The 72089-nt window shown below is 36.9% G+C and overlaps 2 protein-coding genes across 2 annotated transcripts; both read right to left on the reverse strand.

Annotated features, from left to right (window-relative positions):
• Nucleotides 1-4481: 4481 nt before the first annotated feature.
• LOC131155761 (polyadenylate-binding protein RBP47-like) lies at nucleotides 4482-31278 on the reverse strand. Its single transcript, XM_058109147.1, has 6 exons — nucleotides 30732-31278; nucleotides 7692-8172; nucleotides 6131-6213; nucleotides 5926-6056; nucleotides 5617-5713; nucleotides 4482-4886 (listed from the first exon to the last, which is right to left on the reverse strand). Exons 1-6 carry the CDS (start codon nucleotides 31074-31076, stop codon nucleotides 4716-4718), a joined length of 1308 nt encoding a protein of 435 aa, XP_057965130.1. The 5' UTR covers nucleotides 31077-31278; the 3' UTR covers nucleotides 4482-4715.
• A 27666-nt stretch (nucleotides 31279-58944) lies between these two features.
• On the reverse strand, nucleotides 58945-59517 carry LOC131155857 (uncharacterized). Its single transcript, XM_058109305.1, has 2 exons — nucleotides 59460-59517; nucleotides 58945-59339 (listed from the first exon to the last, which is right to left on the reverse strand). Exons 1-2 carry the CDS (start codon nucleotides 59515-59517, stop codon nucleotides 58945-58947), a joined length of 453 nt encoding a protein of 150 aa, XP_057965288.1.
• Between the last annotated feature and the right edge of the window lie 12572 nt (nucleotides 59518-72089).

Raw genomic sequence — 72089 nt, forward strand, 5'->3', positions numbered from 1 at the left:
TTGAATATTTGATATTGATTTTGGGGAGATTGGCATAGTTTTATCCTATAGATTTTTATTGATAAAATCTTGTGTTGGGATAAACTCATAAGCTTAAGGATTTTTATATTGTCATTGCAAGATTCCTATAGCTTTATTTTTATGTGCAAAACATTTTACAAAACTAGATTTCAAACAACTCTTGTGCTTGATACAATTTGAGAAAATATTTTTGAGTTCGTTGGAATAATATTGCTAGCATCTTTGAAACACTAAGTTGATATTGAGATTTCATATACTTTACTTTCAAAGATTAGCTTACTTGAACACTCTTGTGTTTGATTAGATAAAGTCATTATATTGAGTGTAGATTGCACATATACACCATTGAGCTTATAGTTCTTACATGTTTGGTGTAGATTGATTACTTGTGCGTATTGGGTGCATATCTGCTTTACATGAAAGCACAATCACTGTACCAACTTGATTAAGAAAAATATTGTTGTATTTCCAGGCATGGGCCTGAAGAGGGAGACTAACCCTGTTGAATAGTCCCAGTGTAGGTTGAGGTTAGCCCCGCTAATTGACCTGGTTGTAAAGGTTGAGGTCGGTCCTATGCTAATTGACCTAATTGTAATTGATGCCGCTCCACCCGTTAAGTGAGCTTTTAATGAAATCCTCGGGCTTGCGAGCTAGAGGCAAGGACGTAGGCACAGTTGGCCGAACCCCGATAACATATCGTGTGTCTGTTTATATTTCTGCACTTTATATTTACCGCACGTGTATGTTATGGTATGAATGATGCGCATGATTTAAATTTTCGCATATTATATTTATCGGCGCATTTGGAATTGCATAGAACGACCCTAAGTTGTTTTATACGGCTATCTCGTTTAACCTAGGAGATAAATTTTAAAATTTCAATTCATCCCCCACCCGCCGTCTTGGGAATACACCGATTCTAACAGTTTCTCCTCCCACAATCTTGATTCCCCTTCGCCACGAGCCCTTCACCATGTGAACCCTTTTCGTTGGCCTTCTTCCTTTAATAGAATCCCAATAATGCACTTATGATGTCCTCCAACTCTAGAGTTTCTTTCCTCCAAGTCAGCATTGTAACTAGGTCCTCGTATGTAGGAGACTTCGATAGGGAATTCAGTAGCATCAATGTTTTGTCCTTTTCCTCTAACTTCACATCAACTCACTTCGGATCACTAATGATCTGATTGAATGTGTTGATATGCTGAGTCAAATCTGAACCCTTTGTCATCTTAATCCAATAAATATGATGTAAGATTTATGAAACTTGTGCCTTCAAAACATACTACGAAGATACGTGCGTAGAGTTGCTCCCACACCCGAATGGAGAATCCAATCCAAGCCCATGTACTTTCTAAAATACTCTCGAAATAGTGAAATTCTACTTTAGAAAAAAGATAGTTTCCCTCCCTCCCTTATTTTGATTGCAAGCATTACATTACTCAAAGGTTAAAAATAGGAATAATTTTGATTCCATTTCCAAATAGCCAACCAATAAAACAAACTTTATGTTTGGAAAAATTTCTTAAATTTGAATTTATATAAATTTAAATAAAATTTAATAGAAAATTACATTAAATTTTATCCAAACCCTTCCAAATTCAAATCCAAGCTTCCAGATGTAGCGTTTATGTTTTTTTGTTCCAACTTCAAATTTAACCCAACCAATCACATAGCTTCTCATCTCCTCAAATATCATTTCAAGGACTTACATTCCGTGCACTTGTTATTTGATGTAGTTAGAGCTAATTGATTCTTAAAATATGTGATTGGATTGATTTTAAAGAAATATTAATAAAAATTAACATCAACAAATGAGGTTAGAACACTAATTTAGAATGACTAACAAACTAATTTTTGAAATTATATAATATATTCATGTCACATATTTTAGATTTTGCTTTCTTCATATGTCATGCCCTGCCCTGCCCTTATATCCATTGATCCAACGAGTTTGCAACACATTTGGAAACCCATTGAGACTTATTTTTTTTCCTTATTTAATCAAAGTACGCTCTTAATGAGATTGCTTAGCTCATGTGAGTTTGAGGTGGGTTAAGCAGTGATGGCTTTTTCTTCTTTGATCGAACGGTGTGTATTTTTAAGTTCAGCTTTTGGGTTGGGCGGATGGATTTAGATTAATGAAATTTTGTTCTTATATTATCAAGTTGTATGTATTTTTTATTTTAATTAACGAAACACGAAATGCGGCCTTTTTTGTAGTTTAGTAATATAAAGCAAGATGAGCACGTGTCCCGCATGTGGTAGACAGAGCACGCCCTTCTATTCTTTTGTGGGACTGAATGAATGAAGAGAAAATCAACCAGTTCATGATAGTCCTCTGTAGGCGTGGGACGTGGTTAATCTACCAAATACGAACCCTACGCATAACTTACACAGGCTTCAAAAGAAAAGAATCCTCTCGGAGGCTTATTGTCAAGTACTACGATCCAACTATTTTCACACCGTTGTGAAAGGGTTATACGGCGCTAACTAAAACACTCTTGTTTAATTAACTAGCTTATCGTTTACCAACATTCATCCACGAAACACTTTCATTAGCATTCAATGAAATGGCAGTGAAAACAGTAAGCAATCATGAAAACAGTGGTATACAAACAGTAAACATTGAATCTACGAAATTCATTAACATCACCTTCGTTGACATTGTGTGTTTAGTGAGCTAAACACGTTAACAATAGTTAGTAAGTTTTACAATGACTAATAAATATTTACCCTCCCCTAAAGAGCTTTCTAAGCAATTCTCACTCTGATACTAGGAAACATCAAAGTGACCAAAGAATCATACTGTCGTATTTGGCATACAATGAAATAAATACTAAAAAATAATCATACATTAGTATTTATATGATGGCAACTCATCCCAAGCACATGAGACAAGCGATCACAATGAAATAAATATTGAAAAGTAACCCTACACTAATATTTATATGATGAAAACTCATCTCAAGCACACGAGACAAGCGGTCACAGGCAAACATAATATCCTTAACAAACTTAACTCGTGACACCAAGCACCAGAATAGTGTTCTTCAACTAGTCTCGCAGCATCAAATTTTTTTTCTTGGTATCAAACTAAAATTACAAGATCAAAAATAAAGAATAAAAGCGGATTACAGACAAATCAAGTGATCTACTTAAAAATCAACTCAATAATGGCTCATTCGAACTCATTCCCCGAGAAAAATGAGTCAAACGTAAGCTTAATTTTAAATTTAAAAGCTAAATAAGTTGAGCTTGAACTACACAATACTCTCATCAAACTCACCAGCTAACTCGTTTAACTAGCTCTCAAGTCACTTGTCTATAAATTCAACCAATAAACTTGTTTAATACTTTTTTAAAGTCCATGGCTTAACTAATCATGTAAGTTCATAAACTCATTTTAAATTGAAATTATTTAAAAATTGTTCTCTAAATTCGTCACTAATCAAATATTTTTATTTATTTTTTAAAATATTTTCATAATATATGACCATAAAAACACAAATCAAAATATTATACCTATGATTGCAAAGGAACCGAATCACTCATTCTATTACATTAATTAAAAATTTTAGACCCAATAATAAACATTAGAAATTTGAACTAGACTAGACTCATTTAGACCTGTTTTTAGACTTGGATTAACAAATGAAGTGAACATAAACAAGACTGAACCCAACTCAATTGACAAAATCAATTCAAGCTCAATTTTAGAACTTATTTATTAAACGAATCAAACAACTTAGTTTCCGTAGTCCCAAGTTAAAACGCAACTACATCCTATCTCCTAAAACACATTAGGCCAACGGTTTTAAATTCAAGAAGATGAATTATCATCTTGTGTAGTCTGGTGTGAACAACCAAAAAAAAGGCCAGCTCCCCTCACCCCACCTATTGTGGTTCATAGAGAGAGAGAGAGAGAGAGAGAGAGAGAGAGAGGAGTATGATGAGGGACAGAAGCATGTGCAGGCCACAAGTCATGGGCACACAATCCCACCAGACCAGATCACTCTGAACTTGGGAAAAACAGGAAAAGCAGCCAAGTTTGGATTTCGGGCAATACAAGTTAATAATGGAATGAAGATATGGACAGGTCATAGGTGGTTGGTCACATGATTTGATGATGTTACACAAAGTTTAAAAAAAAAAGACCATCCACTTTAACCAACAATCAGTTTCGCTTTTGTCCGACAAAAATGAAAATCTCAATCAAATCACAATATTCGAATCTTGCGAATCCAACTCTCCCTCTGAACCCTAACAAAGCTCCCTCAGAAAAAAGGGGAACCCACCACAGGCTAAAAGCCGTAAACCATGGCCGCCGAAAACCTTTATTCAATTCTCCATTTCACAAATAACCCAAACCCAAAAGAAACAAAAACGGAAAAACAGAAAACAAAAGTTCCAGAGTTTGCCATCTAGCTAGAAGGTGAAAGTCACAAATAGACATCCATACGTTGCGGACATAAAAAATAACATAGAAGACAGATTGTAAAAGACAACTTTGGCAGCCCTCGAGATTGTAAGGGAGGTTCAAACAAGTCTTCACAACAAGTGCAAGATGAAACAAAATTCAATCCGGCTATGTAATTCAACAAATTACAAATTTAGCTGAGAAAGCAAATGCAGCTAAACTCATCCTAGTTCCAACTCCATCATGTCTTTAATTACTAAATTTAACTTGCGAGTCTTCAGCTTACTTGCTGTTGGGGATTCCCATACCCATTTGAAGATGCCCCGTAACCGGCGGCTGCAGCATAAACACTTGGATCGGGTTGCTGCGGCACAGCATATCCATACCCGTTGTAACTTTGCCTCCCATAATACGCTCCGTTCCACTGGTTGCCATGATCTGTCCTCAACTGCCATAATTCCCACAATTTTAAAAATCAAAGACGAAACATAAACGAGTGCATGAGCAGAATGGGAAAATGAAAGTTTCAGCATGGTGACAAATCATTCAGCTAAATTAATGATTAATAAATCCAGGACTAGCTGGGTAAAATATCAGAATCCCGGTGACAAAAATTATCAAAGGGGTTTTAGTTATAACATAAAGGAAAAAAAGTGGGATGTTACAATCAGCCATTGCTTGTGGTCCGTTTCATGCATCCTGCGTGCAGTTGAGCTCAGAGCATGTAGGATGCACGTGTCCAGAGAGCCAAATGCCAGCAATTTTCAAGAAAAAGATAATCTTGAACAAATTTCAGTTGCATAGGGGGAAGGAAGCATACATGATTTATAAACCTGACCTCATTTGATTCAGCTAGGAATTAGATTAACTAATAAATTATTGAATCAAACCGACAAACAATCTACAACTAAATTTAAACCACATATATTTTATACGAAAGCTCTTCCGCAATTTGCTCCCTTCTCAAAAGTAATCCAAGAATGGCACCTGGATTATAGGGCCAGTAGGAGGGTAGGGTGGGTAAAGAGGCATCCTAGATTCAATTATTCAAATCCTTGTAATCAATGAAAATTCAAGACTGCAGTCAACATGGTAATGGAGGGAAGTGGACTCCTTAGGAGCAGAGTAGACAACAAAATAGTCAATTAAGGAGATCTCATCAAATTAAGCATATTTACCTGCTTGTTTCCTGGATTACGACCCCAAGAAAGACGAACCGTTTGCTTGCCAATAACGGTCCCATTCAACCTCTGCATTGCTTCTTCGGCACTGCTTCTGTAAACAAATACAAGGGATTACAATCCTTGATTTTCACACCCGAGATCAATCAACAATGTTACCACCATTATTTGGTCACAATGCTCACTATTTTCTTCCCCGTGAATAATATTTTATTCAAATATAGCATTCCCACATTCAAAAAAGAAATAATTAAAATTTCCCACTACATAACTGAGGTTAACAGTGAACAAAATCAAAGAATCTACCTGTTGGCAAATTGTACAAAACCACATCCTTTTCCAACTGGTATTTTTACTGAGACAACCTCACCAAACTGAGAAAAGGACTGCCTGAGATCTTCATCAGTAACTTCAGCATCAAGCCCTCCCACAAATATCTACAAATAAATGTTTAATAGTTGTATAAATTGGGTCGGCGATAGTTTCAAAAAGGTGGAAATGGATGACTTACTGTTGTGTTCGTTGAATCGCTGTCTGGTTGAGTGCCTTGGGCAATGGCACCATTTGAAGCATATCCACCAGCCAATACCAAAGCTAATAAACAAAATAAATTTGATGAAGACAGGATAGATCAAAAGCATATGCACAGGAAATAGATGGCCCCCAAATAGTAATTTTCATAAGGAGAATCAGTCAGTAGTCACAAATAAATAAATAAATAACAAGGAATTTGGAAATATATATATTCTTCCATTGAATGCATACAGGAGCTTTCCAATTTTAGAAGGAAAGGGAAGGGTTCATAAGAAAAACGAAAATAAACTATTTATCCATAAATTGCAACAATGAAGTGACTAAGAAAAGAAAAGAAAATAAACTTGGATGAAGAAAAGAAATAAGTGGATAAGTACAACACCAGATTGATATGATGAAGATATAAAATGAACCACCTTCTGACCTTCAAATCAGTCATAGATAATAGATTTAGCAGCTAAATCTATAGTACAAGGAAATAAAACAATGGGAGAGAGAGAGAGAGAGAGATTTAAGGAGAACATATTTCTTGAGTTTCCCAAGTGTTATTCATGCATTCAAAATAACTAACTACCACAAATAACCACCCAAGAAGAATTTTAATCGATTTCCCTAAAATGTCCAGCAGTTCTCCCCCAACTATAAAAAATTATTTATGAAGGGACTGCATGCAGGGCTATTTTGTTAGTGCAAGGCTTGGGAGGGAGGTAAAAATAAAGGCAAGGTGATTGACCACCACTTTTTAATATAAAATGAGGATAAGACGAAGACGATAACACAGCTCTCGAGGAAAATAGGTTTCCCAATGAGTGCTAAATTCCCCAGAATTGACTAGAGAATGTTATATTTCTTGCTTATCTTCTTCTTCATTTTGTGATTATGGCACATGTACGTGAAAGAAAATTAAAGGAAAGATGTTCTGTACTCGCCCACTAACTCTGAAACAAAGTAGGGTTGAGATATGATGATTATCACAAAACTCAGTAGCACAAATTTATTAGGATCAACAGAAGAAATAAATGCATCATTGAGTTAAAACAAAAAATAAACAGAGTGATGAGCAGGAAGGAGTAAAAGCACGAGCATCAAAGGCAAATAAATGGCAAATCGTTCATAATAAAGCAAGTAGAAGACCTGGATAGAAACTGAAACCTAGCATGTTACTTGAATTTAAATGCATAATATTATAGACAAATATTAACATGATTATGTGTTGCCAAATTTTCAGTTTGGACAAAATCACATTTATGTTCCCCCCAAAAAATCACAATTACAGAAATTACAAAATCATGAAGCACAATCAATTGAAGGATAACATAGAACTATCATCAACTATACATAGCCAAAACCATAATATTGGGAAGAAACAATAGAACAAGAAGTGGACTGTTCAGTAAGACTTAATAAGAAACATTGAATCAACAAAACAAAGAGTATCTTTTTCAATCGTTGATGCAGAAGGAATTAAAATATCTCAGTCAGGCCCTCAAAAATCATATTCGATGTGTATTTGCAAAGTTTAAAGCATTGAAATATACCTTGTGAAGAATATTGTTGTTGATATCCTGGCTGTTTCTTAGGGGTTGCAACACCTATGCGCATGGCCCTACCAGAGCAATACATGCCATTCATTTCCGTCATGGCCCTTGACCTCTCATTTTCATCACCAAACCTAACAAAACCGTATCCTTTTGAACGACCAGTATTTGAATCCATGACAACTTTTGCACCTTTAACAGATGAATATACACTAGCAAAAGTTTCCTGCAAAATTGTATCAGTAACATCTGAAGCTAAATCTCCTACAAATATTGATAGATCAGAACCAGTATCTGGACGTCTGTCACCAGAATTAAAGGTTGCCCAATTCAGACGGAAGGGCTGCTCTGTATTTGGCATTAAAGCACCATTATAGCTCTGCAGAACTTTCTCAGCCGCTGCATGCGAAAAGAACTCAATGAATCCATATCCTTCTGATTGACCAGTCTGCTTGTTGCGGATAACCTTCACAGACATGACCTACAAGTTCAATTAAAATTATGAATTATCAAGCTTCTGTCAATCTATTGTTTTCAGTTGTCAATAATTTAAAGAACAGTAGAGTAGCAAAAGAACTTGAGAAAAATAGATACTTCATTGCCGTGCATTTGGGAGCCCCTTAAAAAGGCACCAGACTGTAGCCGGGTGGAGAAATTACTTTCAGAGTTTTCAGAATGTTGAGTTCCAAAATAAGCTTGTTAGACAAATAACCTAAGGGAGACTAATTTGAAGATGGGCGGATGGAATAGAAGGCTACAAGGAAGACCAACTAAGGTTCATCTACAACATCCAAATTCTTCTAATCTTCAACTCTAGGACACAGGAATTGTCTAAGATGGGAAACTCATTTTCCGAGATATGGATTCAAGAGAACATCACTTTTTAATGAGGAGAATGTTCCAAAGAATGCACTTGAAAAGAGTTTTGGTTAATGATAATTGTCACAACCGATTAGGCCAGTCCTCGTAATAGACAAAAAGTAGAAACCTGCTTGTGAATGTTTTAAATTCAAGTGATGTCCCTAAACTCAATCAAGACCTGATCAAATTTCATTATTTGTATTCTTCATAGATAATTTTCTATTCTTGTTTTGACATTCTTTTTCATACAATCAATAGAGCATGCAGATTTCAGCCTTATAGGTTGTCCCCTAGAGACACGGCTTGGCCCCAACTCAATGTCAATAATTTCCAAATTTCAGCCATATCAAAAGCTACCAAGGCGCTCATGAAGCCTGCATACTTGCTAAAAATTAAATAATACTAAGACTGTCCCTAAGGGACATCCCAGTAGCTAAAGCTTGGGTTTTCTATGTTGGAGGTCTCAAGTTCAAGCCCTAGGAAGGGTGGAAAGGGGTAACCAAAAAATATAACATTAAGACAAATGAAACTTATTTTTGATGCAGAAAAATTAGGCAATAACCTGTTCTCTTTGATGAAAAATTTTATGCCTTTATTCAATGTTTCAAAAGGCTCAACTCAAGACGAGGTATGCTCAAAATGCCTTAAAGCGCAGTCTAAATACCAAATCTGGGAAAGGAAAAAATATAATGAGGCTTACACAGTTGTACAAAAGGCGCAGCTTTTTCACCTCTTAATTGGAAGCTCACGTATTTTGGGTGCATGAACTTCGAGTAAGATGTTTTGGCTACAAAAAATAAAATTATAAGAATCTGGCCAGAAAAATTTATCAATAGGTTCACATAGGGAACGAATGCCCTAACCTGAGTTGATCTCTAAAACTCTTGAACCTCCATCTTCCAAAATAAATGAGAGTTGCATCTTTCATCAAGAATATATTTGAATTATGAAATTTTATTGTTATTTCTTTGGCACGATTTGCTTATGAATTCAAGATTCTAAGCAGAGCTGTAAAACCTAGACCTGAGCGGCACTGAGTTCAACCCAAACCATCCATTATAGGTTCACATATAGCTACTGAGGAACCAGGATCAACCTGGCCAAATCAGCAACCCAGCCTAACTCGGTCAACCCAATGGACCAGCTGGTTTGACCCAGCCCCTTTTAACCCAAAAAAGGGGGGCATTGCCATCAACAAGATTCATACGCTGGGCCTGTGATATAAAGACCAAGGCCATTACCAATACAGCCATTGACCAGGTTGGCTTTGTTAATGAAAAAATTATATGTATTTATATATTTAAATACATAACATGCATTACATGTGTGTGTGTGTGTGTGTGTAAAATATAAAAACACATAAAAATTAGTCAAACCATTAACTCATTTATTTTAAGTTTTTAACTCTCTCTCTCCCTCTATATGTGTGTGTGTGTGTGTGTGTCTATATACATATAAAATAAAATATATATTAAGAAAAAGAATGTACAATCAGAGTGAGGATACTAAATCCTCAAAAAGGAAAAAAGAAAAAAAAAGAACAAAATTAAAGAACAAAAAGAAATAAAAATAAAATGAAAATAAAAATAAAAAGCTGAAATTATACGAAGAAAGCCCCTCTTTAATCCCTTCCCATCATAGTTAACTAAACACTTCAAATTCGGTAACTCCCTCTGCCCCTTCTTCACTTTAGATTTACCCTCATCAAGCCCAACTTCATTTCCTCCATGATCAGTCAACATGAGGCCCAAGCTATCCAGAAAATTCTGAGTTTGAATGTCTTTATCAGTAGATACTTGAACTGGAGTGGGCAGAATTCCATCTTTTACCTTCAGTTCTTCTATTAAAACATCATCCTCAAAAATGTTAATTCCATCTAAACCTTCTAGAGGAGGAGGCAGCACATAAGTTAAATCCTCAAGACAATCAGAAGAAGAGTCGGAAGAAAATCCTTGCTGCTCCCGAATTTGAACCAAAAGTAAACCCTTGTCACATTCAAAATCACTACTACCCACACTATCAACATCCGATACAATCTCCTATTATCCTGCCTTATATCAACCCTCTCAATGATTGGCTCCTCCACTATACTTAAATCAGCTTTAGAATCTCCCTTCAGATTTTTTTTTTATTTGTCACCAAATGAATCTTGATTATCTTCAAAACATTTCCTCCTTTCAAAACCCAATTGCACACTCTGATGACAAGCGGAAACCTTTCGAATTTTCAAATTAATCCTAATTGACTCCCCCTTATCATCTAAATTTCTTTCCAAACCAACAATAAAATCCTGTTTTTCAACTCCACAAGAATCAACACTCTTAGAAAAAGATCACTGAAACTCAATCCTGGAATCCCGCTTACTTTCATTCTTCTCTAGAAAAGGCATGCAGTACTCTCTAGAAAACTAGTAGAGTTTCTAGCCACCCATCTATCTAGATCCTCCTCCTTATCTTTTTGTGTTTTCAAAGCACCTACTTCTCTCCTCTTGAGCACTATAGATCTTATTTGAAGCTTCGAACCACCTGAATCTTTCTTCTGCTCAAAGGAGATATTATTATATTAACTCCCATAGCTTCACAAGTTTTTAGAAGAAGGCTTTTGTTTTGACTGGAGACCTAACTAAACATTTGAGCTTGCCTGTTTGATTGAGCCAACTGCGATTTACCTTGTTGAATATTCCCCTCTCTAAAGGCCCAAAATAGAACCAAGATTCTGCTATTGGGCCTCCTTAACCAACAGGCCCATCAAAAAATTTAAAAGGCCATTATTACTCTCAAACATCCAGCCTAAATCCATATTGATAGTCAAAAACCCAAGCTTAACCCACCCAACCTTCACCATCCCTTCATCCATGCAAAAAACCCCAGCAACCTCTAGTCTAGCCAGCTCTTCTAAAACCTTCTCCCTCAATTAAGTCGATTGAACATGAAAAGTGGTCGACAAGGTCTTCTCTCGCATATTTCCCCCACAACAAGAACACACCACCTCCAACACATCCTTAGGGATCAATTGAACTCCATCCTTGAGAATCGAATGAACTCCATCAATAGGAATCGAGCTAGCATCAACCTTAGGAATCAATTGAACTCCATTAGCTTCAGATTTTCTAGATACTATCCAACTCCAAGATGGTTTCTCATTACTCTTGTTACTATCAACTCCATCACTGCCTAAAAGAGAAGAACTCACCAAAGCATTGAACTCTCCCCCAAACAAAGACCATCCAACGCCTTTGGATCCTTTAGGGAAAGAGAATATCTTTTACCTCTCCATCCATCCCTAATTCCATGAAAATTTTCTTGCCTTCGTCACATGAATCACCATCAAATAATCGACAAAACCCATCCAAAAGCTACGAAAGCCCCTACTTAACTTTCAGCAAGAGAAGAGAACCCCTGTGAGAACCACTTCGCTGCAGCTAAAGAAAATCAAACCCATCAATTGCATTGTCGATTCTTCTCTAACATGAATAATGCTCCAACATTCCCTCGTTATCCAATCTCAAATTAAAGGATTTCCCTCATGGTGGCAGTGAAGAGTTCGGAAGCTAGTGATGTTGGCAATGGTGCATGGTAGTATGCTTTGGATAATCCAATCCCTCCCTCCCTCCCTCATGGAGAGAGAGAAGGAGAGGAGCTCGGGGAGCCTCATGGTGGCAGTGAAGAGTTCAGAAGCTAGTGATGGTGGCAATGGTACATGGTAGTATGCTTAGGTTCCCTCCCTCCCTCCCTCCCTCATGGAGAGAGAGAGAGGTAGATGAGCCCGAGAAGCCTCATGGTGGTAGTGAAGAGTTCGAAAGCGAGTGATAGTGGCAATGGTGCATGGCAGTACGCTTAGGATAATCCAATCCCTCCCTCCCTCCCTAATAGTTCCCTCCCTCCCTCATGGAGAGAGAGAAGGAGAGGAGCCCGAGAAGCCTCATGGTGGCAGTGAAGAGTTCAGAAGCTAGAGATGGGGGCAATGGTGCATGGTAGTGTGCTTAGGTTCCCTCCCTCCCTCCCTCCCTCATGTGGAGAGAGAGAGAGAGAGAGAGAGAGAGGAGCCCGAGAAGCCTCATGGTGGCAGTGAGGAGTTCAGAAGCTAGTGATGGTGGCAATGGTGCATGGTAGTATGCTTAGGTTCTCTCTCTCTCTCTCTCCAATCCCTCCCTCCCTCCCTAATAGTTCCCTCCCTCCCTCATGGAGAGAGAGAAGGAGAGGAGCCCGGGAAGCCTCATGGTGGCAGTGAAGAGTTCAGAGGGTAGTGATGGTGGCAATGGTGCATGGTAGTGTGCTTAGGTTCCCTCCCTCCCTCCCTCCCTCATGTGGAGAGAGAGAGAGAGAGAGGAGCCCGAGAAGCCTCATGGTGGCAGTGAAGAGTTCAGAAGCTAGTGATGGTGGCAATGGTGCATGGTAGTATGCTCAGGCTCTCTCTCTCTCTCTCTCTCTCTCTCTCATGGTGGCAGTGAGGAGTTCAGAAGCTAGTGATGGTGGCAATGGTGCATGGTAGTATGCTTAGGCTCTCTCACTCTCTCTCTCTCTCTCTCTATGAGAGAGAGCCTAAGCACTACCATGCACCATTGCCAACATCACTAGCTTCTGAACTCCTCACTGCCAACATGAGGCTTCTCGGGCTCCTCCCTCCCTCTCTCTCTCTCTCTCTCTCTGCACCATTGCCACCATCACTAGCTTCTGAACTCCTCACTGCCACCATGAGGCTTCTCGAGCTCCCTCCCTCCCTCCCTCCCTCTCTCTCTCTCTCTCTCGGGAATCGCTCCGATGCCTTTGTCAAGAAAATAAAAGAGTGTTTGGATGTATGGCAACAGAATAAGATTGGATGTTGTGAAATGATTTACCTCTTCTTAGAGTGTCCTTTTTATAGGTGTGTAAAGCCTCCTTCTCATCAATTCCCCATTTATGAGAAAACATTAAGGATGCTGGAGGTTACACATTGACTTAGTAGGTCTTTATTAAGGGAGTTACAAATGCATTATCTCCCTTTAATTTTCATTTAGGCTTTAGTTCCCATTGACTTGATTCTATATATCCAAGCACTGTCAATCCAAGCCGATATCAAGTTCCATTGTGTCATTCAGTGTTGACTTGAACCGCTTTCAAGGTGCTAATTGGCTACTATCGAGCCTATTAGACGACTTCTCAAGATGATTGTCTGGATGGCCAAGCCGGCTCAAAATTACCACCCAATCTGAATACGTCATTGTCGAGCATATTGTCTAGATCGTCGAGTCGAGCCCAAAGAGTTTTCAACTAATTACTAAGCTAAATGCATGTTGTCCTGGCCGATTACATGGCTTCCTTAGCCAAATTCAAGAAGTTTGTTGGCTATGATCCAAGCCAAATGCACGACTGTCCAAGCCGGTTACAAGGCTTCCCTAGCTGATTACATGCCTTCTAAGCCAAATTCAAAACTCTTTGTTGGCTACCTTCCGAATCAAACGCACAGCCAAAATGAAGGAGAATCTCTGCTCGGTTAAAAGGCTACCCGACCAAAATGAAGGGGAATCCCTGCTCGGCCAAAAGGCTACTCAACCACAAGACCAAAGTGTGACTTATAATGAGCCACAAGGCGGCTCATCAATATCCAAAACGGTTAAGAGAAGCCAAAATATGTTAAAAAATAGAGCCAAAGAACAACTCGTCCATCACGACATGGCTCGGATTGAGCTGATAAAGAGGCAACTTGGCTCAGACGGAGCCAATATAATATCCAACTCAAATTGAACCGCAAATGGGGGAACTCGCCACAAGAAGACATGAAATTGGCTCACAAAGTGTAACGGTCTTGGGCCCAACTCCTGTGAGGTATTATCCGCTTTGGCCCATTGGCCTCACGGGTTTGTCCTATAAAAGGTGCCTCACTTAGTTGGAGCCCAAACATTCCTTATAAGCTCAAGATCTCCCTAGTACACATCTGACATGGGATCGTGACAAGCTCTTCCGTCCAATATCTGACATCCTCGTCAACGTGATTTCCTTAGTACACATCCGATGTGAGTCCGAAGCTCTCCCATCCGATTTCTAACGTTCTTGTCAATGTGATATCTCCCTTGTACACATCCGATGTGAGACCGCGACAAGCTCTCCCATCTGATGTCTGGCGCCCTAGTCAAAGTGGCTTATATCTTTGTGTAGGATCCACTCACATGATAATACCCCCAATGTGGCTTCGATACCAAATGTAACAGTCTTGGGCCCAACTGTGATGAGGTATTGTCCACTTTGGCCCACTAGCCTCACGGATTTGTCCTATAAAAGGCGCTCTCCCTAATACACAACCGATGTGGGATCGTGACATAAGGCCATGTAAACAACTCAAACAGCCATGTGTCCAACTCAAAAGGTAGCCAACAAAACATCGGGAATTCAGCTCAAAAAGCAAGTAATTGGCTCGAGAAGCCATGTAATTGGCTCAGGAAGTCGTGCATCAAATCCAAAAATAGCCAACAGGATTCTTGAAGTAAGATCAAGAAGCCACAAAATCGCTCAACGGACAAATGCTTTGCACCTGGCTCCGAAACTCAAACAACCAACTCTACCATTCAAACAAGCAGGCAACCGTGTATTCAGCTCAGCAGTAGTTGATTAGTGACTTGAAAGCAGCTCGACAGAACATGATATCAGCTTAGATTGACGGCTCGATTTAAGAGCTATAGGTGGCTCACATAGATAGAATCAACTCGAAGAGCCCTATGCTACATCAAATGGCTCGAATGAATGTAACACAACTCAACTAAGCTAAAAACCTATAGAAAATGACATCAACAAACTACTCATAAGCTGAGTAAAGTGACTGCTAGGCTCAAGAATGGGGGGCAACTAATGAAGCATAAACTTAAGGGATCATTACAGGTCAATGGACATTAAAGACTGACTTAATGACAATTAAAGGAAAGATAATGCATTTGAAACTCTCTTAAAAAAGACTCAATAAGTCAATGTGTAACCTCCAACATCCTTAATGATTCCTCAAATATGGGGAATTGACAATAAAGAGGCCTATATACCTATAAAAAGGACATTCCAAGAAGAGGTAAACCACCTTAAAACATCCAATCTTACACTATTGTCATACATTCATACACCATTCCATTACCCTAACTTAGACATTGGAATGATCCCCCATATTACACTAGAGTCATCCAAGCCTCTCTTGCTTATTCCTTTTCAGGTGATCAAGGTCGTGTTCGATCCAACCAATCCCAAGCTAGATTTTAATGATATATATATGCTAGGCTCATGACATAGTGAAGAGGCTTCCTTGATCTCTTATCAAAGGGATGATGTTTCGTGTTGATGGAAAGAAATACTCTATGGAAGCAAGTCTAGATCGAAGGGAAATCCTTCCATTCGAGGCTAAAAAAATTTGGGGAAAATCATTTGTGATTATTCGCAAGAAGAATCGGATTTAGAATCAGTGGGTGAAAATAATGTTGTCGGCTATTTAGTGGATTGTTCAAAGTGCAACTCGTTTGGGCTTCTTTGAATAGCTTCATTCATAGGAAAATATTTGGTTGATTTGAGTATATCTAGTGGCTATTAGACCAACTTGACCTGGAAAATTTCTATAAAAGGGTTTGATTTCTACAGCTAAGGGCTCTAATCGATTTTCATTCCAACCTTCCAGGGGATCTACATGGACTTAGCTGGACAAATTACAAGGATTCTTAGGGTAACAAGGTTGAGCATCACTGAATCGAAAGAAATTCAACCTAAATGGATGGATGTTTTGATGGGGTCAAATAATTTTAGGAAGGAGGACAAGTTGTTTTGTGCTTCATATGGTGGGAAAATGGCTTCTTCCAAGATCAGTTTCCCAATTTAGTGGCGAAGATTAGCACGCATTCGAATGCCTCAATTGATAGAAAGGAAGAGGTAGCGGCAAAGAATTTAGGGTTAGCTAGTTTGCAAGGGAGAAGGGACGAGAAGGGATGGGCAAGTTCAAGCTCCGATGGACTGGCAGTAACAAGTGATGGGCCATATAGGGCCTAAAAGATGGTCCAAGTGGATAGGTGACTCTAGACTTGACCTGCATACAAAATTTTAACTTTAACGGACCAAATAGAAGTGTTGGGACAAATTTTAGGCTTTTAAAAGGAATCACATATGTTTAGTGAGCAAACCAAGATATACCTAAGCCATTAAATCAGACCCAAAATACAAGTAAGCCTATGGGTCAAAATTTGCAGATGAACAGGGTGGTCCCTCCGACTCCATAGCAAAACAATAAATCAAATTTCTCCAAGAGAGGTTTTCTACGCAATTGGAGAAGGCGTCTAGCTACATCTTCATCACAAGCAAGGGACAATGGAACTATGGATTTCAGTATGCAAGGGTCAGGAAAAGGTAGGAGTTGCATAGGTAAAACTGTTTCTTTTTTTTTTTTTTTTTTTTTTTTAGAGAGAGAGAGAGAGAGACTAACCAATATGCATCCTCCAATATCTATTGATTGGGGTAGGGACGTGAAGGCTTAGGTAATTGGTAGGCATGATGTTTAGACTAATCATGGAGCTGTAGGGAGTATGTGTAGTGTTAAGGGAAATAGTTGTCATTAGGCTAGGGGCAGTAAGGTTTATTCTCGATAGGCAACGAACCAGATCGATGTGAACGGTCAAAAGAGGGATTTAACTAGAAAGAGTAAGAAGAAAATATTGGGGAGATATGTTGGTGGATGAAAGTGATGTCACCAGTGAGTTTGCACGTATAACGTATTGATGGTTTGTTATTGGATGAGTTTAGGGAATGTTCGGGTATGCGTTTGAACCATATGATCTTCCTGGGGATATATCATGCATACGACCATCTCCATCGAAAGGTTTGGAAGGCTTTTCTATTTTTGAGGAAGATGGATTGGGTAAAGAGTAACAATGTTCTAATGCTATTTTGCCTATTCCTGTTGAGGAAATTAATGAAAAAAAATGAAGAAGTACAAAATTTTATGATAAGATGGGATTAGGGATGTCCAGACCTGGATGAAATGAAATTCACCTAAATAGTGGCACAAGAAAGGTGAAGAAAGGCCAGCAGAAATTAGCAGCAAACTTGCAAATTATGATGGTAGAGATCTAAAAAAGGTTTTCTTAGTTAGATTCTATTAGTTTTTTTTTTTTCTTTGTTTCTTTTCCTTATTTTTTTCCTGGCTATTATTCTATTTTTTCTTCTTCCTTAATATATTTCCTTTTCTATTCCAGTAAAAAACTTTCGCATGATTTCTAATTATTATAATTGTTATAATGAACTTTAAAAATAGTTTAGAAATAGTAAAGGAAATAGTATAAAAATTATCCTAAATGTCATTAATTATTTTTTATTCTAACTATAGATTACTGATTGCTATCTAATAAAAATTTATATTGTTTGAGAGAGAGAGAGAGAGAGAAATACAAGTAGTTAAACCAAGAATAATAATAATAATAATAATAATTATTATTATTATTATTATTATGTGCCTATATATAAATATTCATATATCACCTATCACTGTTTCAACTACTAGTTTAACAAGCCCAAACCGGGGTGGCTACCAATTCAGGTTAAGGTTACCATGATCCTAAGAATGGCCAGCAAGTAGTTTACAAAATATATTCAAAATTTATAATTCTTATCGTAATTTTAAAATTTTTTATTAACTTCTTACATTTTATTCATTTACATATTCTCAACCAAAAAGGCTTGTGTGCTAACACCTCAAGGCCTAAGCCTTGCCTCATAAGGGTTAAAACGCCTCATTGTGCCTTTGCCTTTCAAAACATTCTTTTATTTTTACATACATTAGAATAATATTGGCAAGTATTCCATTATTTATCATTCATTATTTTTCATAGTTAAAATTACTTGCTACCTTAATGCTAGTCGATATTTTAAATTATATCCACATTTGTAGTATGCTGTCTATTATGGGTCAATAGCTCACCCAACTAAACTAGTCATTGTGGATACTTTTTACAAAAAAATGAAAAGGAAAAATTCAAAACATTGTCGATAAGCCAAAACACAAATCAAAGTAACATGACATTAAGTACTACTTATAGCCAAAGAATTGAGAGCATGCATTGGACTATAGGCTACAACATGCACATGCAAACACATGCACACACAAACACACGCACACAAACACACGAAAAAAAAAAAAAAAAAGCATTTAAAGATTTGAACTCAAAAGCACGCAAACACATGCACACACTGTTAGATGTTATTTATGCATTTAGTATTATTATTATTAAGTGTGCTAGTATGTTAATTAGTGAAAGTTAGCAAGGGCATTATTGTCATTAGAATGTATTAAATTTGTATTATAAATAAAGGGAGAGACATATCTTCAAGTTAGGTCATTCATTTTAATCAAATCTTAACATCGTATCAGAGCGTGATCCAACATAAACCCTATTCCCCTCAGTTGTCGCCGAAAAACACCATTCCCACGGCTTTCCTTCCAAGATCCACTTCCATCCATATTATTTCACAAAACCAACCATACATCCATAAACAAAACCCACTGAAGTCTAACCCCATTACTAGAGGAGCCCCCACATGTCGACACGTGAGAGAAGTTCCAGTCACTTTTTTCTTTTCCTCTGCCATGTTCTAATTCCTTCTCAAGACTATATTATCAAGTTGTTCGGTTCGGCACGTTTTTTTCTAAAAACTTCAACCTTTTTCGACCATACACTCGCAGTATTCTGATAATCTCTATTTAGGGTTTGTGAAGGCTTCTTTGTGAGTTTTTTGGAGCCATGGCAGCGTTCATATGTTCAGTTGTGAGGTTGTGGCAGTGTCATATCTGTCAGCGTTTAATTGTTCTTCTTGTTTTGGCATGGTTGCTGATATGTGATCGTTGGGATGGAATCTATGAATCCCAAAAAATTGTTTCCTACATCACTACCACAAATAATGACTCAAAAGTTGGATGAAAAGAACTATGTTCAATGTTCTAAAGCTATTTGGATTTATTTAGCAAGATACAAGAAATCTAACCACTTTCTCCAATCTGATCCTTCTGATGAGGAGAAAAGACATGTGCGTTCAAGAAGATGCCTTGATTGTTTCCCTCTTATGGAATTCGATGGGGCCACAAATTGCACAAATGTGTACAGATGAGAGGGGATTTGGGATTACGTCAAGCTTTTATACTCCAGCAACATTACACGTATGTATGATTTATCCCAGGAGTACCTTCAATTACCAAAAGGAGATAGAAGTATTGCAGATTATTTTGGAGAGATGAAGCATATTCATGAGGAGCTTAACGTTGTGCAACCTATAACTGCCGACATTCGTGAGATGCAAAAGCAAGGGGGACAGATGACAATTCTTCATGTTCTAGCAAGCTTGAGACCCAAGTTTGAGACAGTTCAGTCCCAGATACTCAATAGTGTAGAGCTTCCATCAATTTTTGATGTTCATTCTCGTGTCCTTTGTGCTTCCTTTACCACGCATTCTCCTGCTCTTGCATCTAGCTTTGCTGAGAGGACAGCCTTTGCTACACAGGGTGATTCTAGTTCAGTACCAAACAACTACAAAAGTTATTGAGGGTGGTTTGACTGGTCGTAGTGGCACATACGGACGAGGTAGAGGTACTCCTCGCAAGTGTATTCATTGTTGACAGAATAATCATACTATTGAGCAGTGTTGGGATCTTCACGGGAGACCTTCACATGTTTCCAATGCAGTCACCACCAACCCCTCACCTTTGGGACCGAGTAGGGAACAAGCTTCTCTCCCCATTGCATCTCTTGCCCAAGCAAGTAATCACACAATATGCCTGTCATCTAGTACTTCTCGTCCTACTACCACAAATAATGACTCAAAAGTTGGATGGAAAGAACTATGTTCAATGGTCTAAAGCTATTCGGATTTATTTAGCATAATACGGGAAGTCTAACCACTTGCTCCAATCTGATCCTTTTGATGAGAAGAGAAAAGACATGTGGGTTCAAGAAGATGCGTTTATTTTGTGTCTTTTGTTTTGAAATAAGGACTCAATTTGGTCTGCCAATTCGAATACTTCGAAGTGATAATGCTAAAGAGTTTTTCAATGCACAATTCACTACTTATATGATTCATTTTGGTATTGCTCATCAATCATCTTGTGCCCACACTCCTCAACAAAATGGAGTTGCAGAAAGGAAAAATAAACAGCTTCTTGAAATCACTTGGACCTTAATTTATCAAATGCATGTAGTAAAAGTGTTTTGGAGTGATGATGTACTTACTGTTTGTTATCTAATCAACAAAATGTCATCCTCTGTTCTTAGTGGTAAAATTCCCTACTCCATTCTCTTTCCTAATTCACCTTTATTTTCTCTTCCTCCTCGTATATTTGGGTTGGGTATTTGTCCTTTGTTAATCAACTAAATCCTAGGGTGGATAAGTTGGATCCTCGTACTATAAAATGTGCCTTTCTAGGCTACTCATATACTCAAAAGGGATATTGTCATTATAGTCCTGTGATGCATCGCTTCTTTGTTTCTATCGATGTTACCTTCTTTGAGTCTACACCTTACTACACCCAGTCATTGAGTGCTTCTGAGCTCAATGAGTCTCTTCCTTTGCCTAATCTTCCAAATTCTACGTTGCTATCCTTACCGAAGCAACAATTTGAGTCTCCATGTAGTTCGAGTCCTTCTCATCATCTAGATCATCCCAATTTCCAGATGCATTCACAACGGCAGCTCCAAGGAAGAGAGTCCCCTCTAACTTCTACTACCACGCCTTTAGTTTCCTCATCTGATGATCATACTTCCCATGATGTTGATCCTCCTATTGCTGTTCGGAAAGGTAAACTCACATGTACACTTAACATCCCATTCCCAACTATGTTTGTTATGACTCGTTATCACCCTATATAATTGTTATGTTATTGTTTTATCATCTACTACTCTTCCTACATCTATTTCAAAAGACTTAGCCCATTCTCAGTGGAGGGATGCTATGGTTGAAGAGATGAACGCTTCAGATAACAATGGTACTTGGTACCTATTCCTCCGGAAAAGTCTATGGTTGGTTGTTACTAGGTTTACACTACAAAAGTCAACCCCGATGGTTTTGTGCCTCGTCTAAAGGCCTGTCTTGTTGCTAAGGGGTACACTCAGGTGTATGGTCTGGATTATTCTGATATTTTTTATCCAATTGCCAAACTTACATCAGTACATCTGTTCATCTCCTTGGCTACTACTTGTCGCTAGCCTCTGCATCAATTAGAAGTGAAAAATGTCTTCTTACATGGTGACCTTGAGAAGCAGGTTTATATGGAGCAACCACCTAGGTTTCTCCCAGAGCATGGTTTGTTCATTTCAGTATTGTAGTACTTGAGCTTGGTCTTCGATAGTGTGCTATGGATCATTCTGTGTTTTATCATCATTCTTCATTGGGTAGGATGATATTGTTATTACAGGCAATGATGATAAAGGTATTCAAAGTCTCAAAATTTTTCTACAAACTAAGTTTCAAACCAAAGATCGAGTAGGATCCTTCTTGGGTATAGAAGTATCTAGATCTCGTATCGGAACTATTTGGTCACAGAGGAAGTATGTTCTTGATCTATTGGATGAAACTGACTTGTTAGGATCTAAACCGGTTGATACACCCATGGATCCTAACAGCAAGTTAGTGTCAGAAATGAGCAATTTGCTATCTAATCCCGGACAATACCAGAGACTTGTTGGAAAGTTGAATTATCTCATAGCCACTCGACCGAATATATCTTTTGTAACAAGTGTTGTGAGTCAATTTCTTGGATTCTCCAAGGACAAGTCATTGGGACGCAATAATTCGCATCTTGAGATATCTCAAAGGTGCACCCGAAAGAGGTCTTTTATATCGTGATTAGGGTCACACTTATATCCATGGATTTACAGATGTCGATTGGGTTGGATCGCTTTCCAATCGAAGATCCACCACCGAGTACTGTATCTTGGTTGGATGTAATTTGGTTTCTTGGAAGAGTAAGAAATAAACTGGGGTGGCAAGGTCAAGTATTGAATCAGAATATAGAGCTATGACTCACACTGCTTGTGAACTTGTCTGGTTAAAGAACATGTTAGAAGAATTGGGTATTTCTCATTCACAACCTATGAAGTTGATATGTTACAATGAAGCTGCTCTTCGTATTGCCTCCAATCCGGTCTTTCTTTAGCGGACAAAGCACATGGATGTTGATTGCCACTTTATTCAAGAGAAACTTGTGCAAAAGCTCATTACTACTGCTTATGTGAAGTTAAATATGCAGCTTGCTGATTTGTTTACCTAACCATTGGGTGGTGCTCGTGTTAAATTCATTTGTAACAAGTTAGGAGCATATGAGATTTATGCTCCAGCTTGAGGGGGAGTGTTAGAGGTTATTTATGTCTTTTAGTATTATTACAATTAAGTGTGTTAGTATGTTAATTAGTGAGAGTTAGTAAGGGCATTATTGTCATTAGAGTGTATTTAATTTGTATTATAAATACAGGGAGATACCTATCTTCAAGTTAGGTCATTCATTTTAATCAAATCTTAACACACACAAACACAAAAAAAAGAGCATTTTAAAGATTTGAGCTAAAATTAAGAAAAGTAAGTTAAAGCCAAAATCATAAATAACAAACTTTATTCAATAAAAGTTGTTGAGTGAATTCTCAAACAACAAAAAACAACAATAGCAACAAAACCAAGCCCTTGAGTCTTATTAGGTGAGGTTGGCTACATGAATCCTTTTCCACCAATTTACACGATCGGCAATCTTTTTCGATAATTTAACGGCTATTTAATCCTTATTACCTCATTCCAAGTAATATAAGGTCTACCCCAGTACCCCTACCCCTTCTACTATCGGTATCAGTAACTAGCTCACTCCTCCTCACTAATGCTCTTATGTTGCAAATGTTTAACCATCTAACATACTCCTCCCTCATCTTATCTTCTACAGGTGTTATGCCTAACTTACCACAAATATGTTCATTCCTTAATTTATATTTTAACATTATACCACTCATCCACCTTAGCATTCTTATTTTGAAAACTTTTACTTTTTGGATAAGTAGTTTCTTAGTTCCCAACATTCTTATCCATATAGTTGGTCATATAGTCGTCCTATAAAGCTTTTATTTTGATTTTTAAGGTATTCTACAATCACACAACACATCCAAAGCACTTCTCCATTTTACCCACCCTATTGATAAGACCCTAGGGTTTTATTGTAAGGAAATTGAGGAAATTGGAAGGATGGGGAAAAAAATCAAAGTTGATTGCTTCAAAAGGGATCTGCCTCCAAATTAGCCAAAGGTTGTGGACTATATTACTCATTGAATGAAAAAGCCCCATAGTGGGGGTATAAAAACATAAAAATATAAAATATGAATCCAAGTCCTTATAGAGTCCAATAATTACTCCTAAAACAACAAGGAAAACAAGGAAAAATCAAAATAACATTAAATAGACATCCTAATTGGTTTGGGAATCCTAACACAAATAGAAATCATAATTGATTTGGAAATCCTAACATTCCCACCTCTTTCAAATCAACCTTGGTCTCAAGGCTAAGTAGCAATAAACTCCAAGAATCTCTCCTCTAAATATTGATAAATTTCCCAAGTTGCTTCTTAATTGGTAAGTGAGACCAACGAAATAAAACTTCTATGACGCTTCAATTTCTACATCTGGCCATTTGGCAATCTAAAATTGCTTGTGACTACACTTAAACCTCACCAACAAGTGCAATATCAAGCAAGTGGGGTTGCACAATAACTCGTTTCCCTAAATTTTTGAGAAATGAGAGATAAAAAACTAGATGTACCTTAGAATGTGATGGTAAGTCAAGATGATAAGCAACAAGGCCTATACATTCCAGGATCTTGTAAGACCCATAAAATCAAGGAGACAGCTTCATTGAAGACTAAAGAATCACATATATGTGTCTATAGGGTTTTGCATGAGAAAAACCCAATCTCTCACTAAGAATTCCCTTCCATTACAATGCTCATCAGCTCGCTGTTTCATACAAGCTTGAGTTGCAACAAGATTTTTCTTAAGGAGTTGAACCACTTTGTCTCAATCATTTAACTTCTTGTCGACTTAATCAATTCCAAAAGATCCAACTAAATATCTAGCAAGGACAAGAGGGCCTCAAATAGAGTCAAGTTGATGGGGGAATGATAAGTGATACTGTATCACTATTATGCTCGTGGAAACCATTGCACTCAATCCTTTAGTTTGTTACTAGCAAAGCCACGAAGATAAGTCCCCAAGCACCTGTTAACAATTTCAGTTTGCCAATTTGATTGTGGATGATATGCAATGCTCATATTCAATGGTGTTCCCTAGAAAAGGAAAAGCTCTTTTCAAATGTTGCTGGTAAAGACTTTGTCACGATCATTGACAATAGATTGAGAAATTCCCTAAAACTTGACAATGTTCTCAACAAATGTACAAGCAACACTTGTAGCATCTAAGGGAGCTAAAGTGCAAAAATGAGCATATTTTGTGTGAAGGTCCACAACAATTAAAATGGTAGATTTACTATCAAAAGGATGGCAGTCCCTCAATGACATTTATGGAGATGTCAGCCCAAGCTTCCTCTAGAATAGGAAGAGGATGTCGAAGGCTTGGCCCATTATTGTTTATCGTCTTGACTTACCATTAGGTTCTAAAGTATATCCTTTTTCAAGTCTCTAGCCTCAATAATAAGTTTTTCAACATCTGTAGCAACATAATGGAGAGCTATAATGTAAAAAAAGAGCATATTTAGTTTGATGGTAAACAACAATAAAAATGGTAGATTTACCATTGAGAAGATGGCAGTCCCTCAATGAAATCTATAGAGATTTCAGTCCAAACTTCTTATGGAATAGGAAGAGAATGTCGAAGGCCTGGTCCAGAATTGTTTATCATCTTGACTTACCATCAGCTTCTAAGGTATATCCAGTTTTTCAAGTCTCTTGCCTCAAGAGACTATCTCCTTCAGCTTGCATAATAGATCAAAGGTATCAAAATCTGTAGTGCTATTAATTTCTTGACCATCAAGTTTAATCTTTTCTCATATATTCCTCATAGCAAAAAATTTCATATATTCTGTCTTAATTTTTACTTATCCTAAAACCTCTAGATTCTAAAGTTTCTCTCTATAATTCTAATTCCACTTCATTCCTAGTTTCATCAATCAAGAAAATATCATCTACAAATAAGATACATAACCTCATTTTGGATACTCCAAGTAAGTTCATCGAACTAGTGCAAAAAGGTAATAGCTCAAAGCAGATCCTTTATGTTAACCTCTTTTTGGATACTCAAAGTAAGTTCATCGAACTAGTGCAAAAAGGTAAAGGCTTAAAGCAGATCCTTTATGTTAACCTCTTTTTGGATACTCCACATAAGTTCATCGAACTAGAGCAAAAAGGTAATGGCTGAAAGCAGATCCTTTATGCCTATTGTGATTTAAAATTCCCTAAACTCTCCATTGTAGTCCTAACGTTAATCATTGCCCTATCGTACATATCCTTAGTGACATCAGTATACCTACTACATAATCCCCTTTTCTTTCTAAAACTCACCATAGAAGAACCATATGCAAGCCCCTCTTCTTTTCCCTAAACTTTTCCATTAATCTTCTTAAAAAAATAAATAGAACTTTTGTAGCTCATCCCCTAGGCATAAAACCAAATTAATTTTTTGAGACCCTCGTTTCTAACTTTAGTCTTTGTTCAATTACTCTTTCCACAATTTTATTATATGACTTATAAGTTTAATTCCACAATAGTTATAGCAATTTTGACTCCTTCCTTTATTTTTGAATGTAGGCATTAAAGTGCTTTCCTCCATTAGTCTATAATTTTCTTCTTTTTTATAATTGTGTTAAATGAATTAGTCAACCATATAACTCTGTTACAACTTAGGCATCTCCAAACCTCCACTAGGATGCCAAAAATTATAATAATGAGTCATCAATGAGTCAAAAAAAAACATACATTCTTCACCTTATCTTCAAGCCAACCCATTGAATTTTTTTATCAAGTCAAAAAATGCTTGTACTTTAAGAATAAATTTGAGCAAGAGCAAAACAATAGAAATTAAGAAATGGTTGTGTCACTTGAATAACAGGCTTACCAGGGAACTCTTCTAGAAGCAAGGTGCAAAACTCAATTTTGGAAAAAAAATATTCCATTTTTCATTTCTAGTTTTACAAGTACAAAATTGCCACCATTTTTCTAGTTTTCCAACATTTGAATAGGGAAGCTGAAAAACATTTTCCATTGTTTTTTAACTTTTCATCCTTTTTCTATACAAAGGAAAACTAGAAAATAACAGCATTTTGTAACTTTTTATAAAATTGATTAAGGAAAATGAAAACTGTTTTCCCAAACTAGACAAGTCCTTTAAGTTCCCAATTTATTTGAAAACGAACAATTGCAAACTACATGTTAGGTAATTGGTCACATGGAAATGGACCATTTTTGCAAGCCATCAATTCTTCCCTCCTTGATCTATACACTTGTATGCCACCATTAGTCATTAGATCTCACATGAATATAATCATTTCTAACCATTAATAGAAAGATTAAGAAATTGAGGGGTTGATTTTGTTGCTAGAACTTATAAAATTTTCAAGAGAATTGAAGATAAATAAAAGAGTAAAAAGGTGTTTCCAAATGAAATCATTCAATGGGTGTCCTAAAAACAAGGAGATTGTCGGTTCATATGTAAAGAAGTACGATGAGGTGCCACATATGCTATATTTTTTTATGCGGGGCATTGGATTCTCACCAATGTTTGCGTTGCTCAAGCCAACATGCTTGCTTCCGCTTTGTCCACCACTGCTCGCACAGGTGCTTCTCTCTAAGGCAGAACGCTCTCCTACCAATGAATTTTTACATCCCAGTGCTTCAACAGATCACTTAGCCCCATTCATCTTCGGTGCAAAAGACCGCAATCAGCGAGCTATTATGCACTCTTTCAAGAGTGGCTGATTCTAGCCAAACCTCCTAACTATCTCTGCACCCCTACCTCTTTTATCACTAAGTAATTATTTAGGGGTCTTAACTGGTGATCCAAGTTGTTTCCCTTTCAACTATGAAGCTTATCCCCCATCATATCACTGGCCGACCTTGACCCCTATTATTTTAAGGTCATGTCTAGTATTCAAAGTTTGCCTCGATTGGTACCACTCTCACAGCACGCACCTAAACAGTGCTTTATCCTTAAATATCCAATCAACCACTGTGCATCAACACATTTCAAGGAGAACCAGCTAGCTCTGGGTTCAAGTGGCATTTCACCCCTAACCACAACTCATTTGCTAACTCTTCAACATCATTTGGTTCAAAACTCCACTTAGTTTCCCCCAAGCTTCATCCTGGTCATGGATAAATCACCCACATTCAGGTCTATAAGCAATGACAATTGTCCTATGAAGACTCGCTTTCGCTACAACTCTGATAGGTTCCCTTATCCAAGCCACTAACCATGAGTCGTCGGCTCATTCTTTAACAAGCACGTAGTCAAAGCACTGGGCTCATCTCACTACTTGGGAGCTTATGGTTTCATTAGATATCTTACAACTAGAATCCCTCTTTTTTCCAATCCAGTTCCTCTAGCACTACGAACCCCAGTTAGATTCAGGCATGATACATTTTTTAGTAAGTCGGATATTTTGAATCCAAGAAACAACTCTCAGAGATCTTTTTTCCTTTTGGAATCCAACCCATGTTTGAATTGAAATTGAGATATTGATGCAAGTTATTCCCTTCTGAATTAGATAGATCCATATTTGAAAGAGGCTGACAATAAGTTCTTTCAAAATTGACTATTTGTCCCTCTATTAGAGGTGTTCTAGAAATATCTGCAATCGAGTAAATAGCTCTACAAATAAATGGATCGATACGAATTGGAAAATGGAAAGATTTGTACAAATTATAAACTTCATCAGCACTTTATGGAAAATTGTTAGGTATGAATATGTTAGATAACTATGACTCAATTTGTGAAATAGTACCTCTCTCCAAAAAAGCATGTTTTTTTATTGATGCACAAAGAAAATATTTTCTTGTGAATGAAAGAGATATTGAGGAATTGTCCCTATGTAAAATCATTAAAAAGAGAATCTTTTGTTACAATAGAAGCAAAAGTGATGTGGATTATTCAACAATCAAAGGCAATTTGCTTTATAAAAAGAAGATATCAATGAACTTCTATGGAATGGTTTCACAGGATTCAGCCAATTGTCTTAATCGTAGGATATGATTGAAAAATAAGAATTCGTGTTATCAAAGGATTTCCCTCAATTATTTCTAGTATGGAATGAGTCAATCATCCACTTCAGTATCTTATTGAACAAAAATGATGATATTCTTCCTCCATTGATCAAGAATTTTCTTTTTTGGGAAGTATCATGATCATCCAAATAGAAGGGAGTTTACATGTGATAAAAATTGCATCTAGAATGAGTGGAAAAATGGAAACAATACCAAATATAATTTGACCGTTATGAGCAAATTCAAAATCTTTGTAGACAAAGCCAATCATTAGTTTCCAACCATGGGGGGAATGGATTCCGATACATAAATCAGTTACTAAAAGAATAGAAAAAGATTTTATTGTGTTACTTAAGTTATATAGGAATTCCTAAACCCAAGAGTTTAGAATAACAAGTTCTTCATTGCCCATACTATTATACACAATTTAATAGGGGATATGCAATTAAATCATTGGGTTGCACTGTATAGAGATTTTTGATAGAAAATTTTTGTAATCACTATAATCGCAAATAGTGGACTTGCCAATTCTACCTCAAAATAATCTTGTCTTCCATCCACTGTGGTCTTATCCACTACTTGTGGTAAATCCACTTTTGGTATAAGCAACTAAGGTGCTATTTGGCATCACTTTTTTTTTTGTTTTTCTGTTTTCGTTGCTATGAATAAAGAAATAGGTTAAAATAATGGGTTTGCTTATGTTGCTCATTTTTTGTTTCTGTTGTCAAAAAAATTTGAAAACTAGATCTTATAATTTTATTAACTTTAATATCCAGATTGAATTTTAAAACTATAATAAATTACCATGTGAATTTAAAATTTAATTAAAATAATATATATCAAATTTCTAAACATTTAAAAATATATTTTTATCACTTTTCAATTCTCATGCACAACAGGAGTTCAAGTAGGTTTTTAATGTGTTTTAGTTTAAAAAATATGAACAAGGCCGCTAGTTTTCAGCTTTTAGTTTTAGTTTCTTGTTTTAAGTTTTCTTTTATTGTTTCCATTTCTATAACTTTTTATACTGACAATACTTTGATACCATGCGGTTCCTAACTTGCAGAATGATTATAAGGGCAGAAAATATGGAAAATATCAAGTTCATAGAAAAAAACAGAGAAGGCTGACTTCGAACTGTGGCAAATGTAATTGAAAAACTCTTGGTGAGATTACAGTGCCAGCTAAAATCTCTGAAAGTCCATGAGAAGTTGTACCTAAGATCTGGAATAGTATCTTACCTTGATCAAAGTTGGGGGGTTTCATGGGCAAAGGGGATGATTAGCTCATTACGTGGTCCACCGTTGACATTTGATTCCAAAAGAATGTTAAACTGAATAGAGTCTGGAAAAAGCTAACAATGGTTTTGGAGAAAAATCAAATAGAGCACAAGTCTGAAAAAAATCTATTGCCCCTCACGCCGTGTCCAATCATAGAAATTAACTGCAATGGATGCTTTGAAGCTGTATCAATTGGGTTTTTACTCGAAAACTAAAACAAGAAAACAGAAAAAAGGGAAGAAGATAGATCATTTCCAGGGAATCATGACTCCAAACCCTTAAGGAAAAAAGTTCTCATTCCATTATTAGCCATTCGGATTCCAGCTATTTATAGCTGACTCCAACCCTAAAGAAAAAAACACAACCGTAAATTACCAACGCTGAAATAATTACATAATTAACACTAGGATTACAAAGATCACAATAAAAATCCTAAAGTCGTATCGATTTATGGATCCAAGGTCATATAGAGTCAACATAACGGCAGGAAATTCACAGAGAATACACCAAGATTAGCACAATAACAGATCAATGACGCATCATTTAAACTATAATCACATCACATAGCACAAAATTCATTCCCGAACAAATCTCCGTTCAGCTCAACAAAAATTTTCTAAATCATTGCAATCAGAATCGAACATGAGAAAGAGAAACAAGATGAGTTAAAACCCTAACCTCGCCGGTATGAGCAAAGCAGGTGTGCAGGTAGCCCTCGTCCATCCAATGCTGGAGATCGCCGGCCCACACGGTCTTGTTCTCCTCCTTCTGAGGCTGTTGCTGCTGTAGCTGCGGCACCTGCTGCTGCTGCTGTTGTTGGTACGCCATGTACTGCTGCTGCTGCTGCTGCTGCTGCTGTTGCTGCTGCTGAGCATAAAACATTTGCTGCTGCATCGCCATGGCCGCCGCCGGATACTGCTGCATAGCCAACCATTGCTGCTGCTGCTGCTGCTGCTGCTGCTGCGCCTGCAGCCACTGATGCTGCCGTTGATTCGGATCGCCACCGTTCGTCGCCGGCATCATCCTCTCTCTCCTCTCCCCTTGTCCGCGCGATTCAATTACCACAAAGAGAGAGAGAGAGAGAGAGAGAGAGAGAGAAAGGTCTGGGGAGGCTAGAGAGAGGAAAAGCAGAGAATTGGGTTACGCGTCAAGGAGAAGATTAAAAAGGAGAGACCGTGGATGTGGATGACTGAGCCGGATTAACTTTCGGCCGTTGGATTGGACTGCCGAGGCTTTGCGGTGCCGTTGATTTAGATGACTAGATGTCAACGATTGGTCGACAGCTATCACGGGCCCGCACTATACGTGTACGCACTTTAGATTTTTATTGTCTACTGTCTCAGTTTTTACGATTTCATGATGGGATGCCTGAGCAGTGGGTCCCAGTTCGTGAACTCGGATAATCAGATTGCGATTAGATTAAAGGACGCGATCCGAGCCATCCATTGGGCGGGGCCACCGTCAACAACTTGGTCAGGTCAAACTTGGGTAGCTGGGACCGACCCTCACGCGCCTACGCGGTTTTTCAGAATAATTATCATATGGAAAAATAAAAAATAAAAATAAAAAAAGCAACATAGCGGCGCCTCCTTTCAAAGTTAAAGTTAAAAGATAGACGCAATCCATTCGAATTTTAAAATTTTAAGGCGGTTAAAATTTTAAAAATGGATTTTTTTTGTAGAACCAAAAGGTTTATTAATTTAGAAAAGTTAAAAAATATAAATAATAGTTTTTAGTATTGAATAAAAACTTCTCAATCTCACCTTTTACTTAAGCATAAAAGAGATCCCTTGTAGTACATCCTGAGTCTTTTAAGTTATTTTTATTTGTTTCTTTTCAAGTGATCGTAATTAAAAATTGTTGTAATAGTAATAAAAAAAATTTAAATAGTTTGGAGGTACAAATAATAATAATAATAATAATTTCTTGATTGGTGTTCATTATGAAGACATGAAAAAATATAGAAAAAAAAAAAGTTGGACAGCACACATACATGATGCAGGCCTTTGCCATAAAATTCATATGACAGATTTATTTATTGAAGTAATTGTTTAAAATTATATTTTGATTTTCAACAAGTTGAGATCTATTTTTTTACTACCCTTACATCTTACTAACAAAAAAAAAAAAATAGAGAGATCTTACATGGTTATGTATCTAAACAACTCAAAAGTAAGTATTTATAATATTCATCATTTAAAATAAATATTATTTATAAAAAAAAAGTGGTGTTTGATTTATACTATAATAGATACTTATTGTAAAAAATTATTTTTCTAAGAATTAAAATAAACTTTAAAAAATAATTTAAGATAGTTCTTTCATAAGAAAAATTGAAAAAAATCGAACCAAATCAAACTGAAAAATCAATTAACCATTTTTTTTATTTGATTTTGGTTTGTTTTTTTTTTTTTTTTTTATATTTCGTTTATCGATTTGGTTTCAACTTGATCCATTCAATAACCAAAATTAACCAAACCAAATTAATATATTATAAATATATTCAGAAAATACATATTATATATAATATTATCTAAAATTTTAATTATTTAAATTTTTTTTAAAAAATTGTATTGATCCAACATTCTTGCCTAAATTTTTATTTTGAATATTTTAAATTTATACATTGATTATTATGAAAGAAAAATATTATTTACAATAACTTTAAAATTTTAAATTATATTTAACAATTTGGTTTGGTTAACTAATAGATGTTCATTCAAAAACTAGTTAACCGAATTTCGGTTAACCATTTTAAATGGTTCTATTTTGGCTTGGAATTTCCAATGGACCAAAATTTTGGTTCGATTAACACTTTAAGGGTAATGGTTTGGTTAACTAAATCATGCACACTCCTTTTTGATTACTTATAAATTATTGTTTGTAGGCCATATCAATTTTGTAAATATAAATAAATTTAATGATTATTTTATAATGTTCAAAAATACTTCAGAAGACAATTACTTAATAACTTTATTAATTATTAATGAAACATAATTCAATTATAAAATTAAGAAGAAGGATCATCTATTAATTTAAAATAATATTAAAAATTAAAAATAAAAATTTAATTAATAATATTATTTTAACATAAATTAATATGATAATCATTTGTTATAAATATGAATTAAGAAAAAAATTATTACTAATAAAAAAATGTTATACTATTTTTATTTAATAAAAATATTTAAATATTATTAAAAATAACACTTAATAAAATTATTAATCAAATTTTTAATTAAAAATTAGCGATATATTATTTTACTATGCACTATAACCTATTAATTATTAATTAAATATAATTAAATTTTGGAATGAATAAAAAGAATCATCTCTAAATTTAAATTAATATTAAATAAACTAAACATTTTCATAGAACTGAAAAAAGGTTTGGTTCCTCTTGGGAGAATGGAAGTGAGTCAAAAGGCTCATTCTTACATTGAGAGATTTTTTTTAAGACATTCTATCTTAGATGATGACTAGCATAGATCTCATGAGATCCGCCCATTATTACTATGAAAAAATCTTTGTCCCAAACTAGGTTCAATTTTATAGGAGAAAGAACCCATCAAAACTTAAAAAGTGGATCATCTCCATTAGATCTTAAAGATGTGTCGAGTTGAATATTTTTTCATTAATTTATTATATTTTTTTTATTTTCTTTCTTATTTTTCTTGAAATCCAAACATGACAAAGTAAAATCTTTCCCATTCCCTTTTTTTTTCCTAATATTTTTCCAAGTTTTAATTGGGTCATTAATGAAAATGACTTTTAACGTTAGCAACTCCATTTAAATTAAAATCTAAACAAATAAGTTTTAAATAAAGAAAATTTTAGATAGTTTTTAGTCACTATATCAACACTTAAGTGGTGGTTTGGGCCACTCATATTTTGACATGTAGATATATATATATATATATATATATATATATATATATATATATATATATATTGGAATGTGAATAATTTGGTATTTCTATTTTCTGTTTATGTCGTTGACATGATACCAAAATAATGATTTAAAGACTATCTAAAATTTAAAATTAAGGCGCGTTTGGTAAAATTAAGAGTCGAGTATTGAATACTGAAATTTAATTTAATTTTATGAATAAGTTTTGAATTAAATTTGAACTGGTCACTAAATCTATAATCTGAATTGTAACATCCCCCCTTTCGGACGTTATCACTTTCCTTATGGGCCTTGTACCCGTGGCAACAATGGACACCTATCAGAGCACTCGCTGCGAGTGGGAGACATTAGCTGCCCCAAACTAGCAAGCCCTTGGGCGAAGAGTCCTATTTCGCCACAATCATTCATAAGCGAGAGTTCCCGGGGATTGGGAGACATTAGCTGTCCCTTTGCTCTAATACCAACTATAACGCCCCGACCCGCCACGTGGGCCCAGAGTGCTAGAAAACATAACATAAAATAAAATACTCTATGATACCATAAATAAGAGGGTCCAACCCTAAAGATTTCACGGTTGCCCTATCCATAAACAACATACAATAAAGTAGGGAAAAAGTTTCAACCTTCAAAATATCATACCAGAGTGCTAAGTCAATACTATTACAAAAATGCTTCCAACGTATCTATTACAATCCCAAAAAGATAACCTGACCATAGTCCAGTACTTACATGAGTACTTACAAAAGGACTCCCAAAAACACTACGCTCAAAAACCCACTAAAATGCTAGGTCCGGTTTCTTGCAAGAACTGGAACAAGATTTGTATATTGAGGTGAGACACTTCTCAATAAAGTGGATCATATTACATCAGTGTGTGACTACATGAGTTTATTCCAACAGAAAAATAGTAGTAAGGTTAACTGAAATAAATTACGCAGTTAAAACATTCTTAACCTTGTAATATAGAAGATATGTATAGAATTTCTACAAAAGATAGTGTGACTCATTATCAGCAAGAGTTCCTGAGGTTAGGGTAGGATACAGACCCATACACTGTAAAATCCCTCAACTCGGTACTCAAAGTTGTAACTCCGCCCATTTTATTTTTAAATCATGTATATGCATATCGAACTCATCCCTACCTAAGAACACCACATAAACACAATTTACTTCCCTCATGGTACGAGTTGTGCGGTCCGTAGACCCAATCTAGCTCTGGTGGCCCACCAATCTAATCACTTCAATGTTACAAGTCCGCCTTGGTCATATCCCACCCTGGATCAAACACTAGAACCAGTGACTAATCGACTTTTCAAATACCCACCCTTACCGATAAGGTGTGGTTGCATCGTATCACCCACTAGTAATGGTACCATGCTTCCATAGTAACCAGTTCCTCAGGTGGTTCAAACATCATATATATAATTTATAACGAAAGCACAATAACCTGTTTTCATTCCATAAAGCATTTAAGTAATTCTAGTATTTTTCACAAACTCGTTCATTCATCAACATTAACAGGCATACACAACCCTCGATCTTAAACCGGTATCTCGTTTTCCACAATTCCCTAAAAACAATTTGGAACTCCAGTTCCCATATTTCATACCAAATATTCCATAAGCTCAGTTCATTTACATTAACCATCTCATGTCACACTCATTTGATTAAATATGCTATAATATAATAAACGATTTGTAAAACTACAATTTACATAAAATAGGGTTTCAAGCATCTTAAACTTTTAATATAATAAGAATATATAAGTTTAAAGAAAAATGAAGACCATACCCCAAAACCCTAATTTTCCTGAAATCATAAAATATAGTTTAACAGGTTTAGATTTCAAAAATAACTGATGTAAGACAAATCCCCTTACCTGGCTTACAATAAAGCCCACTGGAAACCTTAAACTCCACGCCCTACGGCGTTTGCAGTTCAAAATTTTGAAACCACATTTTCTCTAAATAAATCAACACAAACTCTAGATCAACAACTATTAATCATTTCCTAAGCCTTCCTATAGCTCACAACAACCATAAAGCCTTAAAAACCTACTTACCCTGATTTTGGAGTAACGTCGAAAAGCTCGGATCAAAGATCTATTCTACTAGACTTGTAGAGAATCTTCCCTAGATCCTCGTAATAACTTTCGTTCGTCGAATCTGTCAACGAGCAGTGAGAAATCGTAGAGAAAGAGAGAGCGTGGGCGTGGATTAGAGAGAGAGAGAAATTATGTTTCTTAATGAAGAAGCAAAAAAAAATTCTATTTATAGAGCTCTTGACTCGGTCAAATTCGTCGACAAATGGTGCCTTCGTTTACGAACCACTGAAGGTCATTCGTCGACAAAAGAAGGACCTTGTCGACGAACCCTAAGCCTGATATTTTTTCGAACGTTTTGGATCTCTTCGTCAACGATGCTCTGAATTTCGGCAATGAACCACTTTGGGACTTCATCGACGAGAACGTGGACCTCATCGACGAAACCTATTGAAACCCCTTTTTCCTGGTTTGAGCCTCTACAATCTTCCCTCCTTATAAAAATTTCATCCTCGAAATTTGCTAACTAATGTCAACCACCTCTTTATCTCACAATCCATCCTTACCGAAGAGTCGGTAGCCACCCACATAGCGGCTCCATCCCAAATTTATTACCTACCCCCACTTATGGCGAAAGAATATCGTGCTTACATACACTGTCTCAAGAGATTACAACATCTATACAAAATTCTCCCGAAGACCAAATATACACCAAGTTATAAACAAACCTACTCTGCACACTATATATATAAACTGACACTTACTTATCGCTCTACTCACTTGTTTAGCTCTGAGCATCTCTGAAGAGATGAAGATACTTCTGACGTATCTCTGACTCTAGTTCCCATGAAACTTCCTCCACTACGTGATTACGCCACAATACCTTTACTAACGAAATTCTCTTTGTACGCAGTTCCTGCTCCTTACGATCTAGGATCTGTACTGGTATCTCCTTATATGCTAACATGTTCCCAAACTCTAAAGACTTGTAACTGATCACATCAGAAGGATCTGGAACATACCTCCTAAGCATGGATATATGGAACACGTCGTGAATCCTAGACAATGTGGGAGGTAATGTTATCCTGTACGCCACTGAACCAACTCTCTCCAAAATCTCGAACAGTCCGACGTACCTAGGGCTCAGATTGCTTTTCCTACCAAAACTCATTACTCCTTTCATTGGAGCAATCCTAAAAAATACAGCATCACATATCTCGAACTCTATCTTCCATCGGCAAGTATCCGCATAACTTTTTTGGTGATTCTAAGTTGTCTTTATTCTCTCCTTGATAACCTAGACCTTCTTAGCAGCCTGTTGGACAAACTATGACCCTAAAATCTGCCACTCACCGACCTTGTCCCAATGTAACGAAGATCGGCATCTCCGACCATACAGTGCTTCACGCGGTGCTATCTCGATGTCGGCCTGATAATTGTTGTTGTAAGCAAACTCAACTAATGGCAGATATTTAATCCAACTGCCACCGAAATCCAATACACACACCTGTAACATATCCTCTAAGATCTGGATGGTCCTCTTTGACTAACCGTCTGTTTGCGGGTGGAACGTTGTACTGACAGGAGTAGCTCTTCCCAATATTAGGCCCTAGGCAAATGATTTAATTAAGGGCCTTAATATTTTGTTTAATTTTTTTTTATTTAAAATTAATTTTCCTAGGTACATCAAGTAATTTTAGCTGCATTACATGTGCACTCCACCCACCAAACACATGAATTCCATGAAACTAACAGAGATGGAGAATGGTGAATGCATGCATGGGGATGGGGTAACGAATTGAGAAATGAACATTTAAATTAAATCCCAGGGGCTGAAAAGAGAGAGAGAGAGAGAGAGAGGTCATGCGCAGCTCTATAATCTATATATACATATAGGCACATAGACTTTCTTGTGTGCAGGGGTACTAAGTATTGACACAGTAGCTAGTAGCTATAAATAATGTTAACATTATCATATTAGAAAAAAATTGGGGGTCCCAAAATTTTTTAGGCCCTAGGCAAGCACCTCAATGGCCTTAATGAAGAGCCGACCTTGTGTACTGAATGTGAGTTGAGATCCTAATGCTTCTTGAAGATTCTTCTAGAACCGGGAAGTAAACTGTGGATCCCTATCTAAAACAATAGACACTGGTACCCCATACAATCTAACAATCTCCTGAACATAAAGCTCTGCCATTTTATCCATGGAATAACTGACTTCAACCAGGATGAAATGGGTTGTCTTCGTCAATCTGTCAACCACAACCCAAATCACATTTTGCCCGTGAAGTGTTGATGGCAATCCCGTGACAAAGTCCATGGAAATGTGCTCTCACTTCCATTTAGGGACAAGAAGTGGTTGCAACGGTCCTGCTGGCCTCAGGTGCTCGGCCTTCACCTACTGGCATGTCAGGCACTGCTCTACAAAACGGGCAATCTCTCTTTTCATGTTAGAACACCAAAAATATTCTCGCAGATCCCTGTACATCTTCGTACTCCCTGGATGTACTATGTAAAGCGAACGATGCACCCCCTATAAAATGAGCTGCTTGATCTCAGCGTCATTCGGTACATAAACCTTGGTGTGGAATCTCAACACCCCATCATTTGAGATGTTGAAATCCGATTTCAACCCATTCTGCACTCCCTCAATAACCACTACCAGCTCTGAATCTTTCACCTGGGCTGTTCTGATTCTTTCCCGTAAAGTCGGTTGTACCACCAAGCTAGTAATGATAACCTGATGATTTCCTTCCACTAACTCCACGCCTAGCCTTTCCAGATCCATACCAATCTGATGTTGAACACCCATTACTGATACTGATGCATCCACTAACTTCCAAATCAGAGCATCAACTACCACATTAGCTTTTCCTGGATGGTAACTAATGGTACAATCGTAGTCCTTTATCAGCACCAACCATCTCCTTTACCTCATGTTCAGCTCCTTCTGGGTGAAAAAGTACTTAAGACTTTTATGATCAGTAAAAATCTCGCACCTTTTACCGTACATATAGTGCCTCTGGATCTTTAATGCATACACTACCGCTGCTAATTCCATATCGTGTGTCGGGTAGTTCTTCTCGTATTCCTTTAGTTGACAAGAAGCATAAACAATTACCTTTCCCTGTTGCATTAGAACACACTCGAGACCCTTCCTAGATGCATCGTTGTAAATAACAAATCCACCATCCCTTAACGGAATGGTCAGAACTAGAGCGGTAACCAGCCGTTGCTTCAGTTCCTGAAAACTCTTGTAAGAACCCGACTCTTGATAATGGTTTTTAAATATTTAAAGAGAGGGGCATTTTGGTAAAAATGCAGGCCTCGTCGACGAAGCCAGATTTCATCAACGAAGTCTTTGTCCTTCTCGTCAATGAAATTCAGAGACTCATCGACGAGGAGAAGCCGAGGAGTTTCGGGAAACCAGGAATATTAGGATTCATCGATGAATTCCTCGTCTCGTCGACGAGAGGACTACAGGGCCTCGTCGACGAGGGCACCATTTCTTCAACGAGTTTGCCGGGTCAAAGGTACTATAAATAGAATTTCCATTGCTTCTCCATTAAGAAACTTAAATTCTATCTTTCTCTCTCCAAAACTCTCCCTACTCTCTCTCTCTCTCTCTAGATTTCTTCATCGATCGTTACTGGAATTGGGAATCTGAAGTTACCACGAGGATCGTGGAAGAATTCTCTACAAGTTCTCCGGATTAGAATCCCATTTCGAAGATTTTTGGGTTTTTGCGTAAAATCGAGGTAAGGCTTGGTTTAAAATTCTAATCCTATAGTTTTGTAGGAAACAGCCTTGTGAGTATATTCTGCACTGTGATTTGTAGGTTTTGGAACTCGATTTGCTGTTTAGGGGCCTTGGAGTTTGGGATTTTCTATTCGGGGAAAAAGTTAAGGGGAACTATGTTTATATTGGTTATTTTTGAAATTGGACTTGGTGGAACTGTGGTTCACGGTCCTGTGTGTGTTTTGGCTACTCATTTGGGGGGATCTAATAGGGAAAACTATGGGTTTTTCATTATTAAAGCTTTGGGAAAAAAAGGGGCGATGGGCTGCATCCCTGGTTTTGTTGAAAATCGAATGTATATGGTGATTTATACTGTGTTATTGGAATGGTCATGCCTTGACTTGTTTAAACTGTATTTGTTTGGAAAACCATGATTTAGATTACCAAATGGGTGTGGTTTGTTTGGTTATATGAGCATGCATGTATGTGTGTGACTGTTGAAATGTTAGTAGGAACGGGGTTCCGAATTCTTCTAGGTACTGAGAGTGTCTAGCTCTATATCCGAGGGCGTGAGCCTACCCCGGCAGATCAGGCCGAAGGGTGTGGATCTACCAGTTAGCGCTGGTACAATGCCATAGGATTCAGGGACTAGCCATGTGCCGGTGGTGCTGTGTTCGCGAGTTGGCTATGGGCCAATATCGTATGTCGTGGGCCGGCTTCAAGTCGAAGGGTGTGGCGACATCAGGATTGCTGATCATGTGTATGTGTGCGTGTATGCATTGTGTAAACTAGTACTAGATTGCATTTAACTGCATGTATGTTACATCATGATAACACTCAAATGCTACACACCGATATAACCTGTATTCTTCCTTACTGAGAGGTGTCTCACCCCTGTTGTACGTACATTTTTACAGGTCCTTCGAGTAACCCGAACTAGAGTCCTGGTGTAGGGAGCGTAGTGGCCAGCGTACTGCATTTAGCGCTTGGGTAAGTGTTAGGACTGTATTTTTGGTGGGTTGCCATTTTGAGATGTATTTGGGCACCCATTTGTACGTTTTGTATAGAGTCGTGTTCTGCTATTGTATAGACTCTGGTATGGTACTATATATATATATATAGAATGACCTTTTCTACTACATATATTATGTTGTGTTGGATGTGTTTAGGGTGCCTGTGAACCCCACGGGGTCGGACCCTCATCCTTTGTACTGTATTTTTGGATGTTTTAACGGATACAAGGACAGGTTAGATTACATTTTCACCCTCGGGTCCCATTTCCGGGTTCAGGGCATGACAGTTTGGTATCAGAGCTAACCAAGTTACTAGATCTTGTAGACTTGGTTAGGCTTAGTTGTGAGTACATACCAGAGTATAGGATGTGGATATGGGTAGAGTTGGTTGAGGGTTATTCGGATGCTAGACTGGGATTTATCGATGGTATTCTGTGTTTTTCCTAGGATGACGATTCCAGTAAAAGCAGGGTAGATCGTTGATAACTTTCGTATCGGTGTGATAGGACAGACCTAGACCTGGGAGGGAGTAGTTAACACGATTAGTGTAGATCATGGTGTTAGCTGTATGTGTCGTAGGGATACTGATAGATTCCTATTGTGCTGCAGAATGGAGCCCACGGATAATGACCTGGGAAGTGGCTCTGAGGAGACTGCGAGTGATGAGTCTCCTTTTGTGCCTCGAGGTTTGACGAGGCCGGTGTTACGGGAGATCGGGCGGAGTGTGAGGAGACACGAGCACTCTCCTACTACTACAGGGTGCACCATTGAGAAGTTCACACGTATACATCCTTCGACGTTCTTTGAAGAACTTGACCTAACGACAGCAGAGGACTAGATGGAGAAGACTGAGAGGATTCTGGAAGTCTTGCACTGCACGGATAGGCAGCAAGACCTCTGTGCAACTTTCTAGCTGTCTAGGGAGGCAGGTCGATGGTGGACTGCAGTGAATCTGCTGGAGAAGCAGAGAGGTAGTTCTGAGGAGATGACGTGGAGCCGTTTCAAGGAGGTGTTCTTTGACAGATACTTCCCGGTTTCAGTACGTGATGTGAAGGCGGATGAGTTTTTTCGCTCTAACTCAAGGGAGTTTGATGATGCAGGGGTATGCGGCTCGGTACATAGAGCTGTCCCGCTTTGCACCATGTTTGATCTCGAGTGAGTATGAGAATATTCGGAGGTTCGAGAAAGGCCTGAGGAAGGATATCGGCAGACGGGTGGGTATGCTTCAGATTCGTGAGTTCTCGGTGTTGGTGGATAAAGCCACAGTGATTGAGACCGGTATTCGAGAGGACGAGGTGGATCAAGAATCAAGGAAGAGGACATTACCTTCTAGTTCTCAGACAGGATCTTGTCAGGGATCGTGGAAGAAGAGGAATAGGGGCTCGGGCTACCGCCAAAATACCAAGCGCCAGGATTCTTAGGGGAGCTAGACAGGTGGTCGTTGTACTAGGTGCCTCAAACAGCACGAGGGTGAGTGTCGATCTTTTGAAGGTAACTGTTATAACTGTGGTCGACCTAGTCATATGGCTCGTGATTGTCGTGCACCGAAGCGAGATGTGCCTGCACTGAGTAGGAACCAAGGGAGCAATCAGACACCTCGAGGAACCGTTCCGATTAATACAGCTCCGGCCAGAGTATATTCTCTTACTCCAGTAGACGCTGAGCATGCAGGGAACGTGCTAACAGGTTCCTTATTATTGCTTTCGAATAAGGCTTTTTATTTTGTTTGATTCGGGTGCAGCCCATTCTTTTGTATCTGTGAATTTTGTGGGACGACGTGGGTTTGAGACCCGAGTCATGAACGAGGTGTTATCTGTTACTACGCCATCTGGGAGTGTATCTTTCTGTAGGAAGATGTTGGTAGGCTGCCCGGTGGAAATTCAAGGGAAGCTGCTACCGGTAAATCTTGTGGTATACGACATGTCAGGGTTCAATGTTATTTTGGGGATGGATTGGTTGTTCTCCAGTTACGCAGTGATCGACTGTCGTAGGAAGGTAGTAGTGTTTAGACCACCTGGGAAGTAGGAATATGAATTTGTGGGATCGTGTGTGCGTTCAGCACCACAAATTCTGTCGGTACTACAGGCGAGGAGGCTACTCTTGGACGGATGTTAGGGGTACCTAGCTTGGGTGCAGGAACCGTTGCGGAATGAGTTGAGGCTCGAGGACATTCGGGTAGTCAGTGAGTTTTCGGATGTGTTTCTAGATGATTTACCCGGTTTACCTCCGGATCGTGAGGTGGAGTTTGCGATAGAGTTGCTGCCTGGTAAGGCATCGATTTCTAAAGCTTTGTACCAGATGGCTCCAGCGGAACTTTGAGAGTTGAAGGAGCAATTACAGGAATTACTAGACAGGGGATTCATTCGACCTAGTGTTTCGCCCTGGGGAGCTCCAGTATTGTTTGTGAAGAAGAAGGACGTGTCGATGCGGATGTGCATTGATTACCATGACATTAATAAGATAACTGTGAAGAATCGCTATCCTTTACCTCGTAAAGATGATCTCTTTGACCAGCTGCAGGGGACGCGGGTCTTTTCGAAGATTGATTTGCGGTCGGGATATCATCAGGTGAGGGTTAAATCAGAGGATGTAGCGAAGACTGCTTTCCAAATCAGATATGGCCACTACGAGTTTTTGGTCATGCCATTTGGGTTGACGAATGCTCCGGCGGTGTTCCTGGATATGATGAACAGGGTTTTCCATGAGTACCTAGATCAGTTCGTAGCGGTATTCATTGACGACATTCTGGTGTACTCGCGGAGTACGAAAGAGCACGTGGAACATTTGAGGTTAGTGTTACAGATTTTGCGGAAGAAGAAGTTGTATGCTAAGCTGAAGAAATATGAATTTTGGTTGAGTCAAATTGCGTTCTTAGGCCATGTGGTTACTGGGGATGGTATATCAGTTGATCCTAGCAAGATTGAAGTTGTGGTCGACTGGGTAAGGCCAAAGAATGTGCAGGAGGTTTGGAGTTTTCTTGGACTTGCAGGTTACTATCGTCGGTTCGTAGAGGGTTTCTCTAAACTGTCTAGACCTCTGACACGATTGACTAGGAAAGGAGTGCAGTTTGAGTGGACTAGTGATTGTGAGCAGTGTTATCAGGAGTTGAAGCACCTGTTGGTTACTACTCCGGTGTTGACCATTCCTTCGGGGGATGGTGGGTTTGTGATTTATAGTGACACGTCTCTGAAAGGCCTGAGATGTGTGCTAATACAGCAAGGTAAGGTAGTCGCTTATGCTTCTCGGCAATTGAAAGAGTACGAGAAGAATTACCCTACATATGATTTGGAATTGGCTGCGGTGGTATATGCACTAAAGATCTGGCGACACTATTTGTATGGTGTGCAGTGTGAGATCTTCACAACCATAAGAGCCTCAGGTATTTATTCACGCAGAGGGAGTTGAATATGAGGCAGAGACGGTGGCTAGATCTGATCAAAGACTACGATTTCACGATCAGTTATCACCCGGGGAAGGCTAATGTGGTAGCAGATGCATTGAGTCGGAAGTCTGAGCATGTAGCAGTAATTGCAGTTGTAACTCAGCATGCATCATGTTAGGCGGGATCTGGAAAGTCATGGCATGGAGTTGGTGTCCAGTGATCATCAAGCTTTCATTGCTAGCTTGGTGATCAAACCGAACTTATTTGAACATATTAAAGCTGCGGAGGCTAATGATGCAGAGTTGGCAGAGGTTAGGGAAAAGGTACAGTAGGGACTAGCTACGAAATTTAACATATCTGAGGGAGGTGTGTTAAGGTTTGGGACCAGGTTGTGTGTTTCAAATGATGATGAGATAAGAAGGACGATTATAGAGGAGGCGCATCGTTCCTTGTATATGGTACATCCTAGTAGTACAAAGATGTATCGGGACTTGCATGAGACCTTTTGGTGGTCTGGTATGAAGAGGTAGATTACTTAATTCGTGGAGTAGTGTCTGACGTGTCAGCAGGTGAAAACTGAACATCAGAGGCCAGGTGTTAGGACCTGAACTCGTGCAACAGGCATCTGAGAAGGTGGGTTTGATTTGGGAGAGGATTATATCAGCTTAGAGTCGGTAGAAAAGTTACGCAGATGTTCGCCGCCGTGAGTTAGAGTTCGAAGCAGAAGGTAAGGTATTTCTGCATATTGCTCCGATGAAAGGGGTGATGAGATTTGGGAGGAAGTGCAAGCTGAGCTCGAGGTATATCGGACCATTCGAGGTACTTGAGCGAGTGGGTCCGATAGCCTACAGGATTGCATTACCTCCAGCACTTTCGAGGGTCCACAATGTGTTTCATGTATCTATGTTGAGGAGGTACGTGTTGGATCCTTCACATGTTATTAGTTATGATGAGTTGGAAGTTGGGGATACTTTAGCGTGTAAGGAGATACCTGTTCAGGTTTTGGACCGTAAAGTTCAGAAGCTCATACCAAAGAAATACCGTTAGTGAAGGTATTGTGGCGAAACCACAGGGTTGAGGAAGCTTCTTGGGAATTGGAAACGAAAATACGCGAAAGTATCCACGGTTGTTTTGAGCACTTGTATGTGATCCTACTATGGGTTGGGATAGGTGGTTAGTCGTCGGGAGTGTGTGTATTTTGAACTCCTGAGACAGTTGTATATGTAACCACGGTATTCCTCCACCATAAGTAAGGGTATGTATGTGTAAGTGTATGATGGGGCTACGCTCTAGTGGTCGCCAGTTTTTCTCTAGAGTGGTATATATGTGTTCGATTGTATGTATGAGTTTGTGAATAAGAGATAGCAAATTTCGAGGACGAAATTTTTACAAGGAGGGGAGGTTGTAAGAACCCAACTCTTGATAATGGTTTTTAAATATTTAAAGAGAGGGGCTTTTGGTAAAAGAGCAGACCTCGGTGACGAAGCCAAATTTCGTTGACGAAGTCTTTGTCCTTCTCGTTGACGAAATTTAAAGACTCATCGACGAGGAGAAGTCGAGGAGTTTTGGGAAACCAGAAATATCAGGATTCGTCGACGAATTCCTCGTCTCATCGACGAGAGGACTATAGGGCCTCATCGACGAGGGCACCATTTCTTTGACGAGTTTGCCGGGTCAAAGGTACTATAAATAGAATTTCCATTGCTTCTCCATTAAGAAACTTAAATTCTCTCTCTCTCTCTCTCTCTCTAGAACTCCCCCTACTCTCACTCTCTCTCTAGATTTCTTCACCGATTGTTGCTGGAATCGGGAATCTGAAGTTACCACGAGGATCGTGGAAGGATTCTATACAAGTTCTAGGAATCGGAATCCCGTTTTAGAGATTTTTGGGTTTCGGCATAAAATCGAGGTAAGGCTCGGTTTACAATTCTGATCCGGTAGTTTTGTAGGAAACAGTCTTGTGAGTATATTCTGCACTGTGATTTGTAGGTTTTGGAACTCGGTTCGCTGTTTAGGGGCCTTGGAGTTCGGGATTTGCTATTCGAGGAAAAAGGTAAGGGGAACTATGTTTATATTGGTTATTTTTGAAATCGAACTTGGTGGAACTGTGGTTCACGGTCCTATGTGTGTTTTGGCTACTCATTTGGGGGGATCTAACAGGGAAAACTATGGGTTTTTCATTATTAGAGTTCTGGAAAAAAAAAGGGGTGACGGGCTGCATCCCTGGTTTTGTTGAAAACCGAGCGTATATGGTGATTTATACTGCTTTATTGGGATGGTCGTGCCTTGACTTGTTTAAACTGTATTAGTTTTTAAAAACCATGATTTAGATTACCAAATGGGTGCGGTTTGTTTGATTATATGAGCATGCATGTGTGTGTGACACTATTGAAATGCTAGTAAGAATGGGGTTTCGAATTGTTCCAAGTACTAAGAGTGTCTGGCTCTATATCCAAGGGCGTGTGTTTATCGCCTGCCACGTAGGCAAGAGTGTCTGGCTCTATATCCAAGGGCATGAGCCTATACCGGCAGATCAGGCCGAAAGGTGTGGATCCACCAGTTAGCGCTGATACGATGCCATGGGAGTTAGGGACTAGCCATGTTCGTGGGTTGGCTACCGGCCAATGCCGTATGTCGTGGGCCGGCTTTGGGCCGAAGGGTGTGACGACACCAGGATTGTTGATCATGTGTATGTGTGCGTGTATGCACTGTGTAAACTAGTACTGGACTGCATTTAACTGCATGTATGTTGCATCATGATAACACTCAAATGCCACACACCGATATAACCTGTGTTCTTCCTTACTGAGAGGTGTCTCACCCCTGCTGTACGTATATTTTTATAGGTCCTTCGAGTAACCGGAACTAGCGTCCTGGTGTAGGGAGCGTAGTGGCCGACGTATTGCGTTTAGCGCTTGGGTAAGTGCTAGGACTGTATTTTTGGTGGGTTGCCATTTTGAGATGTATTTGGGCACCCGTTTGTACGTTTTTGATAAAGCTGTGTTCTGCTCTTGTATAGACTCTGGTATGGTACTGTATATATATAGAATGACCTTTTCCACTGCATATATTCTGTTGTGTTGGATGTATTTAGGGTGCCTAGGAACCCCACAGGGTCAGAGCCTCATCCTTTGTACTGTATCTTTGGATGTTTTAACGGATACAAGGACATGTTAGATTACATTTTCACCCCTGGGTCCCATTTCCGGGTTCGGAGCGTGACAACTCTGCTCACTCTCATCAATCCATTCAAACTTTACGTTCTTCCTCACGAGTCATGTTAATGGACCTGATAGTCTGGAAAACCCTGCTATGAACCATCGGTAGTATCTTGTAAGACTTAGAAAACTCCTGACCTCCCGAACATTTTTCGATCTTGTCCAGTCCACTACCGTTTCTATCTTAGTTTGGTCTGCTGATACCTCTTCTCTGGACACTACATGCCCCAGGAATGTCACTTGCTCTAACCAAAACTCGCACTTCTTAAACTTCGTAAATAACTTCTTCTCCCTGAGTACCTGAAGTACTAACTTCAAATGAACTGCATGCTATTTGGGGACTCCCTAAATAAATTGGGATATCGTTGATAAAAACGACCATGAATTGGTCCAGATACTCGTGGAACACCCTGTTCATCAAGTCCATAAATGTTGTAGGAACATTAGTCAATCTGAAAGGCATAACCAGAAATTTATAGTGGTCATACCTAGTTTGGAATGCAGTCTTCGGTATGTCCTCCGATTTCACCTTCAACTGGTGATACCGAAATCGCAGATCGATCTTAGAGAAGACATGTGTGCCCTGTAGCTAGTTAAACAAATCATCAATTCGGGGTAACGGGTATTTGTTCTTCACCGTCACCTTGTTAATCTCTCTATAGTCGATGCACATCTTCATCGGCCCATCCCTCTTCTTTACAAATAACACCGGTGCTCCCTAAGGTGAAACAATTGGTCGGATGTAACCCTTATCTTGTAGCTCCTGTGGCTGCTTCTTCAATTCCCTCAGTTTTGGTGGAGCCATACGATACGGAGCTTTCGAAATCAGTGTTGTGCTTGGAGTCAACTCTATAGCGAACTCCACCTCACAAACAGGAGGTAATCCCAACAAGTCATCTGGAAAAACATCTGAGAAGTCCCTCACCAAAAATTAAGAGAAATAAACATTAGTAAAGTGTAAAATCAAAATTTTGTTCATTAATTTATTATATATTTTATTTTTTTCACACTTTCCTAATAACTAAATGTGGGAAAAAAATAAATAAATTCTATCATAATTATCTTTCTTTTTAAAATTCTATTGAGGGTCTAAATGATTCTTGCAATATACTAGTAAGGGATATCCTCCAGTTTACGTTCCTCCCTCGGTGCCTCTTTTATGAATGCTAAATAACCTTGGCATCCTTCTATAAGTAATCTCCTCATTTGCATGGCCGAAAGGATCCATGGTGCAGAGCGCACACATAACCCAAAAAATATAAACTCCGGCTCCCCAGGAGGTCGGAACACTACCTCCTTCCTATGGCAGTCAATACTCGCATAACTGGACACTAACCAATCCATACCCAGAATAAGATCAAAGCCATGCATGTCAAATATAATCAAACTAGCAGGCATCCTTCTCTCCTAAATCTCTACTAGACAATCTTGAATTATTTCATTATACGCTAACCCTGCCCCTATCGGTGTGACCACCTCTAACTCAACATCTATCGACTGTGGTTCTACCCTACAGAACTTAATGAATTCCCAAGAAATGAAGGAATGCGTTGCACCTGAATCAAATAATATAGTGGTCGTTGGCCTTACAAGGTTTAAAATCATATTTTGATTATAACAAACAAGAGGAACTTAACATATTTGGTTAGGTGATGACATTTTAGGACTCAACTATGAAAATGTAAAGTCAAGTATTCACAAGGATCCATTGATAGCTTATACTTCAAAGAAGGATGATCATATGAAGCTTAAGACAAGAATTCAAAGATGATTTAATAAAGTTTGAAGATTATGAGAGCATACATATTAAAGAGAACTTGATAAAAGCCTAAAGTACATTGAAAGGTTGAAAAAAAGATGGACTCAAAGTAAGGACATATATGAAGACTTCAAGAGTTGAAGGATTTAGAATCTTAAGGAAGTTTTATGTAAGTACTTCAAATAATTTCAATATGGATGCACGAAACTCTTAGGTTAATTACTTGGACCTAGATACCTTTTAAAATACTTGGAAAATATTTTTATAAAGTCAAAAATTATTTCAAAAAGGTTAAAATCATTTTTTGAATGAAAAACACCAAAAAGAGGATTTTCCAAATGCTGTTATTTTTTCTATATCCGCATTGATGGACATTTTTCTCTATCAAACACTTCTTATTTTAACAAGTACGCAACATAAAAGTTGTGGTATTTTTTCTTAACTTTCTGTTAATACCAAGAACGTCAAATTTAGAATTATATAAAAAAAGTTATGATCAAAACACTGGAAAGTGCTCGAAGTTGACAACAAGATAGGCGCCTGACCATGTTCTCCTAGAAGCCTGATTGTGCAATCTGAGAAGCCTATCCATGTTCTACCCGATGCCTGACACCCTACTACCTCTTTAAAAAAGCTGGGCGGTAGCCTGACCATTTTTGACAGAAGCCTGACCTTCGTATAATTTGAAATTTTAATAGCCGGGAAAAGTTTCTAAAATTGGTTTCTTGAGCACCAAATTTTGTGAAAACTTGAGGAATAATCCAAGCAACTTGGGCAACACGAAAATTATGATTTTTAACTCTATAAATACATGATTAAACCCAAGGATTAAATACCAAGAAATTATTCAACAATTAAATACTCTCAAGTGCTTTCAATTCTAAAAGGTTATCTTGCTCACATCTTGCTATTCTCTCAAGTGAGTTTTTGCTGATCTTCTTCCACTGAAATTGAGCAATCAAATCTAAATCTTTCAATCATTCAAAGGTTATACTGGTGATAAATTTTTATTGAGCTTCAATTTCATTCCATATTGTTATTTACTTTGAAGTATATTATAGTACTGAATTGTTGTACTAATTTGCTTTGTTAGAGAGTGTCTTTGTACACTGAATATTGTTTTTGTTATGTAGACGGTTCAGATTCTTGAATCGTTGTTGGACCAAGCGTGGGGTATTGTTTGGAGAGATGACTACTCTAACCTATTGAAGGAGTGTTGAGCATGGGGTATCACTTGTAACGGTGTTGTTCCGCCCGGAAAGAAACTGATTTAGTCGAATCCTTTGGTGGTTGCCAAAGGCGAGGACGTAGGCTGGGGATAAGCCGAACCTCATAAAAATTTTGGTGTCACTCTCTTTCTCTTTACTCTCTTTAATTTCCAGTACACATATAAATTGCGTGGATTTTTTAAATTCTTAATCATATATACTACAGAGTTTGGAAATTAAATAAACTGAAGCGTAAATTATTTTTGGGATTGCGGAAACTGAAAGGGAGTACGTTGGTTGATCAATACTTTGCGAAAATCTCAAAGGGAGTACGTTGATTGGTTAACACCCAAAGACAAATTAGCTAAAAATTTATTTAAATTCTGAGTTGTTGGGAACTTGAGTTGTGGTTTGCATTGAAGAAACAAGTTTCATTACTACAGGGCTCAAATCAAATTTATATACACAAGGCTATTAACAAAAGCTAAGAATTGTTCTAAAGCTTTCTTGATTGAATGGTTGATTGATTGAATGTTTGATTGATTGGTTACTTTGTTGGTGTATGGTTGTGGATTAGAATTGTATAAAGACTTAAGTATTTGTTGTGTATTGGATAAATCAACAAGAAGTTAGGAATTCATTAAAATAAGTAAAAGAGGTTAAAGATTCTTAAAAAGAATTAAAAGAAAATTTTTAAACCCAATTCAACCCCCCTCTTGGGACTACACTTTAGTTTTTAATTGGTATTAAAGAGTGGTTATAGCAAATCTTAATTAGTAACTATACAAAGATCTTAATGGCTCACATAGGCGTAGCTCCCTTTGGAGTGGGTCAATCCTCAACTAGGTCTCCTATCTTTTGTGGTTTAAACTACACATTTTGGAAATAACACATGAGGATCTACCTTCAAACTATGGATTGGAAAGCATGGAAGGTTGTCACACATGGCGACTTAATCCCCACTAAACTTGTAGATGGTAAAGAAATACCCAAAGAAGAAAAAGAATGGACCGACCGTGACCATAAGATGCTGCAAATAAATTCTAGTGCTATGAATACTTTGTATTGTGCCTTTGATATTAATGAATTTATTTGGGTCATGAAATGTAAATCAATAAAATAAATATGGGATAAATTAGAAGTAACCTATGAAGGTACTATTGATGTAAGGGACAATTAAATCGATATGCTCACTAGCGAGTATGAAGCTTTTAAGATGAACCAGGAAGAATCAATCACTAGCATATACACTAGGTTCACCCACATAATAAACTCCCTAAATGCATTAGGAAAAATCTACACCACTTCTGAAATGATTAGAAAAATTCTTAGAGGGTTGCGACCTATATGGGAACCAAAAGCCACTGCAATAACAGAAGGAAGAAACCTTAAAAACACTTCCCTAGATGAACTCATAGGTTCTCTTCTCACATATGAAATGACAATGAATAAAAGAAGCGAAAAAGCTAAAGCCCAAGAATCTGTTGCTTTTAAAACATCAAAAGAAAACTCTAATGATGAAGATGAAAAAAAGATGGATGAAAATGAATTAGCCTACATATCCAAGAAGCTAGCAAGAATTCCTAGAAGGAAGAATAAATTCACAAGAAAAATTAGGAACTCAAAATCCGAATCAGATGAAGAAGAATCCAATATAAAGAAATCAAGAAATAAAATCCCTACATGTTATAAGTGCAAAAAAATGGACATATAAAACCGGAATGTCCACTACTTAAGAACGATTCTAAAAATAAAAAGAAAAAGGCAATAAAAGCCACTACTTGGGACAATATAAGTATAAGTAGTTCCGATAATTAATCAAGTGACCAAGAGGTTGCTTGCTATATGGCTTGGGATGATGAGGAAAGCTCCTCATCCAAATCCTTAAATAGTTCTTGTGATGATTCAATAGAAGAATCCAATGATGAGTGTATGTCATCTTATGAAGAATTTCAAAATAATTTATTCAAGGTGCATAAGATGTTAGTTAATGTGACTAAACGATACACATCATTGAAAAACAAGAATGAAAGAGTTACGAAAGAGTTAGAATCCCTTAAACTTGCTGCAAGTGAAAAAGATTAAAAAATCAAGAAAATAAAAAATAAGAATGAATTTGTGATAAAAGAGTTAGAATCTAAAAATCTTGTTGAAAAAGAAAAAGATTTGAAAATTAAGATATTAGAAAGTAAGAATGAAAAGTTGATAATAAAGCTAGAAGATCTAAGATCCCATTCCTCTATGGAAAATGAGAAAGATCAATATATTTGAGAATTAGAGAATAAAATCATAAAAATGTCTCAAAATCAAGAGAAGGGTAAAAATATACAAAATTTAGAAATTTATGATCTTAAGAAAGAAATTGAGGATCAAGCCAAAATCATTTACAATTTTACAAAAGGAAAAGAAAATTTTGACAAAATGATTGGCTCACAAAGAATGTCTCTGAATAAAGAAGGCATAGGATTTAATGGGGTTGAGAATACAAAGAAAAAGAATCTCTACATGGGATACTTTACAAAAGCCTCAAAAAATTATGTTAGCACTTCTTCAAATGCTTACACTCACACCACATGCTACCTATGTAAAAAAAGGGACATATAAAGTTTGAATGTCCATTAAAAAGAAAGGGTGTGAAAACTAAACAAGTATGGAAAGTAAAAGAAACATCCTTTATTAAACAATCGGGACCCAAGAAAGTATAGGTACCTAGATAAAAAGCCTTGTTCAAATCAATGAAAAATCTCAAAGAAGAGTTTAAGAGCTTATTGAAACAAATAAAAACAAAAATGAAAATTGTTGGCCTCAATTAATGAACAATTCATACAAGCCTTAAATTAGAAAGTATCATATGAAATCAAATAAAATCTAAGCTTATTGCTTGAGTTTTTTTAATTAAGAAAAGATATTTGAGAATGAGAACAAATTGAGCAATGTTGTAGTATAAAGCACATGATAATGATTTGCCCCATCCTTAAATGTTATGCTTGTAGTGACCTAGAGAATTTATTATATTTAAATAATAAAGAGGGAGAAAAAGAAATTAAAAGGGGGCAAAGCGTTCGTCGATGACATGGCATATTGGGCTCATCGACAAGGGTGTGCTTTGTCGACGAGAAAATCCCGAGAGGAGGTTTTGGGTGATTCTGAATTTCGTTGACGAGGTGACGTGACTCATCGACGAAGGCTAGTGTATAATAGGCCAAATCTTCATTTTTGGTCGAAAACTCACGCACAACCTTCATTTTCTCTCTCCTCTTCGGTTTCCCATCCTTCTCTCTAGGATTTCGGGCCGATCTCTTGCCGGTTCGACGATTCGAAGCCACCACGACACTCTTGGGGAAGTTCTCTGCATATCTGCTAGAGTGGATCGTTGGTGGGACTAGCTCGAAATTCATCCCAAATTCAGGGTAAGACTTTTATTCGGTATTTAGCCTTCTCTACAATTGTAGAAAACCTAGTACGCGTAGAAATACTGAATTTTAGTTCCGGGGAATGTCATTTTCAGGGTATTGAATAGGGAACTCTACAGATGCGAGACTGCTTATTTTAGGGGCTTCTCAGGAATCAGGTAAGAGGATAAACTAAATTAGGTGTTTTCATGAAAATTATAAGTATAATTTTATAGCATTTGATTTCGGGAAAATATATGTATACAAAATACTCATTTTGTGTGGCATGAGTAGATTTTATGATGAATTATTGTTTTCTGAGAATATGATAATGATATGAAATTGTGTTAAATAATGAAAAATCGTCGTACGGGCCGAAAGTTTTATATTTTTTGCCGGTGTACGGGCCGAGCTATGGATATATTTTTCCGGCGTACGGGCCGAGCTATGGATGTTTTGTCGGCGTATGGGCCGAGCTATGAATATGTTTGCTGGCGTACAGGCTGAGCTATGGATATGATTTACCGGTGTATGGGCTGATGATTTTCATGATGTATATATACACAAAATGATGTGATGATATTAACTTGGCAAATATTAGTATGAAATACCCATGTATCACAGTTTAATTATATGCTATATGTTATCAAAACCTGATTGACTTGGTCTAGGCTAACACTTGTACGATACTACTGCTATGCGTTCATGATCATCATGATATTGTGTTAATGCAGCTGTACGGAGTAGTGTGAGGACGGATAGTCGATGTGGTTTAAGAAGTGTGGACGCCCCTATTGTACGGACCAAGTCTAGCATACCCATCGGACTTATAGACTGTACTTTTGACTTGGTAGTGGTTGGCCAACCATTGTCAGGTCCCGTTTTCAGGCCACACAACCCAGCCATGTGGGGGTAATGCATGATAACAGCCACCTAACCTACTAGGGTTGTTTTTGTATTATATTTATGTGAGATGAATTATGCTATGGAATCCATTATGTTCTGACATGCTATGATTATACATGTTTTTCCCAGAAATGGTTATACATGTTTTTCCCAGAAATGATTATTACAGTTATTGAATATGTTTACGTATATGATTTTATGTATAAAACAGAATTACTCATGTTATCACACACTAGTATTAGTTTATTTCCTTTACTCAGAGGTGTATCACCCTAAATTATATGAACTTTTCAGGAGCCCCTGATAGGAGAGCAGATAAAGCTCCCCTGAGATAGTACAATTGATTTGCCCTCTCTAAAGGGTAAGTTTTGGTAGGGTCAGTTGGATTTTGTAGAAAATGACCCTAGGACTCTTTCGGGTTGTAAATGTATAAATACAATGGATGTAGAACTCTGGTATTGAGATGGATGGGTTTGCATTTATGATATTATAATTTTATGTTTCCTGCTGCTTAGGCTTCTGTATGTGTTTCTGTTATATCCTTGGTACCCACGGGTTCAGGTTGATCATGATCTGCTGGATTTATTATACTGATTTGTATTATTTAAGGAAAGAAAAAAAAATGTATGGAAATTAAGCAGGTCGTTACAATGCTGATATGCTATATGCTACATTTGTATATCTTGAAATCTCCAAAGACATAAAAATGATTGATGATTTGTGGCTCACTATATATTGAAAATTTGAGCATGGAGTTATTAAGCATGATTTAGAAGCATAAATTTTGATATGAAATTGATATATGAATATGAAAATAATTCTTGACCATACATGCTAATGATGGATCACATAGATAAATTGAAAAATTTGCATCTAAATAATTTAGTATCCATGAGCAGTGTATAATGTGACATTAGCATTGGTATCTATAAAGTATATTAATATCCATTAATATATCAATTCATATTTAAGCATGACAAGCATAATTATATCCATGAGCATGTTATGACATTAATATGATATTGGTATTTGATATTAGTATCCATAAGCACATATATGATATGAATCAAATGTTTGAAACATAGATGATAAATTTAGAAAGCATAATTGGTATCAAAACTGAATGTATTAAATTTAGGGAAAGTATTATGACTCATTGCTTGTATTATGATTTTTTCCTATTTTTTCAATTGATATCATGAATTAATGAAATGTTCAATTAATATTGTTCTTTAATGTTTTAATTGGTATCACAAATTCAAAAGTTCAATTGGTATCATAAATTAATGAAGTTTTTAATCATATTCATGAATTAATGAAGTTTTTCAATTGGGAGATGTTACAACACATAGATGAATTACAAATATGAAATATACATGACTATTTGACTATTGAAGCACACTACACATGTCATTTTAAAAAATAATGAACTGAGTGTGTATATATGCTTGATATGCATGTTTGATATTCATATGCCCAAAATATGATTTTATTTGAACTTAATCATTTTTTATATCCTACTCTTTTTTATTGATGTCAAAAGGGGGAGAAGTTTTGAGTAAAAACTGAGAATATTATTGAAAAAATTGAACTTGAATGATGATCTTGAACTTGAATGATGTAATGAGCATGATAGTAAAAGAGATTTTGAAATTGAACTTGAAATTGGTAAGTTTGTTAAGATGATACTTATTGTAAGGGGGAGTCATTTTAAGGCTCACTCAAATTTTTGTTCCTTATTTGTCATCATCAAAAAGGGGGAGATTGTTGGCCTTTCAAGGCTTAAAATCTTGTTTTGATGATAACAAACATGCAGAACTTAAACATATTTGGTTAATTGATGACATTTCAAGACTCAACTATGATAATGCAAGGTCAAGTATTCACAAAGATCCATCGAAAGCTTATACTTCAAAGAAGGATGATCATATGAAACTTAAGACATAGATTCAAAGATGATTTAATAAAGTTTGAAAATTATGAGAGCATGCATATTAAAGCGAACTTGATAAAAGCCTAAAGTACATTGAAAGATTGAAAAATGGACTCAAAGTAAGGACATACATGAAGACTTCAAGAGTTGAAGGATTTAGAATCTTAAGAAAGTTTTATGTAAGTATTTCAAATAATTTCAATATGAATGCATGAAACTCTTAGGTTAATTACTTGGACCTAGATACCTTTTAAAATACTTGGACAATATTTTTATAAGGTCAAAAATTATTTCAAAATGGTTAAAATCCTTTTTGGAATGAAAAGCACCAAAAAGAGGATTTTCCAAATGTTGTTATTTTTTATATATCTACATTGATGGGAATTTTTCTCTATCCAACACTTCTTATTTTAAAAAGTGTTCAACATAAAAGTTGTGGTATTTTCTTTTATCTTTCTGTTGATACCAAAAACGTCATTTGGAGTTATATATAAAAAGTTATGACCAAAATACTGAAAGGTGCTCGAAGCTGATAGTAGAACAGGCACCTGACCATGTTCTCCCAGAAGCTTGATTGTGCAATCTGAGAAGCCTATCCATGTTCTACCCGGTGCCTGACACTCTACTACCTCTTTAAAAAAGCTGGGCAATAGCCTGATCATTTTTGACAGAAGCCTGACCTTCATATAATTTGAAATTTTAACAGCCGGGAAAAGTTTCTAAAATTGGTTTCTTGAGCACCAAACTTTGTGAAAACTTGGGGAATACTCTAAGCAACTTGGGCAAAACGAAAATTATGATTTTTAACTCTATAAATACATGATGAAACCCAAGGATCAAATACCAAGAAATTATTCAGCAATTAAATACTCTCAAGTGCTCTCAATTCTAAAAGGCTATCTTACTCACATCTTGCTATTCTCTTAACTGATTTTTTGCTGATCTTTTTCCACCAAAATTAAGCTATCAAATCTAAATCTTTCAATCATTCAAAGGTTATACCGGTGATAGATTTATATTGAGCTTCAATTTCATTCCATATTGTTATTTACTTTGAAGTATATTATAGTACTGAATTGCTGTACCAATTTGCTGTGTTTGAGAGTGTCTTTGTACACCAAATATTGTTTTTGTTTTGTAGACGGTTTAGATTCTTGAATCGTTGTTGGACTAAGCGTGGGGTATCGCTTGGAGAGGTGACCATTCTAGCCTATTGAAGGAGTGTTAAGCGTGGGGTATCGCTTGTAACGGTGTTGTTCCGCCCAGAAAGGATCTGGTTTAGGGGAATCCTTTGGTGATTTACCAAAGGCGAGGACATAGGCTAGGGATAAGCCGAACCTCGTAAAAATCGTGGTGTTACTCTCTTTCCCTTTACTCTCTTTAATTTTCAGAATACATATAAACTGCGTGGATGTTTTAAATTTTTAATCATAAATACTACAAAGTTTGGAAATTAAATAAACTAAAGTGTAAATTGTTTTTGGCATTGCGAAAACCGAAAGGGAGTACGTTGGTTGATCAATACTTTGTGAAAACCTCAAAGGGAGTACGTTGATTGGTTAACACCCAAAGACAAATTAACTAAGAGTTTATTTAAATTCTGAGTTGTTGGGAATTTAAGTTGTGATTTGCATTGAAGAAACAAGTTTCATTACTACAGGGCTTAAGTCAAATTTATATACACAGGGCCATTAACAAAAGGTGAGAATTGTTCTAAAGCTTTCTTGATTGAATGGTTGATTGATTGAATGTTTGATTGATTGGTTACTTTGTTGGTGTATGGTTGTGGATTAGAATTGTATAAAGACTTAAGAATTTGTTGTGTATTGGATAAATAAACAAAAAGTTAAGAATTCATTAAAAGAAGTAAATTTAGGATTCTTAAAAAGAATTAAAAAAAAAAATTTTAAACCCAATTCACCCCCCCTCTTGGGACTATACCTTAGTTTTCAGTGGCACTATTTAACAAAGTGGAAATAGTACATGTCACCACGTCACCAGTGTTCTTAGCATCGTTAGGAGTTAAAGAATATACTCTGCCTGAGTCATACCCCTCTGGTAGTTTCCACGCGGTGCCTAGCTACTGCCTCGATACTACTGCTGAGGAGTTGGAACATTCGATGGTGCGCGACACTCTCGCATCTTATGTATGGGCTAACCACATTGATAGCAATCATTTGGTCCGACCCTACCTTCTCTCGAATGCCAATTGCCACATCTAGGGCAAACCGAGTGTGATGTGGTACCCTGAAATGCCCTAGCCCCTGTATCCTGACGCTAACCTCTGTTGTGCCCATACTTCCTCCAAGAACCCTGCCTTGCACCTGAATACAAACTAGAAGGTGCTGGCCTCTTCTTCAGAATTTGAATCTGTGTATCCTCCTACAGGCTCTACTCTACCATGGTGGCCTTATCCACCAGTGTAGCAAAGTCCTGAATTTGCAGTATCATCTTTTGCTTCTGGATCTCCATCTTCAGACCCCTCTCAAACTTCCAAGATTTCCTCGCCTCATCTGGTACCATAAACGGAGCAAAGCGAGACAGCTCCATGAATCTGGCAGCATATTGTTGTACCATCAGTTGCCCTTGAGTCAAGACCATAAATTCCTTCATCTTCGCATTCCATACCGTGGCTAGAAAGTACCGCTCAAAGAACACCTCTCTGAAACGGTCCCATGTCATCGCCATATGCTTTAATCTCTGTGCCTCAAGCAGCTTCACCGATTCCCACCATCTCTCAGCTTCCCCAATTAATTTGAACGTCACATAGAGCACCTTCTGCTCATCTGTGCAACATAGAACCGCCAAGATCTTCTCGATCTCCCAAATCCAATTCTCTGCTCAGATCGAGTCTGTACTCCCTACGAAGGTTGGAGGCTTCAGTCAGGTAAACTGATCAAAAGAGCCTCCTAGCTTAGTTGTGGGACGGTCCTGCCTCCTAGCATTCTGTGTAACCTCCGCCATGAACTGCTGGGCGAAGTCCCACAATCCTACTATAGAGTCATTGCCACCCTCATGGGCAACTCCGTCGTTGCTAATTCCCCCAGCGTTAGCAGTAGGGGTGAGCAAATGGTTGGTTCGGCCAAATTCGGGTAATTAACCGAATTAATCGAAAAATTCGATTAAATAATGCTGTTAACCGAACCGACCGAACTACTGAATCACACCAAACCGAACCCGACCAAATTACCAATTCGAGTAATTCGGTTAATCGATTTTAACCAATTTTAACCAAATTTATTCAATTATACATTAAATTAAAATTTCATAACTAATTTATTTTAATAATTGTGTCAATGCATTTACTCTATCACATAGGTTTATTTATTTTGAGGTGCAATAATTTTTATTTATTTATTTTTTTATTCTAGGTCTTTGCAAATCAAGTGGAAATAAAAAAGAAGGCGATGTTTTTGTTATTATTGAAACGTTGAAAATAAAAAAAAAAATAAAATTTTTCGTTGAAAAAATTTATTGTCGGCATCGTCATCCCCTTTGACGACAACATTAATTTCCACAAGGTATATCCATGTTCATAATAAAAAACAATTATATTCATAATTTATACTTAAAATTTAATTAATTAATAATTCGGTTAATCGGTTAACCGAATTATTTTTTGTTGTTAACCGAACCGAAACCGATTAACCGAATTTTTATAAAATCCCAACCAAACCGATTGAACCAAGTCTTTTACCCGAACCGAACTGACCAATTTCGGTCGGTTAATTCGGTTTTCACCGAATTATGCTCACCCCTAGTTAGCAGTATTATCCCTGGACTCCATCCTAAAAAGACAATGAGAAAATTGTTTAGAATCCTAGTACCTTACGTATTTGCTACAACTACAATACCATAAGACTTACTTTAATAACTTATTGTCCCTAATGACGACATTCCCTGCCAGCTTAATACTCTAATTCTAACTCAAGTTTCGCCTTTCCACTCAGAAACAAAACCGTCAATGGATTGCCGTGATTTTCTGAACCCATTGACTGATCTAGAAAAATACAGAAGACGCCAATGGAATTTCTGTATCTAGGCTTATGAAGCAAAAATCAACATTCCTATTCTACTCATTCCTATCTTCCTATACTATGGTATGACCTCCTAACCTCGTCTAACCAAGTCTACAAGACCTAACAACTTGGTTAGTTTTGATACCAACTATAACGTCCCCCCTTTCGGGCGTTGTCACTTTCCTTATGGGCCTTGCACCCGTGGTAACAACGGATACCTATCAGAGCACTCGCTATGAGTGGGGGACATTAATTGCCCCAAACTAGCAAGCTCCCATGCGGAGAGTCCTACTTCGCCAAAATCATTCATAAACGAGAGTTTATGGGGATTGGGAGACATTAGCTATCGTTTTGCTTTAATACCAACTGTAGTGCCCCGACCCGTCACGTGGGCCCGGAGTGCTAGAAAACATAACATAAAACAAAATACTCTCTTATACCATAAATAAGAGGGTCTGACCCCTAAGAGTTCATGGTTGCCTTATCCATAAATAACATACAATAAAGCAGCGAAAAAGTTTCAATCTCTAAAATACCATGCCAGAGTGCTAAGTCAATACTATTACAAAAATGCTTCCAATATATCTATTACAACCCCAAAAAGATAACATGACCATAGTCCAGTACTCACACGAGTACTTAAAAAAGGATTCCAAAAAACACTACGCTCCATAACCCACTAGAACGTTAGGTTCGGTTTCCAACAGGACCTGAAACAAGATTTGTATATTGGGGTGAGACACTTCTCAGTAAGGTGGATCATATTACATCAGTGTGTGACTACATGAGTTTATTCCAATAGAAAGACAATAATAGGTTTAACTGAAATGAATTACGCAGTTAAAACATTTTCAACCCTGTAATATAGAAGATATGTATAGAATTTCTGCAAAAGATAGTGTGGCTCATTACTAGTGAGACTTCCTGAGGTTAGGGTAGGATACATACCCATACACTGTAAAATCCCTCGACTCGGTACTCAAAGTTGTAACTCCACCCATTTTATTTTTAAATCATGATTATGCATATCAAACTCATCCCTACCTAGGAACACCATATAAACACCATTTACTTCTCCCATGGTACGGGTTGTGCGGTCTGTAGACCTGATCTAGCTCTGGAGGCCCACCAGTCTAATCACTTTAATGTTACAAGTTCGCCTTGGTCATATCCCACCTTGGATCAAACACTAGAACCAGTGACCAATCGACTTTTCAGATACCCACCCTTACCGATAAGGCGTGGTTGCACTGTATCACCCACTAGCAACGATACCATGCTTCCATAGTAACCAGCTCCTCAGGTGGTTCAAACATCATATATATAATTTATAACAAAAGCACAGTAATCTGTTTTCATTTCAGAAAGCATTTAAGCAATTCCAGTATTTTTCACAAACTCATTCATTCATCAACATTAACAGGCATACACAACCCTCGATCTTAAACCGGTATCTCGTTTTCCACAATTCCCTAAAAACAATTTGGAACTCCAGTTCCCATATTTCATACCAAATATTCCACAAACTCAGTTCATTTACATTAACCATCTCATGTCACGCTCATTTGATTAAATATGCTATAATATAATAAACGATTTGTAAAACTATGATTTACATAAAATAGGGTTTCAAGCATCTCAAAATTTTAATATAATAAGAATATATAAGTTTAAAGAAAAATGGAGACCATACCCTAAAACCCTAATTTTCCAGAATTCATAAAATATAGTTTAACCGGTTCAGATTTCAAAAACAACTGATGTAAGACAAATACCCTTACTTGACCGACAATAAAGCCCACTGGAAACCCCAAACTCCACGCCCTACTACGTTTGCAGTTCAAAATTTTGAAACCACATTTTCTCCAAATAAATCAACACAAACTCTAGATCAACAACCATTAATCATTTCCTAAGCCTTCCTATAGCTCACAACAACCATAAAGTCTTAAAAACCTACTTAGCCTGATTTTGGAGTAACGTCGAAAAGGTCGAATCAAAGATCTGTTCTGCTAGACTTGTAGAGAATCTCCTCTAGATCCTCGTAATAACTTCCGTTCGTCGAATCTGTCAACGAGCAACAAGAAATTGTATAGAGAGAGAGAGAGTGTGGGCGTGGATTAGAGAGAGAGAGAGAGAGAGAGAGAGAGAGAGAGAGAGAGAGAGAGAGAGAAATTATGTTTCTTAATGAAGAAGCAAACAAAATTTCTATTTATAGAGCTCTTGACCCGGTCAAATTCGTCGACGAAAGAAGGACCTCGTCGACGAAGCCTAAGCTTGATCTTTTCTGAATGTTTTGGATCTCTTCGTTGACGATGCTTTGAATTTCGGCGACGAACCACTTTGGGACTTCGTTGAGGAGAACATGGACCTCGTCGATGAAACCTGCTGAAACCCCTTTTTCTTGGTTCGGGCCTCTACATGAATTATTGATTGTTTGGTATCTATTTCTAAACATATATTGCTTTTCAATTTTAGCTTTTTCGATACTTAAAAGAGTTTAAATGTTTTAATAAAATTAATGAGCAATAACATAAATTAAAGTTTTTAATTTAACAAAAAATATTATTTGCTCAACACATATTTAATTAATAATTATAAAAAATAATATAATTTATTACTGTATAAAAACAAGATTTATTATTTTAATTTTTATTGTTTGTGTATTGAGTTTTTGTCGTTTCTAGTTTTTATAGAGGATATAATTGGGAAAAAAAAACTTCTGAATTTGAATCATATATGTTTCCATGTTATAACTATTAATGAAATTTTTAAAAAATTTAGAACTGTCACCAAATCTAATGTATAACTGGTTCACTTATTTAGTGATTTAATTCAAACATAAATTACGTAACTTTTATTTAGAGGTCATTCAGATCAAACAAACGCCGCGTAAATGCATTATTCATCCTACACATTTTTTTAAACCTATGATAAAATTTAAAATCGAATGACTTGTAATTAGGTATGTAATTTAATTTTGAAAGCTCACTTACTTTAGGCCAACTAATAATGAGACAATGAGTCAATAGAGGAGATGATAAAGAACATAATTTAAAAGGAAATAAATTAAATGAAATTTTTTTCTTTTCATCCTATTTTTAATGAAAACTATTTTTAAAATTACTGACAGAGAAGCATTTCCTTTCAAGTTAATATTTGAAACTAGTAATTACTGATCCCCACAAGGAAATAAATTAAAATCCAATTCAGCTTTGTGAGTAAATTGCCAGCCTAATTTTTTGAATATATATATATATATATATATATATATATATATATATATATTTACCTTACGTTTGAAAACATAGAATTCAAACTATGCATTTGTATAAAATATAGTATAAAATTATATTAATTTTATTTCAAATAAAAAAATAGTGTATAATTATAAAAATAAAAATGAAAATAAATTTACATCTCAAGAGATCCAAATACACACACACAGATATATATATATATATATATATATATATATATATATATATATAATCTTACTTTTATTATGCTTTCGATAAATAAAAGTAAAATGAAATTAAGTTTGTCTCTTCGCCAAATGTTACATCATTTTATCATTAACTGTATTTTTGGTACATAGGAATGGAATCAAATTTATCACTTGATTTGGCCATACTCTATATTCAAATTTTTATCGTGTGTCTATTTCATAATTTCTAAATATATTGCAAATGATTTCTCTTCTTTATATACAGGCATACAACATGTGGAGGGGGAGGTTCCTTGTATAATGTATATGTATATATTATACTATCATATCACATCATTCATCAAAATACCTTAAATATTTTTTATGAAGATCCTTCACCTAAATGACATCATTCATTTCACCAAAATTTTCGTCTCAACTTAAATCACGATAAATACTAACTTCATTCAAAAGCTTACATTAGTTAATTTTAAGTCTATTTATATGTACAAGTTACTCGTTCATTAGAATCGGGTCTTTGACCCAATGGTTCATCTCTCCATTACTCTATGTAGATGGGATTTAATTCCTTACGAAATCATTTTTTTGTTGTTTTCAAGACATTTGTTGATACTTAATAGTGTGGTTGTGCCTTTAGATGTTTTGGATTATTTGGGTGTGGGGTTTGTGTCTGCTCCTATGGGGTCGTATACAAGCATACATAAAAAATAGTTACATAGTTCGAGTACGTGTGCGATTTTAGGTCTAGACATAAATTGTAAAAGGAGAAAAAAAATATTTGTCTTCAAATAAATTTTATTGAATTGGAAGATGTAACTTTATACAAAAGATTTCCTATAATCATGTTAGAGATTTCCTACAATCATGCTATTTATTTTAGGTAGTCTAAGTTTAAAAGGCAACTAAACAAATATACAATTAATATAATATATTTGTCAATGAATGACCAGATATTTTTTCAATAAATAGGCCAAATATCATTGACCTTCTCAACACTCCCTCTCAAGTTGAAGGGTGAATGTCAAGAACTCCCAACTTGCGCATCATAGTTGAGAAAGCTTCCTTTTCCAATGACTTGGTGAACATATCCGCAAGCTGTTTCATTGAAGCAACATGTTTGGTTACAATTGAACCCTATTGTATTTTGTCACGAATAAAATGACAATCCATCTTCATATGTCTGGTTCTTTCATGGAAAACGGGATTGGCGGCTATGTGAAAGGTGGTTGAGTTACCACAATATAACAATGTTGGCTTCGAATGCAATATTCTCAAATCTGTCAATAATGAGCGTAGCCAGGATAATTCATAGCATGTATTTGTCATGGCTCCATATTCGGCTTCTGCTGAGAAGAGAAATACGATTTTTCTGCGTCTTCGTTCGCCAAGAAATAAGAGAAGATCCAGAAAAGCACAGTAACTTGTAGTGGATCTATGAGATAATGGGCAATCAACCCAATCCGAATCAGAAAAAAAGCTCGCAAAGATAAATCAGTATGAGAAGGGAAAAACAAACCTTCTTCTGGAATGCTTTTCAAATAACGCAACACATGCAAGGTAACTCCATGTGTGGTTTGCATGGTGCATGCATGAATCTGTTTAACACATGGATCGAATAGGTGATATTTGGCCGAGTAATAGTCAAATAAATTAGGCATCCAACAAGTCGCCTATATTGAGATGAATCTTTAAGAAATTCACTTGAATTTGAGTGCTTTATGTTTTGCTCCATGGGAAAAATCACAGGTTTAGCACCCAAAAATCCACTATCTTTTAAAATTTCCGAAGTATATGTTCGATGGAAATTTCTTTCTTTGATCGAGAAACTTCTATGCCTAGAAAATAGTTCAAATCACCAAAATCTTGAATCCAAAAATAACTATGCAGAAATTACTTAAAAGCTAATATGACATTGACATCATTACCTGTAATAAAAATGTCATCAACATATATCAATAAAGCTGTAAAAGATTTGCCTTTCCGATATGTGAATAACAAGTCATCTGCTTTGGATTGAACAGATACAGCAGTTTTGGATAGTTGTAAAGAACTTAGCAAACCATTGTCGGGAAGCTTGCTTTAAGCCATATACCGACTTGTGAAGGCGACACACTAGATTCTCCCCCTACTGCCGAAGACCAAGAGGTGGAGACATATAGATTTCTTCATGGAGATCACCAAGAAGAAAAGCATTGTTGACATCAAGTTGGTGAAGAGACCAATTATGGGCAATTGTTAAAGCCAATAAACAATGAACAGTAATCATTTTAGCAGTGGGAGAAAAAGTGTCATGGTAATCTATACCTTCCAGTTGTGTGTAACATTTCACAACCAAACGAGCTTTGAAATGCACAATAGTTCCATCCAAGTGTCGTTTGATTTTATAAACCCAATGACAACCGATAGGCTTCTTACCAAGAGGAAGAGAAGTGAAGGACCAAGTGTGGTTGGCTTCTAAAGTGGCCAATTCAAATTGTATTGCTTCTTGCCAACGAGAATGAAAAGCTACTTCCGTACAAGATGTAGGCTCAATATCTTGACTGACAGCAATAGTAAAAGAGCAATGTTGTGATGAGTAACGATGATAAGAGAAAAAATTGCTAAAGGGATATCGTGTACCTTTTTTTGGACCTGATGACAAAGGCAAAAAATGGTTGGGAGACATCACTTGGTTGCAAACATAATCACGTAAAGTCATGGGAGGGTGACGAGGTAATTGAGAACGACGTAAAATTGGTTTGTGAGGAGGACTAGCAGGTGATGACTGATAAGAAACTAGATTCGATAGTGAGGGTTGTTTGGCAGGAGAAACTGGTTCTGATGGTGAGGGTTGTTAGACTAATAGGGAAGGATCAGATACAAAAAGAGGAATCACAGGGGTTGAGTTTGAGGAAGCGGATGGAATTGACTCATAAGGAAAAATAGTTTCATGAAAAACAACATCACGACTAGTGAACATTTAATAGGTGGTAAGGTCATAGAGGTTGTAAGCTTTATGACCAATTGGATAGCCAATGAAAATACAACGTTTGGCTCGAGGAGAAAATTTATGGGGATGTGCATATTAGTAGCATATGCAAGACACCCAAAAACTCGAAGATGGGAACAAGAAGGAAGCTTGCCATAAAGTCGTTCAAAAGGAGTTTGACGAGAAAGGAGCGGTGTGGGTAAACGATTAATTATATGAACAATAGTAGAAACACATTTTGCCCAGCAATGTAAAGGAAGGTGAGCTTGAAAATGAAAAGCTCAAGTTGTATTAAGAATGTGGCGATGCTTGCGCTCTACAACCCCATTTTGTTGAGTATAGACACAAGAATGTTGATAAATGGTCCTTTTTTGTTTAAAAAAATCCCGCATAGAGAAGAATTTTCCACCATTATTAAACCAAATGTTGGCTATAGAAACATGGAATTGTGTTTGGACAAATGATAAAAAATTGACGATTAAATGTTGTGTTTCACTTTTGTGATGCATCAAAAAAACACCTGTGTGAATCTAGAATAATCATCGTGGTCAAAAAATATTTTGCACCAGAAAGAGAGGCAATTTTATAGGGACCCCAGATGTCACAATGAATTAATTCAAAAGGTCTAACAGACAAAATTGAACTAATAGAAAACGGAAGTCAACTTTGGTTTGCAAGTGTACAAACATCACAAGCATTATTATATTGGAAAGGGAAATTTAACAAATGTTTTGCCATAAAATCTAATCTAGAGGAAGAAAAATGCCCTAATCGGCGATGCCACAAAGCGGTGGAGGAGGTGACTTAAGAACTGGGTGAACGGCAAGAAGTGGCTGTTGCGGATGGAGTTTGAGGTTTTGGCTTCTCTGATTCTCACACAACTAAGTAATAGAGTTTGTCTCATTGTTCACCCAAACCAATCATCGTCCTCGTGATCCAATCCTGCAAAATACACCAATGAGGGAAAAAGGTTACTGAACAATTGAGATCTCTGGTAACTCGACTCACAGACATTAAATCCACCTTAAACAATGACATACCAAACACATTTTTTAAAGTAACAGCGGAATTCAAACGTAAATTCCCAATGAATGTAATCGGAGCATGTTCTCCACTTGGCATAGCAACTGGTGGCAAAAGGGTGTTCTTACTGTAGTTGACAAGCAAAGTTGGAGATGAAGTAATGTGGTCTGTTGCACTAATGCCGATAATTAATTAATGGAGTCGCAATAATGTTTGTAACAAACCTGAGGAATCAACAACATTAGCTTTAGGATTGGTGGATTGTGTTGTCTTTGAGAAGTAAGGTGTAATCCCAAGAGGGGGTGAATTGGGTTTATTAAAATTTCTTTAAAACTTTTGTTCTACAAATTCCTTGATTTAAGAATTAACCCAACGAATTAATATTCAGCAATTACACAATTACAATGATATTGATTTGTAACCCTACAAGCACAGCCAACAATCCTTTTAAGTTAAGTCAACAACTAATCCAAGTTCAATCCTTTAATGAATGAATGATGATAAAGATTAGTTTGAATAAAATCTTAGAATATTCAAAATCTGAATTTTTAATCAATGAACAGTTAGAATTAATATTTTTCAGAGATTTGATTTTTCAAGATGCGAAACTTTCTTTTAATTGATAGAGCAAGATTAACTTCAGTAGTGTAGTAAAATCAATATTCAAGATTATTTCCGAATTTGTCAAACCACTTAACAACCAAATAATGATAACCAATATGTTTCTTGATTTTAAATATGAAACAAATTTAGTAATTCAATGAGCTTCAAAATTTGATAATTTGATTTTTCAATCAATCAATCAATATAGTATGCTGATTTCAAATATGGATCAAAGTAAGAAACTTCAACTACTCTCAATATTTAGCAAGTGTTAAATAATCATACACACAGGTTATATGTTTGCTGAAAAATTATAGAGAGTAGGGAGAAGAGCTGAAGACCGTATTTTTTACAAGGATCGGCCAGCGGCCTACGTCCTTGCCCCAAGCAACCATTATGAGGATTTTCCTTTCCAACTTCTTTATAAGCCAAGTTACAACCTCTCCGTATCAGGTGGAGATCCCTTTCTAACAATAATATTCCTTCTTGTTAGCCAACGATTCAATAACCCTGAATCATCAAATAACAACAAAAAAAAAAACCAATTTTGTGTACAAGTACAACTCTCTCAGTAAGAGCAGATTAGTACAATTTAAAATCAAAATACTTCAATCAATAATCAATATAAAAGAGTGAAACTCAGATTATTATCACTAGGATTCTAATTTGATTTGAAAATCTCTGTTGTTTATGGTGGCTCTTATACTGTGAAGTTTAATAAACAAGGAAAGAGAGAAGAACATAGAGGGGCTGCAATACAGGGACTCGTTGATAAGTATCTTGACCTCGTCGACGAGAAGATCCCGAGACCCAAGAAATTTTAGAGTGTCTGAGATACCGAGAGCTGTTTTGAAGGCTCGTCGACGAGTGGTCTTCTTGGTCTCATCGACGAACACCTGTTCTGTAACGACCTCAAATTCCTTAATATAAAATGTAACATAATAAATAGAAAAGTCAACCCGAACCTGTGGGTAACGGGGACACCTGTCAATTACAACAAAAACCTAAGCAGCAGTAAGTATAAAATCTCAATCATCCAACCATAAAACATAATACCAGAGTTTACTACATCATCAAAATACTGTATTTATATACAACTTCCAAAACATCAAAATAACCCTAAGATTATACAAAAAAAATCTCTTGATCTTAGATCAAAATCTTACCCTCCTAGTAGGGTAACTCAATAAGCTTAACGGTAGCCTTGACCCGCCAGTCTCTCTGGGTTTCCTAAAAATCATTTAATATTCGGGGGTGAGACACTTCTCAGTAAGGAAAAATAAACTAAATACAGTTGTGTGGTAACATGAATATTTATTGCAGTTATACATATACAGTACATTTCATATTTCTGTAAACATTCATCATATCATACTGAATAATCATATACTTTCATATTTGCTAATAAATCATATCGTACATAAAACATCTGTTATAACTGATAATACTGAAAACATACCCAGGATGAATAACTAGCCGATGTCATGTATTACCCCCCATGAAGGGTTGTGCAACCCGAAGGCAAAACCTGACAATGGCTGGCCGACCATTACTGAATCAAAAATGTTTGTAAGTACGATGGGCCCACCACACCTTGGTCCAGACTGCCAGGTGGACATTCACACTCTACTGAAAGTCACATCGACTATCCATCTCCCACCCCCTCGTGGGGTGGTTAGTACCAATCTAATCATAGATATCTGATTTATAAGCTACGGTACCGAGCTCCTGAAACTGAACTAAACTAACATCTGGGTTCTGATAACATATAATACATGATATTATAGCATTTTTCATCATTTCATAAATACATCCTCGCGTCGAAATCATTTCATAAATACGGCCTCGCGCCGTAATCATTTCAAGTATATACGGCCTCGCGCCGAAATCATTTCATATATACACGGCCTCACACCGGAATCATTTCATATATACACGACCTCGCGCCAGAATCATTTCATAAATACACGGCCTCGTGCCGGAATCATTTCATATATATACACTCTGAAAATAAATCAATTATCATGTATTTTTCAAAATCATCATAACATACTGTATCTTTTCATAATACCTGAAAACATGCTTTACTCGTAAAATCTTCCAGATCATAATACTTTTCATGAAAAATAACATTCATGCCACACAAAGCTGAGTAAATCATACATTTCATTCTAAAATTATAATTCTCATACAACAATAGTATTTTCCCAAATATGCAGTTATTCCATAATATTCAAATATCATATATATTGTAACAACCTCAAAATTCTTACCATTTTTTTTTTATAAAAATATATCTACGTATCAACATTCATACCTAAGCAACGGGAACACAAATCATACAATCATTTACATATACAAAACAACACCAGAATCCAGTGTCTACAAACCATAGTCATACAAAAATGCCCTTCTATCATCATCTGCTAAAAAATATACCCAACTCTGTCAAAAACTCACCCTAAACCAGGGTGATCAAACACTCTCTCTATCCGCGAGCCTGATCTGCTCGCCTAACTGTCTCACCTGAAAAATGTTAAAGTAATGTGGTGAGTCGACGCTCAATAAGTGGAAATATGCTATTACTAGTGTGTGGCAGCTAAGTTAAGAATACTTTTAAAAATAGAAATTGAATTGTAATGCAACAATCTGTAAAATACATCTTTCAAGCATGTCTATCTTTCTTAATTTAAAATATACTGTATCATCTATATTTTCTACTTTTTATACTGATAATATCATACTACACTCATTATATACTGTAAAACTGTATACATATATATAACTATACTTATTCCCTAGGACTCTGTACGTCATGATTTGACCCCTCATGACAGGGTTGTGCGGCCCGTAGGCGGGACTTCATCTGGTCGGCCCTCCAGATAAGTCAATATACTCCACTCTACCTCATCCCGGCCAAACTGCATCCTCTCCTAGGCGCAGGACTGGCTGCTACCTCGTCCAACTGGCCCCCTCTACCCAGCGTACTAGGGAGTTACATCCTCTCCGAGCACAGTTAGACGATACCCATACACTATCTGAGATATGTGGTTGCACTCTATCTGTATATAGCAACGGTACCGTGCTCTGTAATCTATATCTGTACTGTATCTATTTGAAATCTTTCCACAGGGATCTAATACTATATACATATATACATATATATTCTTTTACTGTTTCCGTCATGTTTCCAAAATTACCATAACTCTATCTTTCTATACTGTATATTCTGAAATTTCTGTATACTGTATCCGTTGCATCTTGATGCTACCTCTATCCATAGCATCTTGATGCTACCTCTATATATATATTTGTCTGTATCTCTGTCTATATACTCTGTATGTTATGGTAATAGGAAACATGACATGCTATAACTCTGTATTATTGTTCTGTGTAAAGCTGTAATATAAATACTGATCCGAGTAACTGTATACCTGTGTATGTATATATGTACATATCTGTTTCATGAAACTAT

Source organism: Malania oleifera, chromosome 5 (assembly GCF_029873635.1).
Source record: "Malania oleifera isolate guangnan ecotype guangnan chromosome 5, ASM2987363v1, whole genome shotgun sequence".
NCBI lineage: Eukaryota > Viridiplantae > Streptophyta > Magnoliopsida > Santalales > Ximeniaceae > Malania > Malania oleifera.

Excerpts from the sequence above, each read along its gene's own strand:
- LOC131155761 (XM_058109147.1), bottom strand. The coding sequence starts at position 31,076 with ATGATGCCGGCGACGAACGGTGGCGATCCGAATCAACGGCAGCATCAG. Across the intron at positions 6,214-7,691 it reads ACAACAATATTCTTCACAAG|CTTTGGTATTGGCTGGTGGA; the intron begins GTATATTTCAAT and ends TTTGTTTATTAG. Across the intron at positions 5,714-5,925 it reads TTTGTACAATTTGCCAACAG|AAGCAGTGCCGAAGAAGCAA; the intron begins GTAGATTCTTTG and ends ATTTGTTTACAG.
- LOC131155857 (XM_058109305.1), bottom strand. The coding sequence starts at position 59,517 with ATGGCGGAGGTTACACAGAATGCTAGGAGGCAGGACCGTCCCACAACT. Across the intron at positions 59,340-59,459 it reads TCCCACAACTAAGCTAGGAG|ATGAGCAGAAGGTGCTCTAT; the intron begins GCTCTTTTGATC and ends TATGTTGCACAG.